This window comes from Macaca nemestrina, chromosome 6 (assembly GCF_043159975.1).
Source record: "Macaca nemestrina isolate mMacNem1 chromosome 6, mMacNem.hap1, whole genome shotgun sequence".
Lineage (NCBI taxonomy): Eukaryota > Metazoa > Chordata > Mammalia > Primates > Cercopithecidae > Macaca > Macaca nemestrina.
In genome coordinates, this window is record NC_092130.1 from 246,144 (window position 1) to 317,871 (window position 71,728).

Below are 71,728 nucleotides of genomic sequence, written 5' to 3' on the forward strand. Positions count from 1 at the left end.
AAGGTCTCACTATGTTGCCCACATTCCTGAGCTCAACAGATTCTCCTGCCTCAGCCTCCCAAACTGCTAGCCACCATGCCTGGCCTGGCTTTTCTAATTAGTCATTGGGTCTTGAAATGCCCAGTTAGGCGAAAGTCTTGCATTGTCCCCTTGGGCTATCTCCTATGCCTTCATCCTTTGAATTTTTCAAAAAGCTAAGGGGTTCCCTAAGTCCAAGGAAGACAATCTTGCTTTACAAGTCAGAAGATTGGGGGAGAAAGGCCATTCTAAACATTCTGTGGTTTCCATTGATTCACTTGCTGTATTGCTGCCATGGTAACTGGTCCTGCAATCTGGTAATGATTGACCTTTGCCACCAGGATGGTTTTACTGATTCAGACCCCTCACTCTTCGTGGTGACTCACACACAGTTCACAGCTATGGTGTTGCCTTTACTGACTCAGATCCCTCAGTCTTTGTGGTGACTCACACACAGTTCACAGCTACAGTGATGCCTTTACTGTTTTTTTTTTTTGAGCAGAGTCTCGCTCTATTGCCCAGGCTGGAGTGCAGTGGCGTGATCTTTGCTCACTGTAACCTCCGCCTCCTGGGTTCACACTATTCTTCTGTCTCAGCCTCCTGAGTAGCTGGGACTACAGGTGCCCACCACAACGCCTGGCTAATTTTTTTGTATTTTTAGTAGAGACGGGGTTTCACCGTGTTCGCCAGGATGGTCTCGATCTACTGAACTTGTAATCCGCCCGCCTCGGCCTCCCAAAGTGCTGGGATTACAGGTGTGAGCCACCGCGCATGGCTTGTGATGCCTTTACTGACTCAGATCCCTCACTCTTCGTGTGACTCACACGCAAAGCTCACAGCCACTGTGTTTTTTAGTTCCTGTACATATGTTCAGCCATTGTTCCCAGCACGCTGCTCCGCCAGCAAGGCCTCCTGGCTTTATCCACACACAGAGTAAGTAAAGCGACCCCTGCTGTAACACTAAAAACCTTATTTCTTGCCCACCTCTTAGCTAGGCTGAGCCTAGACCTTGATGGTAAGTTATCCTTTGAGACCTGTGTTCATCTTTTCTCTAGCAAATTCAGTTGGGCTTGTTCTCAGCAGTCAGGGACGTTCAAATAATGTTGCAGGAAGAGATCAGAGCTCCCTTTCCCTTTTGTTATCACATCTGTACCTTGAGGTTTTTTTCTGTCCGGTGTGGCAGCTTTTGTTAGATAGCAGAAGGCTCCACATTATCCTTCAATAGAGTCGTGGGCACCAACTTGCAGTTGGCCCCTCAGGTAATGTGTTTCCATAATAATGAAAATCTCTCAGGCTACTTGCATCTCTACTTCAAGTTTTTAAAATATTTTAAAATTCTACCTCACAGGAAGTCATTCAATAGAATTCTCTGTATCTAAAGTAGGTAATTTGGATTTAACAGAGCTAAGCTCATCCATGACTCATGAGTGTCCATGTATAAAACAGGGCTTTATACTTGTTTCAGCAGCACATATTCTAAGACTGGATCAATACAGAGCAGATAAGCATGGCTGCTGCCTAAGGATGGCACACAGATTCAGAAAGCATTCCACATTTTGCACAGTCCCAAGGTCATTTGACTATTTGTTAACTAGCTCCAAGGAAATAGTGCAAGTCAGACCAAAACAGGAGACATCTAATATTGAAATTGTTGTTACTGTTATTATAAAAGTATTCACGTAAGGTGATCTGTGAAATGAGAACAGCGCTGAGTATGGGATGTTACATGCAAATATGTTGTTAGTCCAAGACTTGGAAATGAGGAAACGTTAACTTGCATCTCTTTCATGGAACCAAAAAACAAGACAAGCCAGGTTTTGTCTTGTATGTCAGTTGGAGAGGACCAAGAAGATGCAGCCTCTAACACAGACCTGCTGGCTCTGAGTTTGAGGAAGTAGAGAAGGAATGGTAGTTGTCCAAGTCAGGTTTTGACATTTATGAGTTTTCTGCCCTTGGTATGATTGATGAGCTCAGGAATAGTGAACAATTAGGTAATCTATTTTAATGAGATAATAATATATTTATATATAAATTTAGTTACAAGTTATGAATTAGCTAAAATGCCCTGAACTACAAGCCACAGTGAATAGAACTGATAACCAAAATGAGCACTTAGTAACATTTTCTGAAAACTGTGACATTCAAATATTAGAACCTATGAAAAAATGCCCATCAGGTTTTGAGATTCCAAAATTGTTTCAGCAATACAGTTCAAGAATAAATTATTCCATTGCTTTACTATTTCTCTGAATATTTAAACATGTTATCTCATTATATTCTCCTAACAACCTAGTGAAGTAAGGTAGTAAAATCCTTATTTTTTTGAAAAAGCCATGGAGCCTAAGAGAAGCAACTGGTCTAAAAACAAAATACCTATGGGTTACAGAGTGAGGACTTACTCTGAGTGCAGGACACTTTCCAGGATGTTAAGCTAACTAGAATTAATTTACTGAGCTACGCTTCTCTCAGTTTATGAGTACTTCATGTTTTTCTTCTTTAATCAGAAGCTTAGTAAGTTTATAGAGCTTAAAATTTTAAAGTGTATAGGACATTAGAGTTCTGATATTAGCTCTGATATTGTCTGAAATGCTTTAAGAATTTAATATATTTGGTAAATATTTTTCATATCACTATTAAAATAGTAATTTTATTTATTACATTTATTATGCATAGCATCCAACAACAAATTTTGGAACATAAAAATAAGATACTTTAAAATGATCTTCAAAACGACAGTCAAGGTAAGATTTCTTATAGTAAATTTCTCATTTCTCTTGGTGGTCTTATTGATTTTAAAAAGTAAGATTATAGGCCAGGCACAATGGGTCACGCCTGTAATCCTAGCACTTTGGGAGGCCAAGGCAGGTGGATCACCTGAGGTCAGGAGTTTGAGACCAGCCTGGCTAACATGGCAAAACCCATCTCTACTAAAAATACAAAAATTAGCCAGGCGTGGTGGCAGGCACCTGTAATCCCAGCTACTCAGGAGGCTGAGGCAGGAGAATCACTTGAACCTGGGAGGTGGAGGTTGCAGTGAGCTGAGATCGCACCACTGCACTCCAACCTGGATAAAAGAGCCAAGACTCCATCTCCAAAAAAAAAAAAAGTAAGGTTATATAGTTTTAATCATAAAAGAGCAGTTTTAAATATATATGTATATAAATTAATTTTTAAATTTAATTTATTTAGTTTAGAATTCAGAATTAACAAGTTAGTTGTAGCTAATTCATAATCTCGCAGTATTGTCTGAAAACCATGCATTTACCTACTTATGTTCCCTGAAATTCTACATGATATTTTTGTGTAAATATAAATAAGAAATTAGATTTTTAAGTTAGTATGTTTTATTTTCCTCTATAATCACATTATTACAAATTGGACTTGTGATGCAAATGGATCTTCTATTTAATTTTTATAATAAATGGTTTGTATTTAGTAAATAAATATTAATTATAGTTGATTCTTGAATAATAAGGTGGTTAGTGGCTCTGATCCCTGTGCAGTTGAAAATCTGAGTATAACTTTGACTCCTTCCAAACTTAACTAATAGCCTACCATTGACTGGCAGCCTTACTGATAACATAAACAGTCCATGAACGCATATGTGGTATGTGCTGCATTATTAGATACTATGTTTGTACAATAAAGTAAGCTAGAGAAATGAAGCTGTTATAAAGAAAATCATAGAAAAGGAAAAAATGCACTTACTATTCATAAAGCAGAAGTGAATCCTCCCAAAGATCTTCATCTTCATCATCTTCAGGTTGATTAGGCTGAGGAAGAAGAAAAAAGGTTGGTTTTGCTGTCTCTGGGTTGCAGAGGCAGAAGGAAAATCTGCATCTCAGTGGGCCCCTGCAGTTCAAACTCTGTTGTTTGAGGGTCAACTGTATTACACAGGAGTCTGTGTCACTAAGAAAGTAACTGTCTTCAGAACTGGGAGCTCAACAATCCCTTTCTGATACCGTAAACAAATGGCGATAAGAACCATAAAACTGAGCCAGTGTGCACCCATACAAATAGGAGGTTATTTCTGAAGATACCCTACTGAATGCAGAAGATGGGAAAGTAACTCCTTTACAAGAAGCAGAAGTTATGCTACGTATGTTTATACAAACAAGGTTATTTTTTTCCTCATTCTCCGTAAGTTGGAACCTCATGAGGTATATTCACGTCTTAGAACAAGCTATTTTTAAAAATGTGCTGAACAATTAAAATATTAATTTTGTTGGAACAAGATACTCTGTTACCAGGCTGGGCGCAGTGGCTCATGCTTGTAATCCCAGCACTTTGGGAGGCTGAGGCAGGCCGATCACTTGAGATCAGGAGTTTGAGACCAGCCTAACCAACATGGGGAAAACCCATGTCTACTAAAAATACAAAAATTAGCCAGGCACGGGGACAAGCACCTGTAATCCCAACTACTTGGGAGGCTAAGCCGAGAGAATTGCTTGAACCCAGGAGGTGGAGATTGTAGTGAGCCAAGATTGTGCCACTGCACTCCAGCCTGGGTGACAGAGCAAGACTCAAGACTCCATCTCAAAAAAAAAAAAAATAATAATCTGTTACCATTAGGCAAAAGATGATCATAATAAATATTACAGTAGCCAAACTCTAGGCTCAAAAATATATAATAAAATTATAAAAATGGTTCACAATAACAAAAATATAACACCAAATGCATTGTACAATCTGAACTGTATAAAGACACCATTAATTTAGTATATATTTATCAAACCACTTCTATAAGTTAGGTTTGGCAAATCGCAGCAGATAAGATGGAATTGAATAGTTTTTGTCTTTAAGGTACTCATAATAGAATACAGATAACTATTTAATTTTTGTGTTTTTTTACCAGAATTTTTAAGAAAAAATATTTTAATTCATTCATACACTTTTCCACTTAAAAAATAACTATCATGTGTCTTCTGTGGACTAAGCATTTTTCCAATGTTACAAAATCCATTTAAAAAATACAGTTAGGAGATTGTGAATACCATTGTCATTTATTTACTACCTTGTGTAGTGCTTACTGTGTGCCCAATGTCATCTGGGAGTTTATTGTTATAATTTATTACGTATGTATTATGTTCAGTATGTGCCAGGCACTTTTAGATTTGTGGTGATGAATGCAAGCTTCAAAAATCTGGGTCGAATTTAGGGTAAGCATGCAGAGTGAGTGGAACTTTGCCAATAAGGAGGCAGAGGGATGATGCTTGGCAGAAGGAATATCTAACAAGTTGCATGTTTGACAGAAGCAGCAGCCATGAAGAATGAAAGTTTTTAAAAAAGGAGGAGCAATTTTAAAACGTAGGATACCTGAGTGAACTTTGTAGAGTTTATGAGCAGTTCAAATTTACTAGTGCAAAAAAAATTATATGGGAGTGGTTGGTAATGAGGTGAAAATAGCTTATAGTTATTATTTATTATGTATTATGTGCAGCATGTGCCGGTGAAGGCAAGCTTAGCAAAGATTTTGTTGTTGTTGTTGTTTTACCTGTGTCTAGAAACAAGTTCAATAAAAGACTTTTAATAGTATAGAAATGAGTAGATCTTATCCTGTAGGCCAGGGGAAACTTCTTGGGTAGAATGCTTTTGGCTGCAAATACTAGAAGACCTAGCTAACAGTGGCCAAAACCATAAGAACCAGACTTCGTTTGGTTGTCCAGTGATATAATTGGATCCCACTTGTTCCTCTTTCAGCTATGATGTTGGCAGTATCTTGTTCATTTCTCCTTTCATGGTTGGCTACTTAGCAACAGCTCCAAACATGATGTTCTCACAAGATAGTATCTAAAGCTGGAAGGGCTGCTTTTTTTCACATGTGTCTATTAAATTGGGAGAAAACTCAGAAGTATGCAGGGGACTTTTTGTAATTTTTTTTTAAATTTTTTTTATTTTTTTTGAGACAGAGTCTTGCTCTCTCACCAGGCTGGAGTGCAGTGGCGTGATCTTGGCCCACTGCACCCTCCACCTCCCAGGTTCAAGCGATTCTCCTGCCTCAACCTCCCAAGTAGCTGGGACTACAGGCGCCTGCCACCACACCCAGCTAATTTTTGTATTCTTCCTTTTTTTTTTTTTTTTTGAGACAGAGTCTCGCTCTGTCGCCCAGGCTGGAGTGCAGTGGCCGGATCTCAGCTCACTGCAAGCTCCGCCTCCCGGGTTCCCGCCATTCTCCTGCCTCAGCCTCCCGAGTAGCTGGGACTACAGGCGCCCGCCACCTCACCCGGCTAGTTTTTTGTATTTTTTTTTAGTAGAGACGGGGTTTCACCGTGTTAGCCAGGATGGTCTTGATCTCCTGACCTCGTGATCCGCCCGTCTCGGCCTCCCAAAGTGCTGGGATTACAGGCTTGAGCCACCGCGCCCGGCCTAATTTTTGTATTCTTAATAGAGACAGAGTTTCACCATGTTGGCCAGGATGGTCTTGATCTCTTGAAGTCATGATCTGCCCACCTTGGCCTCCCAAAGTGCTGGGATTACAGGCATAAGCCACCATGCTCGGCCCTTTTTGTAATATTTTATTGGCTGGGTCACACCACATGCTCATTCCTAAACCAGGCACTGGGAAAGCAAATGTGATTAGCTTAGAATAATCATTTCTCTTTTGAAGCTGGGGAGGGGTATTGGGATAATAAATATCCGAATAGATTTGTGTTTCTCCAGCAAGCAACAATAAGGAACTGCTCCTGGATAGGGAGCCAGCAGTGTTTGCTCTAGAAATTCACTGGAAAATCATGAGTAGGGGAGGCATTAGATTAGATTTGAGATTTCGGGCACTCTGTTCAGGGTATAAAGCAGGGATTGGCAGGCTATTTCTGTAAAGGGCCAAGTAGGAAATATTTTAGCCCATGTGGTCTGTCTCTCTCTCTCTCTTACTCTCTTTTCAAGAATGATTTAAGCAGCTGAAGGCCATGTGGTCTCTGTTGTAGCTACTCAACCCTGCCATTGTAGTGTGAAAGCAGTCATAGGTAGCATGTCAGTGAGTAGGCCTGACTGTACTCTCCTAAAACTTTATTAAGATAAAACATATGGTAGGCAGGATTTGGCCTGTGGTCTGTAGTGTGCTGACCCCTTATGTAGAGGATCAATGGAGGATAGATGTCACCTGGGAGCATATAGGTATTACTGACTAGGTATTTATTATGTTCATGAGATGACATCCACCTTTAAATGTGTGGTGATGAGCACAAGCTTCTGAAAAATGGATAGGATTTAGGGGAAGCATGCAGAGTGAGTGAAACTTTGTCAGGCAAGGAGGCAGAGGGATGATGTTTTGCAGAAGGAATATCTAACAAGCTTGCATGTTTGACAGAAACAACAGCTATGAAGCCTGCAAATTTGTAAAAAGAAGAAGGTGCAAAAGGTAAGACACTGGCCGGGTGCGGTGGCTCACACCTGTAATCCCAGCACTTTGGGAGGCTGAGATGGGCGGATCATGAGGTCAGGAGATGGAGACCATCCTGGCTAACATGGTGAAACCCCGTCTCTACTAAATATACAAAAAATTAGCCGGGCGCAGTGGCAGGCACCTGTAGTCTCAGCTACTCTACTCTTAACCATGTAAAGAGACTGGGAGACAAGGGAATCTTCAGCCGCAGTTAATGCTATAGTTTCCTTGTCACAAATCCACGAGTATACAAGCCTTATTACAAGGTTTTCACCCATCCATGATAAAATAAAATGATGGAGCTCCACTTTATTCATTTGAAAATATTGGTGTTGCTGGGGATGGTGGCTCCTGCCTGTAATCCCAATAGTGTTGGAGGCTGAGACAGAAAGATCCCTTGAGGCCAGAAGGTCCAGCAGCCTGGGCAACATAGCGAGACCCCATGTCTGTTTTTTTAATGTAGCTGGGTGTGGTGTTCTGCACCTGTAATCCCAGCTACTTGGGAGGCTGAAGCAGGAGAACTGCTTGAGCCTAGAAGTTTGAGGCTGCAGTTAGCTATGATAGCAACATTACACTGTAGCCTGGGTGGCAGAGTGAGACCCCATCTCTGATAAAAATCAAGTCAAATAAGATAAGATAGAATAAAATGTAGGTCTTTTTCTTGGAATTATGTTTTTTAAATTTGTTTTGCTTTTTTAAAAAATTTAAGAAATGACAATAATAGTTGGTTTATATAAGGCTTTCAGAAACCGGCTTCTGCCCAAATCTCCATCTGCAGCCCCTTCTCTCTCTGCCCTTTTTTCTGGCATTACTGAGCTGCTGGTAATGCCCCTGTCACCATCTCTCATGTAGACAAATACGCTCTGGGAGGCTTCTCTCCCTCTCTTGCCACTGCCTGGCATGCGCTACCTTTCCTGCCCTCTGCCTGCTTTAATCTGGTGAACCTCACTGTCTAAGTCTCAGCTCAGGCACGATCTCTAGAAAGGCCATCCCCGATGACTTTTATTCCCATTCTTTAAACCCCAGTGCTTACCACTTAGCAAGAACTCCATAAACATTTAGTAAAATAAAGACTGTTTATAAGAAGAAGATTCCTTCAGTCTAGCAGCAAGGGGTATAGACGTGGAAAGACATGATGCACAGTTCAGATGGCGGAGTGACACTAGAAAACAACAAAGAACTAAGAGGTCCCCAAGGAAGGAGACACCTGTATATGTGCAGAAAGATAGCCGGATTCAAGGAGGACTTCACATAGCATTCTGAGCCTTTTTTTCTTTTTTCTTTTTCCGTTTTTGGAAACAAGTTCTTACTCTGTCACCCAGGGTGGAGTGCAATGGCATGATTGAGACTCACTGCAAACTCAAACTCCCGGTCTTGAGGGATCCTCTCGCCTCAGCCTCTTCAGTAGCTGGGACTACAGGCACACACCACCACGCCCGGCACAGTTTCTGTGGAGTCCGGGTTTCTCTGTGGTCTCCAGGCTGCGGGACTACAGGCACACACTGCCATGCCTGGCAAAGTTGCTGTAGAGTCAGGGTTTCTCTGTGGTCTCCAGACTGCTCTTAAACTCCTGGCTTCGAGCAGGTCTCCTCTCCTAGGCCTTCCATAGTGCTGGGATTACAGGTGTGAGCTACTGTGCCCAGCCTACATTCAGAGTCTTAAAACACGAAATAAATTTGTCAGAATAGTAGAGGAAAACATTTCAAATGTAAAAATCAGGATATACACTAATAAAGGTATAATGGTAACAAAATTTTGCAAATTATTAGTAAATAACTCACTTAGCATGTTGTTGAAAAGATACTATTATGAAGTAGAGAATAAAGTATTACTTTATATGTTTTTACTGTATTTTTAAATTTTGCTTTGTTTCCAGCAGTTTTATTTATGTTGGGTGGAATAATTTGTGGGTGACCCTGAGACTTTTGCATGGCTTGAACCTGCTGATATCTAGTGTCTCCCCAAGTGGTTTGTTGAAGTTTTAGATAATTAGAAGTATTTCTTAAAAATATAAATATTCCAGTAAACATTAAGCTTCATTTAAACTCTCCATTTATGAAATAAAAGTATATGTTGTTTTATATCCATTTTTATAAAGATTATAGTCTTTAACTGTTCTAAGTCATTCATCTTAACCCAACATATGGATTTGTCAGCAGAACACGTCTTAAAAGTGGCTTCAGAGGAAAACCAAGAAATGCTTGAAAGAAGTGAAAGTAAACAGCCACAGGTATGTAGCAATTTAAATTCCTGGTTTGCTATTGGTTGGTTAGTTGGTTTTTCTTTAATAACATAGCATAGTCCAAATGAAGTGACCTTTTAAACTATCCTTTTAGAATCCAACAGATCGTAATTTCATATTTAATTTTAAAACATTTTAGCCAGTTATAAAATTTAAAATATTCTTAAAGTCTGTAGTAACTCATAGCTATCTGTACCCTTGGACTTGAGGCCAGAAATTTCCAGAAGTCTCTTTGCTCTTTTATTTTTATAACCTTCCTCACGATAAAGAAAGTAACATCAAAAATGGAGTTGTATTACTAAGCTAGAGAAATTATGAACAATTGGACAGTGATGGCCACTGAGTTCAACTCCTGTTAAAGGAGGCATCATTCCCAGTGGTTCAAACTTTGCAGTTTTATGTTGCCGGTCACCAGTGCTGAGGTTAAAAACTTCTTCTGTTTTTTTTGGTCTCTGGTTGCCTTCAGTGTCTATGTTCAGGGAGAGGATGGGGTCATACAATCAACCCAACTGCCTGTTAAGAGAATTACGACTTCCAGAATGGGACTTTTGTGTCAGGGTACAAACAATAACTTTCTTATTTTAACATAAATAGTAAATGTTATTAAAATCTTTTATTCCACTGTCACTAGTGGAACTTAGAATATATTAGAACTGAATATAAGAAATAATCTATCCAGATAACACACACATTACAGTATAGCATTTGAAGTAGAATCTAAAAATTTTCTTCTCTTTCTGATTGGTGTTCATTTTGGTTTCTAATAATTTAGCATTTGCCTACTCTCCGGTTAATCTTCAGAAATATGAATTTACTGTAGGGGTTCACTATTTATGGTATGCTGAGGTCAAAATCCTTTTAAGAGAGAAAGCTTTTAGAATACTGCATATCATCTGTGAAACCATTTCTGGAAGATTTCATAATGAATTAAGTTTAGTCCAAACTAACAGTGAGAATTAAGCTTGCTGGTTCATGTTTTTCTCCTGTTAAGCCAAGGCAAATTATGTTTTACTTCTTAGTTATAATCCAGTAACTTAGGGGTAGCAAAACATAGATTAAGTTTTACAGTTAAATTTTAATTATTTTCTATTTTTTGTTCATACTTAATTCAGAATAAAGTTAATTTTAAAACATGCACCCTAACAGAAAAGACATCTGAGAAACAAAACAAGCAAATTAATTTTCCACTTTTGCACCTGCAAAAAAAAAAAAAAAAAAAAATGTCTCAAGAACCAGAACTGAGCAAGAATTGTGATAAAGAGGGTATTATCTGTATATTCAAGACTTCTTTTAAAATTCATTACAAGGAAGTTCAACTGAAGATTGGTGAAAGTTTTGAAAAATCCAAAATTACTGTGTGTCCTGAGGAAGAGCTCTTACATAGCAACTCTGGAGAGGGACAAAGTTAAAGGGAGTGTCCTCTAATCTGATGAATCACATCCCTGACTGCAAGGAAGCAGATGCGTCTTGGAGTGTCTAACTCTGTGGTATTCCAGGCATTGCCTAAACAGAAGGAGCCCATCACAAACATGTCTTTTCATTGCATTTATACTCTGGGTCCCTAAAACACACCTGTCAGTCATCTTCTAAGCTTTACACAAATGAAAATAAATCAGACTGTAAAAATTATAACAAACCAGACATGTAACCTGTTTCTCAGAGATGAAGAGAATTGTTGTAATGATACAGAAATTGAAAAATGAAGGAACCCAGTAGTTATGGTTGAAATGAAAGAAGATCAAGAGTTTGATATGCAAATGACAAAAAATACAAACCAAAATACCACTAATTGGAAATTAGACATTGGCCTCAGTCTAGAGATCCAAAAAGTCTTTTTGATTTGTGGTTTTCTCACTCCAAAGAAATGAGGCATGTGATACAGATAGAAAGCCACAGTATTTCTGCTGTTACAGACACTTACAAAAGCAAAAGTCCAATACAGCGCTTGTTCCACAAGCCATATGGAACTTAGAAGCTCTTCTAAAGCTTAGAAGATGACTGGCAAGTGTGTTTCAGGGAGCCACATATGACAGTCCCACTGCTAATAGCTATAAAAGCATGAAACCCGAATGAGAAAATGTGAGTTATTCTCCACTCCGTAGTGACAGAACATCAAAAGCATAGCTAGAAGACTTACAGCAAGATATGCAAAGGCTTAAGAATGAGGTGGGCATGTTACAGGCAGAGTTCCTGGCTTTGAAGAAAGAAAGTTCAAGTATAAAAAGAAAGAGGTTCACTTGCTACTTCTCTTTTTATAAATTATCTGATTCATTCTGGTTTTCTACTCAAGAAAATCTCATGTGTATAGTTACAGTGGGGTTATCTAAATGCGTAATTATGTGTCAAAGTAGATTAGTGCTGCTATCTAAATGACAGTTCTGGAAAACATTCTCATAATATTTGTTCATTAGTCAACCTAAGTCTCACTATCAGTCTTCCAAGTAGCACATGGCCTGGGAAAATAATTTAGCCATATACCATGTGACTTTCTGAATCAGCTAAACATAAAGAAAATTGCTAAAGAAATAAGGTCTAGATTCCTCTTTTTTTTTTCTTTTTCTTTTTTTTTTTTTTTTGAGATGGAGTCTCGCTCTGTCGCCCAGGCTGGAGTGCAGTGGTGTGATCTCGGCTCACTGCAAGCTCTGCCTCCCAGGCCGACGCCATTCTCCTGCCTCAGCCTCCCCAGTAGCTGGGACCACAGGCGCCCACCTCCGCCCCCGGCTAATTTTTTGTATTTTTAGTAGAGACGGGGTTTCACCGTCTTAGCCAGGATGGTCTCGATCTCCTGACCTTGTGATCTACCCGCCTCAGCCTCCCAAAGTGCTGGGATTACAGGCGTGAGCCTCCGCGCCCGGCCTAGATTCTTCTTACTGTATTCATTTAAAGATGAATTACATTTACTTAAATGATAAAATGGTAACACAATGGGAGGGAAACAATGACTGAGAAGAGACTTGAAAATGTATCCAGGCTTGAGAGTTGCAACAAATATTATCAGCCAAAGATGTCTGTTTAATGTGCTTTCATGCATGTAAGTTTGTTTGACTCAAACTGTTTAAACTTATAATTCCATCATGGTCATTTTAAATATTTTTGGAAACAAATACATATACTTTTGCATATTTTTAAAAAATCACCATTCTCCAATGTTTCTGTTGAATCACACTTTTTTTTTTTTTTTTTTTTTTTTTTTTTTTTTTTTTTGAGGCGGAGTCTTGCTCTGTCGCCCAGGCTGGAGTGCAGTGGCGCGATCTCGGCTCACTGCAAGCTCTGCCTCCCGGCTTCCCGCCATTCTCCCGCCTCAGCCTCCCGAGTAGCTGGGACTACAGGCGCCCGCCACCACACCCAGCTAGTTTATCGTATTTTTAGTGGAGACGGGGTTTCACTGTGTTAGCCAGGATGGTCTCGATCTCCTGACCTCGTGATCCACCCGCCTCAGCCTCCCAATGAATCACACTTTTATATTATGTTGTTTAATAAAATATGGTAAGTTTTGATGTGTGTAATTTTATCATATAAGTAGCATAACTCCTTAGCCAAAAATTTATCATTTGACTCTATAGTAGAAAGCTGAGTTCTGTACATTGTATTCTAAAGATAGACAAAAATCTAGAGATTTTCTTCTTTCAAAGTGAAAGCAGATGAGGCCTCCTGCTATCCTCTGAGGCATTAAATTGCTTTGCCAAAGTCACACTTTTAATTTATCTAATTTGATATATTTATCTGGTAATTTATGTAATTCAGTAATATTTAATTGTATCTTCCCTTTTGGTGCCATAAAATGCTAGGTAATGCCACCGTAGGAGCTTTGGGTGAATTATTTAATATTTCTTGGTTTTACTTCCATTATCAAGTAGATAATGGGGCTAGAGTATACAACTATACTGTAAATCTTCCAGCTATAAACTTTTGTGGTAACTGAATGTAAACTTGGGGAACATCTCATTTTCCAGGATTCTGCAGTAGCAACTCAGTAGTTTCACTCTGCTCCTTGTGTTGTGGTAAACTTTGGTTCCTCTGTTTCAGTGAGCACCATCACTTTTTTTATATCCCAGGATCCAAATGAAAAAATAAGGATAAAAGGCAGTGGGGAAAATAATAGCTTAGTGCAGAAAAGGGAAAGCTTCTTTTCTGTTTCTGAAGCCCCACACGGTCACATCCTCTCGATCTGGCTATTTCATGGAGAATCCAGGTGACAAAGACAGAAGACACATTTTATGCCTGTGTCTTTTTGTTTCTCTGTTTTTGTGTTGATATATTTACACCACAGAAGTAACTGTGATCTGGTGGAGAACTAGAAGTAGAGTCAGAAGCCCTGGGAAAATCCTGCAGCTTGCTTATATTTTTAACCTCTCTTTTTAAGAATTGTGATAACTAAATAAGTTCATCAATGTATGTTTGTAGAAGTGCTTAGTACAATGTCTAGATTTATGATTTAGTAAATGAAGTTCTTATAACTGACTAAAAAAATGTTGAGTCAAATCACAATACAATATTATCAGGGAAAGAGAACTTTTTTTTTTTTTTTTTTTTTTTTTGAGACAGAGTCTCGCTCTGTCACCCGGGCTGGAGTACAGTGGCGCCATCCCAGCTCACTGCAAGCTCCACCTGCTGAGTTTACGCCATTCTCCTGCCTCAGCCTCCCGAGTAGCTGGGACTACAGGCGCCCACCACCTCGCCCGGCTAGTTTTTTGTATTTTTTAGTAGAGACGGGGTTTCACCGTGTTAGCCAGGATGGTCTCGATCTCCTGACCTCGTGATCCGCCCGTCTCGGCCTCCCAAAGTGCTGGGATTACAGGCTTGAGCCACCGCGCCCGGCCAGAAACAGAACTTTTAAAACTTTGAGAAATTTTATCTGTCCAAATACACGTGGAGGTAAAGCTTTTACTATAGGGTGGTGTCTGGGTTAGGTATCAGGGTATAAATGCAATTTCCTTTTTCCAATATTTTAATTTAGTCAAATTAGTTAATATTTTAATTTATGCTTTGACTTTGTTGTAATTCAGAGAAAGGCTTTTCCAATTCTGATATTCTTAAAAATTCTCCAGTGTGTATGTGTGTGTTTTTAGTTTTATGGATTCATTGACTTCAAATAAATTTTTGAACTTTTTGAAATTTATGCTCTGTAAGGTTCAAGGTTTTGCTTCAACTTTTTTTCCAGTTGGATATCCACTTACAGCAACTTTTAATTGCATGAATGTACAGGTTGTTCTTTCACTTCAGAGATAACCATGATGTTATTTTATTGAGTGCTAGCTGAAAATTTCTTTTGTTTTATTTAGGATTTTCAAAGTTATGGAAAAAAGAAGGATGTGATATATACAAATTGCATGTTGAAGGGAGATATTGCCACACTCAGATGGGAATTATATGTAATAAAAAATGACAATCTCAAAAAGGAAAAGGAATATATTCAGGAAATTAAAAGTATTAGAGAAATAAATGCTAACTTTGAAAAGAGTGCAAGACTCAGTGAGAAAATAACAACAACAAAAAAGTCCCAGTGTTGGCAACAGCTTAATGACCTCAAAGCTGCGAATACAAGGCTGAATTCAAAATTGGAGAAGGAAAAACACCGCACAGACAGACTGGAAGCTGAAGTTGAATTCCTCCATTCTAGACTGGCTGCTGCCATGAATGAGCACAATGAAAGTGTAGAAACAAAAAGCCTAGAATTCATTTTACAGAGAGCACATAATTTTTCTGTACATAAAAAAATGAGTTCTACTATTTCTCAACTAAAAGATAAAAATGAGTTGCTAACTGAACAATTTTCTAAAGCTGGGATGAAGTTAAATACCTTAAAAGGTCAGCTCCATGAGATAAGAGATGCTCTCAGGGAAAAGACATTGGCTTTAGAAAGTGTGCAGATGCACCAGAGGCAAGCACAGCATCGAATAAAGGAAATGGAGCAGGTGCATCCAAATGAGGAAGCTAAACGAGTCAATCCACTGGAAAGCACAACTGTGTAGCGGAGAGACTGTGTCAACTAGAATGTGAAAATCTCTTGCTTAAACGACAACTAGAGGGTGCTCATAAGGAAGGCAATGATAAAGAGATAGTAATTAATATCCAAGGAGGCTGTTTTGAGAGTGGAAAGAAAGATCTTCTAGAAGATAAAAATAAGAAATTAATGAATGAATATAATTCTATAAAAGAAAAACTGTTTCAGTATGTAAAAGAAGAAGCAGAGGAGAAGTAAGTATGAAGAAAGAAATATTTTTAACCTTCCAGAAAGAAAATTTAAACATTTCATTGTGGCTATATGTTGAATCTAATTCAATATAAAAATAAATAGATGAAAGTGTATTTATCATACTGTATAATTCCGTTTCATGAAACATCCAGAAAAGACATATATAGGGACAGAAAGAAGATGAATGTTTGTGTAGGGCTGGGGCTGGAAATGGGTCGTGACTGCTGATGGGCATGAGGGATTGTCCTGGAGTGATGAAAATGTTCTAAAGCTGGATTGTAGGGATGGTTGTACGACTAGTAAATTTACTAAAAATCTTTGAACTGTATGTTAAAACATACAGATAAATATGTAGTATGGAAATCATATTTTAACAAAGCTGTTTTAATAAAGAACTAAAAAAAGTGTTTACTGTATCAGCTTGGAAACATACCTTGTTTCCAGGAAATAAAAGGTAGAACTGACAGATGCTTTCTTTGAATAAAGACATTGTCACCTATGAAATTGTAGTAGCTACAGAGTAATGTTCATAAGCTATGTAGTCTTATACTGCTGAAATAACAAATTTAATGTCTTTATGTTGCCACATTTTAAGACCACAATGAAGCAGATAAATGGAAATGCTTGTACCTGAAATAAATATTTTGAAATTAAGATTCAATTAAGTGAGCCACTTTGACACTTAATTCTAGATTTCCCAGATGAACTGAAGTATGTTGCTGTGTCTTGTGGTGCTTTTCCTTCAGTGGCTCTTTTTTTTTTTTTTTTTTTTTTTTTTTTTTTTTTTTTGAGACGGAGTCTCGCTTTGTCACCCAGGCTGGAGTGCAGTGGCGCGATCTCGGCTCACTGCAAGCTCCGCCTCCCGGGTTCACGCCATTCTCCTGCCTCAGCCTCCCGAGTAGCTGGGACTACAGGCGCCCGCCACCACGCCCGGCTAATTTTTTGTATTTTTAGTAGAGACGGGGTTTCACTGGGTTAGCCAGGATGGTCTTGATCTCCTGACCTCGTGATCCGCCCGTCTCAGCCTCCCAAAGTGCTGGGATTACAGGCTTGAGCCACTGCGCCCGGCCTCAGTGGCTCTTTTATGTATTTTAGTTAGTATAACTTTATTTTGACTCATATTAATGTGACTTAAGTCTGAAAATATGTCAGTCTCACATTATGTATTTTTCTGACCACTTAATATTTGAAAGACATCTACTTATAAAATCATAATTTGGAATAAATGTAAATTTTAGCAAAAAATATTTGATTTAATGTTCCCACTGGTAGGTATTTATAATTTACCTTGAATATTTTTTATTAATAATTAGCTCATAATTTACATTTTAAGTCTCAATGACTATCATTTGGATATAACTTTGTCCAGTACAAAGATACTTGTAGCGGTCTGTGATTTGTGAGTTTGACATTGAATCCCCATTTTCAGAGTAATGAGGGGTGGCAGAGTTCACGTAGAGTGGGAATGAAGTGAATCCGGGACAGAGTTGTAGGAGCTGAGGTCAGGGAGGGAAGTAGAGGCCATGTTACCTAGGACCTTGAAGGCCATTGGAATTTTACTTTTATTCTGAGATAGAAATCTGTTGGAAGGATTTGAACAGGCAACTGAATGTGTGAGGAACTCAGGCTGAGTTGGTCTGAGATGAATGAATAGGCTGAATCAATCTGTCTTGTAAGAGAATACCAATTTGGCAGGAAGATAACACGTCTGTGTTCCCATGAATTCAGTAATAAAGGAGAATGTGTACAAATGAGGAAAAGAAAGTGAATCTATGTGTGTGGTAATAATTTCCAAAGTATGCATATTAGAGTTAAATATTAACAATTTAATAATAAGGCAATTTATAAAATTAGTAACAAAAATATTTTATCAGGTGACTCTAAGGCAACTTCAAGAACAACTGGCCAGTCACCTTAAAAATTTCGTATGTCAGAGTCTCCACTGGAAGATACATCACATTGTCATCTTAATTTGGATGAGACACGGGCTTCAAAGAAGAAATTATTTCAAGTAGGAAGTCAAGTATGTATGGAATTTAACATGTCTATAGTTAATCTGTAGCTGGTTGAATAATATAAACTCTTTTAGGATACGAATTTCAGTGGACAGACTGATTTTGTATTTTCATTATAATTAACTATTACCATTTTATTACCTTTATAACGTACTTATTTCTTAAACTCTGGCTTTTATTCTGCCATTCTGAAAAATAATTGCATACCTTTTATAATATTTTCTCTTGGGAAAGTTGAGAATTATACATCATTCCTCACAGAAAATTGACTTTTTTCCTGTTAAACAGTATTTTTAGATAATTTCCTTATTGCCTTGGTGAGGCAAGCCAGATTAAGTCAGAGGAGAATGTTTAATGGAATGTTCCAGAAAGTTTTCTTATTTCTTCACTTTTCTGAATGGACACAGAAGCTGTTCCTATTCATTTCATAGGTTCTAGGTTAACTTGTACAGAAAAGCCATCATACTGTTATTTGAAATGCAGATGCTTTAGGTTAATTTACAAACTACTTGAAAAGTTAGGCATTGCCTTCATCTCCCTTTCATTTAAAATATACTGCAATGGCATAGAAATATTCAGATCTGATAGAGTATGTACATCCAAAATAGAGAGTTGAGAAAATTATCTTGATCCTACCATTGGATTTTAAAAACAGTTTCACTGAGAGAGAATTCATATGTCAGATAGTTCAGCCATCTAAAATGTACAACTCAGTGTCTGTTAGTATATTCACAGCATTGTGTAACCATCACCACATTCAATGCTAGAACATTTTCACCACTCTGAAAAGCAACCCCACATCTCTTAGCCATGATTGCAATCCTTCTCCATGTCTCTCCACCTACCCCAGTTGCAGGCAACCACCATCTGCTTTTGTCTCCAAAGATTTGCATGGTCTGCATATTTTATATAAATAGAGTCATACAATATGAAGTCCTTTCTGACTGGCTCTTTCACTTAGCATAATGTTTTCAGAATTTTATCCATGTTGTAGCCCATATCAGTAGTTTATTTCTTCTTATTGTCAAATAATAGTCTGTTTCATGGCTACACCAGTTTTCCATTCATTCATCAGCCGATGGACCTTTAGGTTGTTTCCACTTTTTGGCTATTATGAAAACAGCCACTGTGAACATTCATTTACAGGTTATTATATGGACATATGTTTTTAACTCCCTGCCATTGTACTTTATCCTCAGAGTTAATCGGGCAGATTGCAGCACCAGCACCAGTTTTACCCGTGTTGCCCTTCCTGCCTTCTCAGTTCCTGCTCATCTAGCCTTATCCATTCAGACCTGGCAGGCAATCTTCTCTTCATGAAGCCTTCCCTGACTGTTCCGACTCTCACTGACCTTATGACTCAGCACTTGTTGCCCAGTCTATGGAACAACTTAGCCCTTAATTTCACATGGCTTTAATTTTAATGGAAGATAATTTCGTCTCATCATAAGTTTGCTTAAAGGGAAAATAATATATGACATACATGTCACCTATCCTTGTATAAATTAAAAATATTTTAGCTTGGCGGCTTTTAGCATGGAACAAAATACTTTATACTATGCAAATTATTTCTTATTCGAGACATTGACACAGTAAATCTTTTCTTCTAAGTGTATTTTTAGCACTTAAATAGGAAATTAAAAATAATTAGTCTAATAGAGGAGAACTGTTCAATCAAGTTTTTTCTCAGTATGAAAAAAGAATCTAAATTTGCCTTCCTTCACTATATAGCCAGAACTGTATTTCTGGATGGCTGCCAGTTTGTCAGCTGAACAGTTCTGGCTGCAGCTTGTCTTATGAATGACAGTACAGCCCTTAATCCGAGCACTCAGCAGAGTGCTCGTGAAAGCAGTGCCACAGCAACAGCTGCTGGGAGGGAATTGATTCAGAAGCCTTGATTTAGCAGTAGAGTCCAGGGTTTTCAGCTCCATGGCTCAGCCTGTCTCTGCTGGTCTTGTCGGTTATGTACCACCTACTCAATCCAGGAGGTGCTGTTTACATTGTAGTACATACCTGACTGTTGCCCACTGAGTCATACAGAGAGAAAAGTAAGCTACAAATTGTACGCTCCCCCTCTCCATTTGCTGCCATTTTCAGTAGTGTGAGCTATAGACCACTTCCATTGGAATGCCACCTGCCTAACACAGTTGTCAAGATATAAAAAACAGTAAAAATTATCATGCTAATAGCAAATATTATCTGTAGCTCACTATGTACCATGTACTCTTCTAAGTGCTTCTAAGCAAATCTTATCTGTAGCTCTCTATGCACCATGTACTTTTCTAAGTGCTTCTTGTGCAGTCCCTGGTTTAATCTTCCCAATATCCCAGTGAAGTAGATGGTATTATTCTACTTCATAAAGAACCAGAGACACAGAAAGTTAATTTGCTCAAGGGCACACAGCTAGTATCTGGTAGAGCTGGGATTCAGACACAGACCTACTGGCTTCTGTGTAGATACTGCCTCTCAAACCATTCCATGAAACACCTGGTTGGGTGAGATGGCTTATGCCAGTAATTCTAGCACTTTGGGAGGCTGAGGCAGGAACAGTGCTTGAGCCCAGGAATTTGAGACCAGCCAGCACAATATAAGTGAGACCCTGCTTCTACCAAAAAAAAAAAAAAAAAATTAACAGTTATCTGAGGGTGCATGCCTATAGTCCTAGCTACATTGGGAAGCTGTGGTAAGAGAGTCGCTTGAGCTCGGGATATCAAGGCTGCAGTGAGCAGTGGTCAAGCCACTGCACTCCAGCCTGGGTAACAGGGCGAGACTCTCTCATAAATAAAACGTTTTGTATAGATTCCCATAGAAGTGAGTCAGACATCAGGCATGGAATTATTAGCCATTTTGATGTCTGCCTTGGGAGTAAAACATTTAATAAGGGACAGCTTTAAACCATCTCAATCAGTAGCCTCTAACTTCTCTAGAAAGTTCTTATTTCATTAATTTCTAAGCAAGAGACAACCTATTAAGACGTTTGGTGGGCATCACTTTGAGATGAAGAATCTCGATTGGGAAGAAGGGAGACCTCTACTTGACTGGAGCTTCCCAATGATATCACTGAGTGTCCCCCGGAAGAAACTTTAGAACAAGATGTTCATCATGCTGTATCTCTATGGAAAGGAAATTCTTCACAAGGAAACAAAGGCAAACAATTGATCATCTGATTCTCATGGGAAAGTTTTCATTATAAAAGAAAAAAAAGGGCCAGGTGCAGTGGCTCACGCCTGTAATCCCAGCACTTTGGGAGGGCAAGGTAGGTGGATTACCTGAGGTCAGGAGTTCAAGAACAGCCTGGCCAATATGGTGAAACCTTGTCTCTACTAAAAATATAAAAATTAACCAGGAATGGTGGTGTGCACCTGTAGTCCCAGCTACTTGGGAGGCTGAGGCAGGAGAATTACTTGAACCCAGGAGGTGGAAGTTGCAATAAGCTAAGATGGTGCCACTGCACTCCAGCCTGGATAACAGCGTGTGACTCCATCTCAAAAAAAAAGAAAAAAAAAAAAAAAAAGGACAAAATATACTTGTCAATATGCTAAGGGCAAGACAAGCCCCCTTCGAGATTAGAAAATAATTCTATATGCAAAGTAACATCAATAACAATCAACATAAAATAGACATGATTCACTACAAAGGTAATCTGCACCAAGTAGCAACGTATGAGTGTGTGGTTGAGAATATTGTCTATAATATGTGTACTAGAAAGAAGAGGCCTCAAGAAGCAGTTCAGAGCTGGAAATGTAGATTAGGGAATCTGGGTCAAAATTTTGAGATTCTAGGAGTCCTAAGAGAATTTAAAAGAGGAATAGCAGCTGGGTGTGGTTGCTCACACCTGTAATTGCAGCACTCTGGGAGGCTGAGGTGGGCAGATCATGAGGTCGGGAGTTCAAGACCAGCCTGGCCAACATAGTGATACGTGTCTCTACTAAAAATACAAAAAATTAGCCAAGTGTCGTGACGGGAACCTGTAATCCCAGCTACTTAGGAGGCTGAGGCAGGAGAATCACTTGAACCCCGGAGGCAGAGGTTGCAGTGAGTGGAGATCACACCACTGCACTCCAGTCTGGATGACAGTGCAAGACTCCGTCTCAAAAAAACAAAACAAAACAAAAAAACAGGAATAGAAAGGGATAGGACTGAACATCAGAGGTTGCTGCGTTTAGAAATAAAGTGGGGTCAGAGGAGCAGAGGGATCATTTGGTCACTACTCGCAGTTGCTACTGAGTAAAGCAGGATAAAGTCCTTTGTGACCCTTGGACTTTTTTATTGGAATTATTTAAAAATCAGATTTTGGTATAAAAAACAGTAAGTGATGAAAAATAGATCTCTGGATGAGACCATGTGTCACAGAGTCCAATGGAAGGAAAGAAACAGGATAATAGAAAATCTACAAAAAGTAGACAAAAGTTATGTTTTTATTATAGAAGAAAAACTTTATTTAAAGAGAAATGATTAAGAGAAAGGGAAAAACTGAAACCTGTGGGTGAATACTAACAGAGAATGAGAATATTTAGATCAGCCTGAAGACAGACGAGGATAAAAAATATAATGGGAACTAGATAAGAGTTTTCTAAAAATCATCTTAGTAAGATGTAATTTAACAAAACTTGGAATATCTTAAACTATAAATGACAATGTTTCTAAAGCATCTTTAAAAACTCAAATGTAAATATAACTACCCTTAAGTTTTTTACTAATCCTTAGTATCTTATGTGTAAACACCCTCATTTTAACAAACATTTTTAGCAGTTTAAATTTCAGGAAAGATGATGAAAGTATGAATCATTTTTAGCTGTTTTACAAAAAGTGGCTATTTTTGAAATCTGTTCTTATTGGCATCAGGTTTACAAAATGTACTTTATACACCTGCCTAAATACATATTACTCATCAACTTATGAGAAATAACATTTTTAAGACAGAAGAGGGTCTCTAGATTTTACAAAAATAATTTTAAACACTTTCTTTTTCAAGCCTGAAGAAGAAAATGAAGAATTAAGAAAATTTTTTGAGTTAATATCATCACTGGAGTATAATGTGGATCAAATAAGGAAGAAAAATCATGAATTAGGAGAAGAGGCAACTGGGTATGGTTTTCATATTATAGAACATTTTAATCATTTATTAATTGATTTAACTCTAATTTTACTTGACTAAAACCTAGATACAAATTCATTTTATGTCTGCCTTTTTTTTTTTTTTTTTTTTTTTTTTTTTTTTTTTGAGACGGAGTCTCGCTCTGTCACCCAGGCTGGGGTGCAGTGGCCGGATCTCAGCTCACTGCAAGCTCCGCCTCCCGGGTTCCCGCCATTCTCCTGCCTCAGCCTCCCCAGTAGCTGGGACTACAGGCGCCGCCACCGCGCCCGGCTAATTTTTTGTATTTTTTAGTAGAGACGGGGTTTCACCGTGTTAGCCAGGATGGTCTTGATCTCCTGACCTTGTGATCCGCCCGTCTCGGCCTCCCAAAGTGCTGGGATTACAGGCTTGAGCCACCGCGCCCGGCCTATGTCTGCATTTTCATAATTAAACGAAATCTATTTTAAAATGTATTTCAGAAACTCACAACACAACATTATAGGCATGTGAGTCATAGGGGCAGGAGTCAGCTGAGCTGCTGGGGCAAGGTTGGGATGAAAAAATTTGTATTAAAAATATATGAAAAAAAAAACACAATCTGAAATTTTTTTGAATGCGAAAATACTACACTTACTTTTTTTTTTTTTTTTTTTTGAGACGGAGTCTCGCTCTGTCGCCCAGGCTGGGGTGCAGTGGCCGGATCCCGGCTCACTGCAAGCTCCGCCTCCCGGGTTCACGCCATTCTCCTGCCTCAGCCTCCCGAGTAGCTGGGACTACAGGCGCCCGCCACCGCGCCCGGCTAGTTTTTTGTATTTTTTAGTAGAGACGGGGTTTCACCAGGTTAGCCAGGATGGTCTCGATCTCCTGACCCTGTGATCCGCCCGTCTCGGCCTCCCAAAGTGCTGGGATTACAGGCTTGAGCCACCGCACCCGGCCTTTTTTTTTTTTTTGAGACAGAGTCTGACTCTGTCATCCAGGCTGGAGTGCAAATAGTGCATTCTCTGCTCACTGCAACCTCCATCTCCTGGGTTCAAGCGATTCTCTGACCTCAGCCTCCTGCGTAGCTGGGATTACAGGTATGCACCACCACACCTGGCTAATTTTTGTATTTTTTAATAGAGATGGAGTTTCACCATGTTGTTCAGGCTGGTCTCGAACTCCTGACCTTGTGAGCCACCCATCTTGGCCTCGCAAAGTTGGCATGAGCCACCGCACCCGGCCACTTATTCTTTAATGATTTTGAAAACAATAATGACAAAGCCTTGGACATATAATGTCAAAAATGCACTCTGCATTATCTAGTTTGAATTTTCATTTCTGAAGATATTTTTGCTGTCTTTGGTCATCTTCCTTTTGCAGTATCCTTCTCTGCTGCATTCAGATTCTTTAAAGAAGACCTATTCGTGTCATTCTTTAACATCAAAATTTATCTTCATATGTAGCTTGTATTTTGTTTCTGCTTCTTTCTCTTTCAGATATAAAACATATCATGGAAATTTACTCATTTTACATGGGTCTCTCTGTTGTATACATGAAGTATACATGTTATTAAACTTGTTTTACACAAATATATATATATATAAATATATGTATAACTTACAAGTAAGAGTAAAATGAGCATTCATGTTTTGATCACAGATTTTTTTTAAAAAATGGAATGTGTCTTTGAAGCCCTGAACACAGATACTTTTCTATTTATTTACTGAGCACTTAAGTTGGTTTTCTGATTCTAATCAACATTTTTCTGTCGTTGTCTTTCTCTACATGGTTCTGCATATCTTTCATTTTGTTGACATTTTGTCAGGAAAGATCTCTAGATCTCTTCGTCAAAGTCTTTAACCTTGCCCGGTTCCTTTTTTCTAAAACTACCTGTTTCCTTTTTCTCCTCAAATCAGATATTAAAGATGTTTTTCTTCTCTTTTTCTGCATTGAATGATCTCCTTGATGCTTTTTGGGTGTACTTTTTTTCTTCTTCTTTTTTTTTTTTTTTTTTTTTTGAGACGGAGTCTTGCTCTGTCACCCAGGCTGGAGTGCAGTGGCCGGATCTCAGCTCACTGCAATCTCCACCTCCCGGGTTTACGCCATTCTCCTGCCTCAGCCTCCCGAGTAGCTGGGACTACAGGCGCCACCACCTCGCCCGGCTATTTTTTTTGTATTTTTTAGTAGAGACGAGGTTTCACCGTGTTAGCCGGGATCGTCTCTCGATCTCCTGACCTCGTGATCCGCCCATCTCGGCCTCCCAAAGTGCTGGGATTACAGGCTTGAACCACCGCGCCCGGCCTTTTTTTTTCTTCTTATAGACCGTGGTCAATGGGTATCAAAATGTATTTTTGTGTCTTTTTCAAACATATGTGTTTTACTTTTCTATCTTGGTTACTCATCTCTGAATTATGGCTTATATTTAGTAATAGATTATTTTATCTTAGCATATCAAAATGGATATGAATAGTTTATTTATAAAAAACTGTATGGTTAGGCCAGGCGTTGTGGCTCATGCCTGTAATCCCTGCACTTTGGGAGGCCAAGGTCGGTAGATCATTTGAGATCAGGAGTTTGAGACCAGCCTGAATAACATGGTGAAAATCCATCTCTACTAAAACTACAAAATTAGCCAGGTGTGCTGGTGCATGCCTGTAATCCCAGCTACTTGGGAGGCTGAGGCAGGATAATCATTTGAACCCAGGAGACAGAGGCTGCAGTGAGCTGAGATCACACCATTGCATTTCAGCCTGGGCAATAAGAGTGAAATTCAATCTCAAAAACAAAAAAAAACAAACAAAACTGTATGGTTATAATATCACTTTACCTGCCATATATGCCATAAAATTGTTCTTCATATTATTTATCTAAGATTATAATTTCATATAGAATGCTTTCAAACTGTGTTCAGCTGAAACTGAGAGGCTCATAGTTTATAGATTTGTTTCATTGATATGCCGTAACATAATATCTGTTTAAACATTCAATATTTACTCTTAAAAATACTTGACTTACTAATTCCGTACATTTCTGCAGATATAAGAAATGCCTAGAAATGACAATAAATATGTTTAATGTGTTTGTAAATGAAGACTTCAGTTTCCATGAAGACTTAAAAACAGCTCAACTGAAAATGGATATTCTGGTTAAGAAGCTAAAACATCAGGTAATTTTCTTAAAAAAATTTTTTTTATCTTAAGGTAAAGGTACCTAGATATTAAGCCCTGCATGCTTTTGCTATTAATCTTGATGCTCTCCCTTCCAACCCCAACAAGCCCCAGTGTTTGTTGTTCCCCTCCCCAAGTCCATGTGTTCTCATCATTCAGCTTCCACTTATAAGTGAGAAGATGCAGTGTTTGGTTTTTTGCTCTTGCGTTAGCTTGCTGAGGATAACAACTTCAAGTTCATCCATGTCCCTGCAAAGAGCAAGATCTCATTCGTTTTTATGGCTCCATGGTATTCCAAGATGTATATATACCACATTTTCTTTATCCTGTCTGTCATTGATCGACATCTGGGTTGATTCCATGTCTTTGCTGTTGTGAATAGTGCTGCAAAGAACATACAAATGCATGTATCTTTATAATAGAATAACTTATATTCCAACATAAGGTAATTTTAAATCAGTTTTGGCATTAAAAATTATGTAATTTTGGGAAATATTCATGATGGAAAAACCCAAATTCTGCCAAAATATGTTTAAGGTTTATTCTGAGCCAATATGGTGACTGTGGCCCTGGGTTACACAGTCTCAAGAGATCCTGAGAGTGTTTCATGAGACAGTCACATTACAGTTTGGTTTTGTACATTTCCAGCGGACAGAAGTTGTAGGGAAAATCGTAAATCAATATGAGGAAGGCAGACATTGGTTCAGCCTGAAAGTGGGACATCAAAAAGGAGGGGCTAACAAGTCATAGGCGGGTTTTGGGGATTCTTTAGGTGACAAGTGGTAAAGAAAATCTGTTGTCTAAAACTGGAAATAGGTAGAAAGGGAGGCCTTAATTAAGATAAGGTGGTTATGGAGACCAAGGTTCTTATTATATAGATGAAGCCTCATAGCTGGCAGCCCTCAGAGAAAACAGAGGGCAAATATATCTTTTCAGATTTTGAATGCATCAGGCTCGTAATCTTCCCTAAATCTGGGAAGACCTAGAAGGGGAGAGATTGGGCTACATTAATGAAGACTTCTCACAGATGCAGTTTCCCCCACAGAAGACAGCTTTGTACGGCCATTTCAAATCTCGGCCCAGCAGCAGCCATTTCAAAACATGTCAAAAAATATATTTGGGGGTAAATATTTTGATTTCCTTCAGCTTCTGCTATCTGTGATGTTGTACCAGAATCAGGTTAGAAAGTAAGCCACATTATAAGAGTTAATAAAACCCATCTGATGAGATTTTATAGTTTGAAGGGTGTGATTCTCAGACCCTTAGATATAAATTGGAGCAAAAGAAAACAAGGTCTTATTCCTCAACATAAATCTCTCAGTGCTTTAAGCAGTGAAAGAAAGATTTTTCATTTAATTTTACAGATTTGATACTAATGAAAAGGATAGTTTTAAAATATATTTTTCTATAAATATAAAATATAAATATATAAGTATTTATATATTTACATTTAATATAAATATATTTTTATTTTTATTTATATAAATATAAAATATAAAAATATAAATATAAAAAGGACAGGTTTTTGATTCTCTTATGTCTTGAACCCTGGCCAGTGATCTGAAACCAAGCAGTACACGTCTCCAGATCACTAGTACCAAATAAATCTGGGGGCATAACAGGTTTATTGAGAAATAATTAACACGCCATGCAATTCATTCATTTAAAATATACAATTCATTGACTTCTACTATTTTCAGAGTTACACAATCATCATTACAATCAAGTTTAGAACATTTTCATCACCCTATAAAGAAACCTCACATCATTTAGCCATCTTTGCTGGTTTCCCCTTCCTCCCTCAGCCCTAGGGAACCACCCACCTTCTTTGTATAGATTTTCCTATGAGCCCCTGAAATAAAAAGCAAGTGGTCTACTGTGACTGGCTTATTTCACTCAGCATAATTTTTCATGCTGCATCTGTGTTGTAGCAGGTATTAAAGCAGGGTTTTTGCTCCTTAGTTCAGCTAAGTCCGGGTTCTTGTCTCCCGATCAGAAAAAAATTAGGCACGTGAACACATTGAAGGATGAGGAGGACAAAATTTATTAAGTGAAAGGAAAGCTCTCAGCAAAAAGAGAGGTCCTGCAAACAGGTTTCCACCTCACAACTGAATACCAGGACCACCCACCACACATGAGCTAAAGAGGCCAGGTTCCTCTTCTGCATAAGGTGTGAATTCCTGGTGGCTCCACCCCATTCCCCCAGTGCATGTGGGCCTCCATTCCACTGCTGGCATGTCCAGGCAAGACCCTGTGCAGGTTCCCTTAACTGCACAAAACATCTGGTGTCGACACTTGTGGGGCTGGTTGGAGATTCTCCAGGGACCCTTCCGAATCCGCCTAGGTATTTTGCTGTCTCCTGATTCTATCAGTATCAGTACTTAATTTCTTCTTATTGCTGAGTAATACTCCATTGTATGGATACATCAAACATTTTATTTATCCATTCATCAGATGAATGGACTTTTGGGTTCTTTCCCACCCAGAGGTTATGGAACTTCGGGTTCTTTCCACTCTTTGACTCTTATTAATAATGCCACTGTAAATGTTTATGTATGAATTTCTGTGTTTGCATTTGTTTTTATTTTCTGGAGTATATACTTATGACTGGAATTTCTGGGTCATATGGTAACTTCATGCTTAACCTTTTGAGGAGTTGCCAGTTTGTTTTCCAAAGTGACTGCACCACTTTACATCCCCAGCAGCATTGGGTAAGAGTTTTAATGTCTTTACATTTTTCCTAACACTTGCTTTCTCTTTTTTATTGAACAAATATTTCATCCTGTGCCGTGAAGTGATACCACAAGGTGGTTTTGATTTACATTTTCCTAATGACTAATTGTATTAAGCATCTATTAATGTGCTTATTATTCATCTTTATGTCTTCTTTGTAGAAATAGGTATTCAAAATCTTTGCCCATTTTAAAAATTTTATCTTGTTATTTATGAATTGCAAGGGTTCTTCATATATCCTATATATGTAAGTCCCTTATCAGATATATGCTTTTCAAATATTTTTTCTGTTCAGTGGCTTGCCTTTTCACTTCTTGATACTGTCTTCTCAGGCACAGGAGTTTTCAATTTTGAAGTCCATTGAATCCATTTTTTTTTTGGAGTCATATGCAGTCACAAAGATTTATGCTAATGTTTTCTTCTCAGAGTTTTATAGTTTTAGCTGTTACAGTTAATTGTTTTATTTCGAGTTTATTTTTAAATATGATATTTGGTGAGAGTCCAACTTTATTTTTTGCATATGGATACCCAGTTGTCCCAGCACCATTTGTTGAAAGGACTATTCTTTTCCCATTTTGTTCTTTTGTTAGCCTCGTATAAAATCAATTGATTGTAAATGTGCAGGTTTATTTTTAGATTATCAATTCTTAGTTTGTTTATGTCTATTCTTATACCAGGCCAAATCAAATTTAATGAGAGGTTTTTTCCAATCATGTTGCATATTACCAGTTGTTTAATGTCATAATAAAAATTAAATGTAGTGGAATATCTTTAATGTCACCCTTTGTGTCTCAAAGGGGTCTGTGGCCAGCTTATACCTTACTTATTCTAAGACATGATGGGAAGTCTGGCTTATAAGACAGTTTATTTCTTTTTTTTCTCCATTCAAACCTTTAATCTCTTATCCAGTGCCTCCCTCTATAGTTTTATTTTCAGTAAATTTTGGTCCCAGAATGTGATGACATAGTTTACTATATAGTGCATTATGTTTTACTAACTCATTATAATTCATAGAATCTTTCATAGATGTTTACCATCCAGGAAGTATGAGCTCCCAGCTTTCCTCAGTGGAAACCAAGTGAAGTCATCATCTTTCAGCTCGCAGATCCTCTTTCCATCTGGTAGCTGGTTTTCTTGTGTAGCACTGTGGCTAATTATATTATTGGTGTAGATCTTGCATTCTCAGAAACCACAGTTCCCTGTGTTGACCTTTTTTCACTGAAACAGAGATGCACAGCTCTGCCTTCCAGCTCAGTAGAAGATTCTTGGAATAAACAGTTTAGTGCGTTCCAAGAAAATCATCACCCACGTGTTTGATGTTGATGCTTGCCACTGGCTGGAAACTTGGTTGGGGCAGGCAGCATGAACACTGACACTGACACTCCTAAAGTTTTAGGAGTGCAGCACTTAAAAATCAGGTAATGTTCAGGCAATTTATCAGAGACAAATAGTGGATTAGTATTTTGAATTTCAAAATTTCAGAGCCAAGTTATGTGTTATAGAGAAGCATTGTGGTATAACATAGAGATGGGATGGTCTTCTCCATACAAACAAGCTTGAAGTAAGGTAAAGAAGAAATTGCATATGATTTCTTAACCCTCAAAGCACACTATGTTTATTTTACTTCTGTGAAGATTAAAAATAATTCCATAATGTTCTCCTTATTTCCTCACCGAGAAAAGGAAAATGAAAGTTGAATACTAGATTGCTTAATAAATACTCAAAGCTTCTTCTTTTAGAATTTTCATTAATTGAAATCACGTAAATGATTTTGGTTATGTAACCAAGAATTTCTAGTTGTTTTTCAAATCATATATCTTCTTGCTTTCCAGTCTTATTTCCTAACTTGAGGGGAAATTGTAAGGAGACACCTTGTTATCAGAGTTCATAACTGAAGGGATTTTTAGGAAAAGTTCCTCCAAAATTTACTGAAAATAAAACTATAGAGGGAGGCACTAGATAAGAGACTAAAGGTTTGAATGGAGAAAAAAAGAAATAAACTGTGTCTTATAAGCCTGAGTTCCCATCATATCTTAGAATAAGTAAGGTATAAGCTGGCCACAGACCCCTTTGAGACACAAAGGGTGAAGTTAAAGATATTCCACTACATTTAATTTTTATTATGACATTTAAAAACTAGTAATTGTTTTTTTAAACAAGTTTTTTTTAAACTTATTTTTCTTTTTTTTTTTTTTTTTTTTTTGAGACGGAGTCTTGCTCTGTGCCCCAGGCTGGAGTGCAGTGGCGCGATCTCGGCTCACTGCAAGCTCCGCCCCCCCGGGTTCACGCCCTTCTCCTGCCTCAGCCTCCCGAGTAGCTGGGACTACAGGCGCCTGCCACCTCGCCCGGCTAATTTTCTTGTATTTTTAGTAGAGACGGGGTTTCACCGTGTTAGCCAGGATGGTCTCGATCTCCTGACCTCGTGATCCGCCCGTCTCGGCCTCCCAAAGTGCTAGGATTACAGGCTTGAGCCACCGCGCCCGGCCTTAAACTTATTTTTCTAACCATTACCCAGAGTTTGTGGCTTAAAAGAAAAATATTTATGTTGTTCATAAACCTGTGGTTTGGAAAAAGTTCTGCCAGGACAGCTTGTCTGCTCCTCTCAGCTTCCCTAGGAACAGCTGATCAGTTGGGGAAATGGATCGTCTGAAGCTTTGCTCACCCACGTGTTTGCTGTTGATGCTGGCCATTGCCTGGAACCTTGGTTGGGGCAGGCAGCATGAACACTGACACTGGCACTCTTGGACTCTCTTTGAGGCCTGAGCTCTCTCACAATCTGGGGGCTGGGTTCAAAGGGAAAGCAACCGAGATAGAAGCAGCTACATGGTATCCCTTTTACTGAATTCTATTCATTAGAAGGAAGCCAGTAAGGTTGACCCATATTCTATTTTTTTAATGGGATGAATATAGCTTCTCTTTTGTTTTAATTAACATGTATATACATAATTATGGGCTATAGAGTGATATTTTGATTCATGTATATAGCGTGTAATGATCAAGCTAACTAGCATATTTACTACTTTAACCATTTTTCATTTCTTTGCATTGTGAACATTCAAAATCTTCTAGCTTGTTAAAAATATACAATAAATCATAGTTAACCATATTCACCCTACAATGCCACAGCACACCAGAACCTATTCCTCTCATCTAACTGTAATTCTGTAACCATTAACCAGCCTCCCCTTTCCTACTTCTATGAGCTTTTTTCTTCTTGTTAAGAGACAAGGTCTTGCTAGTGTAGTCTGGGCTCCAGGAACTGTAGTCACCCAGACTAGAGACAGTGGCTTGGTCATAGCTCACTGCAGCCTCAAACTCTTGAGCTTATGTGATCCTCCCACCTCAGCCTCCCACCTCCACCTCAGCAGCTAGGATTATGGGCATGCACCATTGCAACTGTCTGATTTTTTACTTTGTAGAGATGTCTCCCTATGTTGCTCAGGCTGCTCTAGAACTTTTGGCCTCAAGTGATTCTCCTGCCTTGGTCTTTCAAAGTGCTAGAAAATTACAGGCATCAGCCATGTTGCCCAGACCTCAATTTTTCTTTAGCTTCCACACATGAGTGAGAATATGCAGTATTTATTTTTCTGTGTCTGCACTTAACATAACATCCTCCAGACTGATCCACATGGCCACGGATAACAAGATTTCATTCCTTTATATGGTGAATAGTATTCCATTGTGTATGTGTACCACAATTTTTTGTTCATTAATTTGTTGATGGATATGTAGGTTGATTCCATACATTAGGTGTTGTGAATAGTGCTACAATAAACATACGAGTAGATATTGTTTTGATTTATTGTTTTCTTTTCTGTTGCCTGAATGCCCAGTAGTGGGGTTGCTGGATCCATCGGCAGTTCCATTAGTTTTTTGAGAAAACCTCATGTTGTTTTCTATACTGGCTGCACTAATTTACCTTCTCACCAACAGCATATAAGAGTTTAGTGTTCTCTGAAACTTCCCAGCATTTGTTATTTTTTGTCTTTCCAATGATAGCCATTTATTCAAACTGGAGCAAGATTATATCACGTCGTAGGTTATTATAATTATAATTGCTTACAACAGGCATGCTCTCACACATCTTCGGTGTTAACACACTGTTTAGTGGGTAATTTGGTTTACTCTCAGGGCAACTTTTTTAAAAATGCAAGTCATTAAGAGTTATTTAAGGAAAAGTGAAATACTAAGCATTTGTCTTTGCTATCTTTACAGATCAAATATGAAAATAGCAGTGATCAGCACCAAGCTCCTTATGGAGAAAGAGCAGGTGAAATCTTTTCTCAGCACTCTCCCTATGAGGCCAGACCCAGAGTCATCTTGTGTTGAAAATCTTAATAGTATAGGACTCAACAGAAAATGCATTCCTCAAACACCCATAAGAATTCCTACCTCAAACCCACAGACTTCAAATACCTGCAAGAACTATTTAACTGAGGTTAGTCATATTATAGTTTCTCTTTTGCGTTTCATTTCTCTAATATAATTCTTGTTTTTAATTTGGTGAAATACTGAGTTCTTCTGTTGACTTATGCATGTTAAGAAGATCATAATTAGCTGTGTTAACACAGAAAGGAAATGGGAACTTTACATTTTTTAATTCCCTGGAGCTCTCATTTTCAACAGATACCCATTTGCTAACTTTATTCAGTAAATGTGACTAAACTAACACATTAAAATTTCTTTAAAAGCTGCATTTAAGTTTTAGAAATTGCATGTTATCACCTAATAACTGAAGGTATACTTTGAGATGCTTTTGTCTACTCTCTAATTCATTGTAATTTGGCTTTGGTTCATACCACTTCTTTTTTTTTTTTTTTTTTGGAGATGGAGTCTTGCTCTGTTGCCCAGGCTGGAGTGCAGTGGCCGGATCTCAGCTCACTGTAAGCTCCGCCTCCCGGCTTCACGCCATTCTCCTGCCTCAGCCTCCCCAGTAGCTGGGACTACAGGCACCCGCCACCTCGCCCAGCTAGTTTTTTGTATTTTTTAGTAGAGACGGGGTTTCACCGTGTTAGCCAGGATGGTCTTGATCTCCTGACCTTGTGATCCGCCCGTCTCGGCCTCCCAAAGTGCTGGGATTACAGGCTTGAGCCACCGCGCCCGGCCCATACCACTTCTTTTGTTCTGTTTTGTTTTTGTTTTTGAGACAGAGTCTTACTCTGTCGCCCAGCCTGGAGTGCAGTGGTGTGATCTTGGCTCACTGCAACCTCCGCCTCCCAGGTTCAAGCGATTCTTCTGACTCAGCCTCCCAAGTAGCTGAGGCTAGAGGCGCCCATCACCATGCCCAGCTAATTTTTGTATTTTTAGTAGAGACGGGGTTTCACCATACTGGCCAGGCTGGTCTCAAACTCCTGACCTTGTGATCCTCCCACCTCAGCCTCCCAAAGTGCTGACATTACAGGCATGAGCCACTGCTCCCAGTCCATACCACTTTTAAAGTTTCTTTGCACCAGCTGGACGCAGTGGCTCACACCTGTAATCCCAGCACTTTGGGAGGCCAAGGCAGATGGATCACGAGGTCAGTTGTTAAAGACCAGCCTAGCCAAGATGGTGAAACCCTGCCTCTACTAAAAATATAAATAATAATAATAATAATAATAATAATAATAATAATAAAATTGGCCTGGTATGGTGGCAGGAGCCTGTAATCCCAGTTACTAGGGAGGCTGAGACAGAGAACTGCTTGAACCCAGGAGGCGGAGGCTGCAGTGAGCCGAGATTGTGCCACTGCACTCCAGCCTGGGTGACAGGGTGAGACTCCATCTCAAAAATAAAAAATAAAAAAGTTTCTTTGCACCATCTCAACTCTTCCCATAATCACAAGTGAATGACTGGCATCCAAACACTTAACCATATATGAATGTTTATTATTTAATAGAATCCAAAATAAGTGCATTTTATGAATTAAAACACTAAAATATTCATTTCCATTTATATGTTAAAAGCTTTGTACTTGGCCAGACGCAGTGGCTCACGCCTGTAATCCCAGCATTTTTGGAGGCCGGGGTGGGCGGATCACTTGAGGTCAGGAGTTTGAGACCAGCCTGGCCAACATGATGAAAACCTGTCTCTATTAAAAATACAAAAATTAGCAAGGCTTGGTGGCAGGCATGTGTAATTCCAGCTACTGGGGAGGCTGAGGCAGGAGAATCACTACAACCTGGGAGGCAGAGGTTGCAGTGAGCCAAGATCATACCACTGCACTATAGCCTTGGGGACAGAGGGAGACTCCATCTCAGAAAAAGAAAAAAGAGTTTTGCTTTTCTTACATAAGAGTACATCCTCTGACTATAAAAATCCTAGAATAAAACCTGTGAAATACTCTTCTGGACATCACATTTGTCAATCAATTTATAGCTAAGTCCTCAAAAGCAATTGCAAGAATAACAAAAATTGACAAGTGTGATCTAAATAAGCTAAAGAGCTTCTGCACAGCATGAGAAACTATCAAGGGATTAAACAGACAGCCTAAAGAATGGAAGAAAATATTCACAAATTATGCATACAGCAAAGTCCTATTATCCAAAATCTATAAGGGACCTAAATAAATCAACAAGCAAAAAATAAATAACACCATTAAAAATGGGCAAAGGACATGAACAAACACTTCTCAAAAGAACACACATAAGTGGCCAACAAACATTAACAAATGCTTACTATTGCTAATCATCAGAGAAATACCAAACAAAACATCAATGAGATACCATCTCAAACCAGTCAGAACGACTTTTGTTAAAAAGTCAAAAAAAAAAAATGTTGGGGAGGCTGTGGAGAAATGGAAACACCATTGGTGAAAATGTAAATTAGTTCAGCTACTATGGAGAGCAGTTTGGAAATTAAGTACTAAGAATTGGATGCAGCAACCCCATTACTATACTAGGGGTATACCTAAAGGAAAATAAATCATTGTAACAAAAAGACGCATGCACATGTATGTTCATTGCAGCACTATTCAAAATAGTAAAGACATGGAGTCAATCTAAGTGCATCCAAGGTAGATTGAAAACCCAAGGTAGACTGGAAAATTTTACATATACCATGGAATACTATGCAGCAATAAAAAGAACAAAATCATGTCCTTTACAGGAACATGGATACAGCTGGAATCCACTATCATAAGCAAACTAATGTGGAAACAGAAACCAAATATCTCATGTTTTCACTCATATGTGGGAGCTACACATTGGGTGCACACTGTCATGAAGATGGGAACAATAAACACTGGGAAATAAGAACAGGGAGGGACAGAGTGGGCCAGGGTTGAAAAACTACTTATTGGCCGGGCGCGGTGGCTCAAGCCTGTAATCCCAGCACTTTGGGAGGCCGAGACGGGCGGATCACGAGGTCAGGAGATTGAGACCATCCTGGCTAACACGGTGAAACCCCGTCTCTACCAAAAAAATACAAAAAATTAGCTAGGCGAGGTGGTGGGCACCTGTAGTCCCAGCTACTCAGGAGGCTGAGGCAGGAGAATGGCCTAAACCCGGGAGGCGGAGCTTGTGATGAGCTGAGATCTGGCCACTGCACTCCAGCCTGGGCGACAGAGCAAGACTCCGTCTCAAAAAAAAAAAAAAAAAAAATACTTATTGGGTCCTATGCTCACTACCTGTGTGATGGGTTCAATCATACTCCAAACCTCAGCATCCCTCAATATACCTTTGGAAGAAACGTGTGCAGCTACTACCTTAATTTAGAATACAAATTAGAAAAAAAAATTTACTATAAAAAAAAGTTTACTGTAAGTAAAGAATAGAAATTTCTTTTCAAGAAAAAATTTATTGAAGTAAAAAATGGATTGAACTTTTTTATTATACTTTAAGTTCTAGGGTACATGTGCACAACGTGCAGGTTTGTTACATATGTATACATGTGCCATGTTGGTGTGCTTAACTCGTCACTTACATTAGGTATACCTCCTAATGCTATCTCTCCTCCCTGTCCCCTCCCCACAATAGGCCCTGGTGTGTGATGTTCCCCTTCCTGTGTCCAAGTGATCTCATTGTTCAATTCCCACCTATGAGTGAGAACATGCGGTGTTTGGTTTTCTGTTCTTGCGATAGTTTGCTAAGAATGATGGTTTCCAGCTGCATCCATGTCCTTACAAAGGACACGAACTCATCCTTTTTTATGGCTGCATAATATTCCATGGTGTATATGTGCCACATTTTCTTAATCCAGTCTGTCACTGATGGGCATTTGGGTTGATTCACTTTGCTATTGTGAATAGTGCTGCAATAAACATACATGTGCATGTGTCTTTATAGCAGCATGATTTATACTCCTTTAGGTATATACCCAGTAATGGGATGGCTGGGTCAAATGGTATTTACAGTTCTGGATCCTTGAGGAATCGCCACACGGTTTTCCACAATGGTTGAACTAGTTTACAGTCCCACCAACAATGTAAAAGTGTTCCTATTTCTCCACATCCTCTCCAGCACCTGTTGTTTCCTCATTTTTTAATGATTGCCATTCTAACGGGTGTGAGATGGTATCTCATTGTGGTTTTGATTTTCATTTCTCTGATGGCGAGTGATGATGAGCATTTTTTCATGTGTCTGTTTTTGGCTGTATGAATGTCTTCTTTTGAGAAGTGTCTGTTCATATCCTTTGCCCACTTTTTGATGGGTTTTTTTTTTCTTGTAAATTTGTTTGAGTTCTTTGTAGGTTCTGGATATTAGCCCTTTGTCAGATGAGTAGAATGCAAAATTTTTCTCCCATTCTGTAGGTTGCCTGTTCACTCTGACGGTAGTTTCTTTTGCTGTGCAGAAGCTCTTTAATTAGATCCCACTTATCAATTTTAGCTTTTGTTGCCATTGCTTTTGGTGTTTTAGACATGAAGTCCTTGCCCATGCCTATGTCCTGAATGGTATTACCTAGGTTTTCTTCTAGGGTTTTCATGGTTTTAGGTCTAACATTTCAGTCTCCAATCCATCTTGAATTAATTTTCGTATAAAGAGTAAGGAAAGGATCCAGTTTCAGCTTTCTACTTATGGCTAGCCAATTTTCCCAGCACCATTTATTAAATAGGGAATCCTTTCCCCATTTCTTGTTTTTCTCAGGTTTGTCAAAGATCAGATGGCTGTAGATGTGTGGTATTATTTCTGAGGGCTCTGTTCTGTTCCATTGGTCTATATCTCTGTTTTGGTACCAGTACCATGCTGTTTTGGTTACTGTAGCCTGGTAGTATAGTTTGAAGTCCGATAGCGTGATGCCTCCAGCTTTGTTCTTTTGGCTTAGGATTGTCTTGGCAATGCGGGGTCTTTTTGGTTCCATATGAACTTTAAAGTAGTTTTTTTCCAGTTCTGTGAAGAAAGTCATTGGTAGCTTAATGGGGATGGCATTGAATCTATAAATTACTTTGTGCAGTATGGCCATTTTCACAATATTGATTCTTGCTATCCATAAGCATGGTATGTTCTTCCATTTGTTTGTATCCTCTTTTATTTCACCGAGCAGTGGTTTGTAGTTCTCCTTGAAGAGGTCCTTCACATCCCTTGTAAGTTGGATTCCTAGGTATTTTATTCTCTTTGAAGCTATCGTGAATGGGAGTTCTTTCATGATTTGGCTCTCTGTTACTGGTATATAAGAATGCTTGTGATTTTTGCACATTGATTTTGTATCCTGAGACTTTGCTGAAGTTGCTTATCAGCTTAAGGAGATTTTGGGCTGAGACAATGGGGTTTTCTAAATATGCAATCATGCCATCTGCAAACAGGGACAATTTGACTTCTTTTCCTAACTGAATACCCTTTCTTTCTTTCTCTTGCCTGATTGCCCTAGCCAGAACTTCCAACACTATGTTGAATAGGAGTAGTGAGAGGGGGCATCCCTTGTCTTGTGCCAGTTTTCAAAGGGAATGCTTCCAGTTTTTGCCCATTCAGTGTGATATTGGCTGTGGGTTTGTCATAAATAGCTCTTATTATTTTGAGATACGTTCCATCAATACCGAATTCATTGAGAGTTTTTAGCATGAAGGGCTGTTGAATTTTGTCAAAGGCCTTTTCTGCATCTATTGAGATAATCATGTGGTTTTTGTCTTTGGTTCTGTTTATATGCTGGATTACGTTTATTGATTTGCATATGTTGAACCAGCCTTGCATCCCAGGGATGAAGCCCACTTGATCATGGTGGGTAAGCTTTTTGATGTGCTGCTGGATTCAGTTTGCCAGTATTTAATTGAGGATTTTTGCATCGATGTTCTTCAGGGATATTGGTATAAAATTCTTTTTTGTTGTGTCTCTGCCAGGCTTTGGTATCAGGATGATGTTGGCCTCGTAAAATGAGTTAGGGAGGATTCCCTCTTTTTCTATTGATTGGAATAGTTTCAGAAGGAATGGTACCAGCTCCTCCTCATACCTCCGGTAGAATTCAGCTGTGAATCCTTCTGGTCCTGGACTTTTTTTGGTTGGTAGGCTATTAATTAATGCCTCAATTTCAGAGCCTACTATTGGTCTATTTAGGGATTCAACTTATTCCTGGTTTAGTCTTAGGAGAGTGTAAGTGTCCAGGAAATTATCCATTTCTTCTAGGTTTTCTAGTTTATTTGCGTAGAGGTGTTTATAGTATTCTCTGATGGTAGTTTGTATTTCTGTGGGGTCGGTGGTGTATCCCCTTTATCATTTTTTATTGCATCTATTTGATTCTTCTCTCTTTATTAGTCTTGCTAGTGGTCTATCAATTTTGTTGATCTTTTCAAAAAAACCAGCTCCTGGATTCATTGATTTTTTGAAGGGTTTTTTGTGTCTCTATCTCCTTCAGTTCTGCTCTGATCTTAGTTATTTCTTGCCTTCTGCTAGCTTTTGAGTGTGTTTGCTCTTGCTTCTCTAGTTCTTTTAATTGTGATGTTAGGGTGTCAATTTTAGATCTAGCTTTCTCTTGTAGGCATTTAGTGCTATAAATTTCCCTCTACACACTGCTTTAAATGTGTCCCAGAGATTCTGGTATGTTGTATCTTTGTTCTCGTTGGTTTCAAAGAACATCTTTATTTCTGCTTTCATTTTGTTATGTACCCAGTAGTCATTCAGAAGCAGGTTGTTCAGTTTCCATGTAGTTGAGTGGTTTTGATTGATTTTCTTAGTCCTGAATTCTAGTTTGATTGCACTGTGATCTGAGAGACAGTTTGTTATATTTTCTGTTCTTTTACATTTGCCGAGGAGCGCTTTACTTCCAACTATGTGGTCAATTTTCGAATAAGTGCAGTGTGGTGCTGAGAAGAATGTATATTCTGTTGATTTGGGGTGGAGAGTTCTGTAGATGTCTATTAGGTCTGCTTGGTGCAGAGCTGAGTTCAATTCCTGGATATCCTTGTTAACTTTCTGTCTCGTTGATCTGTCTAATGTTGACAGTGGGGTGTTGAAGTCTCCCATTATTATTGTATGGGAGTCTAAGTCTCTTTGTAAGTCTCTAAGGACTTGCTTTATGAATCTGGGTGCTCCTGTTTTGGGTGCACATATATTTAGGATAGTTAGCTCTTCCTGTTGAATTGATCCCTTTACCATTATGTAATGGCCTTCTTTGTCTCTTTTTATCTTTGATGGTTTAAAGTCTGTTTTATTAGAGACTAGGATTGCAACCCCTGCTTTTTTTTGTTTTCCATTTGCTTGGTAGATCTTCCTCCATCCCTTTATTTTGAGCCTACGTGTCTCTCTGCATGTGAGATGGGTCTCCTGAATACAGTAAACTGATGGGTCTTGACTCTTTATCCAATTTGCCAGTCTGTGTCTTTTAATTGGACCATTTAGTCCATTTACATTTAAGGTTAATATTGTTATGCGTGAACTTGATCCTGTCATTGTGATATTAGCTGGTTATTTTGCTCGTTAGTTGATGCAGTTTCTTCCTAGCATCGATGGTCTTTACGTATTGGCATGTTTTTTCAATGGCTGGTACCTGTTGTTCCTTTCCATGTTTAGTGCTTCCTTCAAGATCTGTTGTAGGGCAGGCCTGGTGGTGACAAAATCTCTAAGCATTTGCTTGTCTGTAAAGGATTTTATTTCTCCTTCACTGATGAAACTTAGTTTGGCTGGCTATGAAATTCTGGGTTGAAAATTCTTTTAAGAATGTTGAATATTGGCCCCCACTCTCTTCTGGCTTGTAGAGTTTCTGCTGAGCGATCTGCTGTTAGTCTGATGGGCTTCCCTTTGTGGGTAACCCAACCTTTCTCTCTGGCTGCCCTTAATATTTTTTCCTTCATTTAAACTTTGGTGAATCTGACAATTATGTGTCTTGGAGTTGCTCTTCTTGAGGAGTATCTTTGTGGCGTTCTTTGTATTTCCTGAATTTGAATGTTGGCCTGCCTTACTAGGTTGGGGAAGTTCTCCTGGATGATATCCTGAAGAGTGTTTTCCAACTTGGTTCCATTTTCCCCCTCACTTTAAGGTACACCAATCAGACGTAGATTTGGTCTTTTCACATAATACCATATTTCTTGGAGGCTTTGTTCATTTCTTTTTACTCTTTTTTCTCTACACTTCTCTTCTTGCTTCATTTCATTCATTTGATCTTAAATCACTGAAACTCTTTCTTCCAGTTGATCGAGTCAGTTACTGAAGCTTGTGCATTTGTCACGTAGTTCTCGTGTTATGGTTTTCCTCTCTATCAGTGCTTTTAAGGTCTTCTCTGTGTTGATTATTCTAGTTATCCATTCATCCATTCTTTTTTCAAGGTTTTTAGTTTCTTTGCACTGGTTATGTAGTTCCTCCTTTAGCTCTGAGAAGTTTGATCGACTGAAGCCTTCTTTCAACTCGCCAAAGTCATTCTCCATCCAGCTTTGATCCGTTGCTGGCGATGAGCTGCGTTCCTTTGAAGGGGGAGATGCGCTCTGATTTTTTGAATTTCCAGCTTTTCTGCACTGCTTTTTCCCCATCTTTGTGGTTTTATCTGCCTTTGGTCTTTGATGATGGTGACGTACTAATGGGGTTTTGGTGTGGGTGTCCTTTCTGTTAGTTAGTTTTCCTTCTAACAGTCAGGACCCTCAGCTGCAGGTCTGTTGGAGTTTGCTTGAGGTCCACTCCAGACCCTGTTTGCCTGGGTATCAGTAGCAGAGGCTGCAGAAGATAGAATATTGCTGAACAGCAAGTGTTGCTGTCTGATTCTTGCTCTGGAAGCTTCATCTCAGGGGTGTACCCAGCCGTGTGAGGTGTGAGGTGTCCGTCTGCACCTAGTGGGGGATGTCTCCCAGTTAGGCTACTCAGGGGTCAGGGACCCACTTGAGCAGGCAGTCTGTCCATTCTCAGATCTCAACCGCCATGCTGGGACAACCACTACTCTCTTCAAAGCTGTCAGACAGGGACTTTTACATCTGCAGAGGTTTCTGCTGCTTTTTGTTTAGCTATGCCCTGTCCCCAGAGGTGGAGTCTACAGAGGCAGGCAGGCCTCCTTGAGCTGCGGTGGGCTCCACCCAATTCGAGCTTCCTGGAGGCTTTGTTTACCTACTTAAGCCTCAGCAATGGCAGGCGCCCCTCCCCAGCCTCACTGCCACCTGGCAGTTGGATCTAAGACTGCTGTGCTAGCAATGAGGGAGGCTTCATGGGCGTGGAACCCTCTGGGCCAGGTGTGGGATATAATCTCCTGGTGTGCCGTTTGCTAACACCCTTGGTAAAGTGCAGTATTAGGGTGGGATTTTCCAGGTGTTGCGTGTCTCAATTTCCCTTGGCTGGGAAAAGGAATTCCCTTTCCCCTTGCACATCCCAGGTGAGGCGATGCCTCGCCCTGCTTCAGCTCTCGCTGGTCAGGCTGCACCTGTGGACCAGCATCGACTGTCCGATACGCCCCAGTGAGTTGAACCCGGTACCTCAGTTGAAAATGCAGAAATCACCCGTCTTCTGTGTCGCTCACGCTGGGAGTTTGAGGCTGGAGCTGTTCCTATTTCGCCATCTTGGGTGCCCCCTCAGGACTTTTATAAAGGGTAGAGTTTTGCTAAGAATTTCAAAGCAATGCATTCATTGCAAAATTGCAAAATATGACTTTAATTGTTTAACCTTTTTTTTTTTTTGAGACAGAGTTTTACTCTCATCAGGCTGGAGTGCAGTGGTGCGATCTTGGTTCACTGCAACCTCTGCCTCCCAGGTTCAAGTGATTCTCCTGCCTCAGCCTCCTGAGTAGCTGGGACTACAGGCGTGCACCACCACAGCAGCTAATTTTTGTATTTTTAGTAGAATCGGAGTTTCACCATGTTGGCCAGGATGGTCTCAATCTCTTGACCTTGTGATCTGCCCACCTTGGCCTCCCAAAGTGCTGGGATTACAGGCATGAGTCACCACACCCAGCCATTGTTTAACGTTTGTACTAATAAAACACCACCTTTCTAAAATTATGTATATGCAATAGATCAATATTAACTATATTTTTATCAGATTAACCAGCATTACACAGGTATATCCTCTATTATCTAAACTTAAAATAAGTAGAAATTTAACTTTATTTATGTAATTATTTTTCTGTTTAAGCAAACTTCAAGTTATGTCTAATCACTAAAAAGACTAACGGCCATATTTTGTAAGTGATATATTATTCTCATGATAATGTCTCTCATTTAACTTAAACATTATTATTATTTTTATTTATTTTAGATGGAGCCAGACTGCGCAGAACAAATAATTAGAAAAACAAAGAAAAGTACGTTGCCAAAATTTATTAAATTTAGGTTTATTTTAGAAATAAAGTGTATAGCAAATGCCATTCCTCTTCATTGCTGGGTTAGTAGATGCTATGTTAAGTATGTTTTTCTTACAAACATCTAATGAAAGATGTGAAAAAAACTTTCACAGTGAAGAGTAAGCTTATGCACCATTAATTCATCATGTTCTATAGCTTAAAAAACTTCCAAGAAGTCTATGCATCTCTTTTTTACTGGTTCTACACTTTCTTCACTTTTACCATCCTCATGGAACTGTCAGCCAGCACAGTGAAGGAATTCTCAGAAAACAAAGGCATCATCAAGTTCTCAGGGTTTTGGTAGAGATTGAAAGCCAACAGATCTCAGGCTCATTTAGAAATCCTTAGCCAAGTAATAACCATTTATAAGCAGTCACTTGACAGGTGACATTTTAAATCTCCTGTCATTTACTGTCTCATTGGCTTACATTTGTTCTCAGGAAAAGTTCCAAATTTTTCACCATGGAATAAAAACACCCATGTCGGCCGGGCGCGGTGGCTCAAGCCTGTAATCCCAGCACTTTGGGAGGCCAAGACGGGCGGATCATGAGGTCAGGAGATTGAGACCATCCTGGCTAACACGGTGAAACCCCATCTCTATTAAAAAAATACAAAAAATTAGCCGGGCGAGGTGGCGGGCGCCTGTAGTCCTAGCTACTCGGGAGGCTGAGGCAGGAGAATGGTGTGAACCCGGGAGGCGGAGCTTGCAGTGAGCTGAGATCCGGCCACTGCACTCCAGCCTGGGCAAGAGAGCCAGACTCTGTCTCAAAAAAAAAAAAAACAAAAAAAAAACACCCATGTCAATGTGATTCTTGTCAAGTTACTCAGCCTTGTCTCTCACCACTTACCAACACTCTGCCCTTTGCTCTAGCCCAAACTGGAAGGAGTGGAACACTGCAGGCTCTTCCTCACCTCAGGCTCTTTGCCTTCTGTTGCAGGAAATCAGGGACCCCAAAAGGAGGGACCGGCTGAAGCTGCAGCAGAAGAACATAAATTGTGAAGATTTCATGGACATTTATTAGTTCCCCAAATTAATACTTTTATAATTTCTTACACCTGTCTACTGCAATCTCTGAACATAAATTGTGAAAATTTCATGGACATTTATCACTGTCCCAGTCAATACTCTTGTGATTTCCTATGCCTGTCTTTAATCTCCTAATCCTGTCATCTTCATAAGCTGAGGATGTATGTCACCTCAGGACCCTGTGATGATTGTGTTAACTGCACAAATTGTAAAGCATGTTTAAACAATATGAAATCTGGGCATCTTGAAAAAAGAACAGGATAACAGCGATGTTCAGGGAACAAGGGAGATAACCATTAGGTCTGACTGCCTGAGAGCCGGGCAGAACAGAGCCATATTTGTCTTCTTACAAAAGTGAATAGGAGAAATATCACTGAATTCTTTTTCTCAGTGAGGCACAGCCCTGAGAAAGAGAATGCATTCCTAGGAGGAGGTCTCTACAATGGCCACTCTAGGAGTGTCTGTCTTTTACGGTTGTAGATAAGGGATGAAATAAGCCCCAGTCTCCTGTAGCGCCCCCGGGCCTGTTAGGATGAGGAAATTCCTGCCTAGTAAATTTTAGTCAGGCCAGTTGTCTGCTCTCAAACCCTGTCTCCTGGTAAGATGTTATCAATGACAATCATGCCCAGTAGGACATGAAACCATTGGCAATTTTAATTTCACCATGGTCCTGTGATCTCGCTCTGCCCCCATTTGCCTTGTGATATTTTATTGCCTTGTGAAGCATGTGATCTCTGTGACCCACACCCTATTTGTACACTCCCTTCCCTTTGAAATCCGTAATAAAAACTTGCTGGTTTTGTGGCTTGGGGGGCATCACAGAACCTGCCAACATGTGATGTCTCCCCTGGACACCCAGCTTTAAAATTTCTCTTTTGTACTCTTTCCCTTTATTTCTCAGACCAGCCAACACTTAGGGAAAATAGAAAAGAACCTACGTTGAAGTATCGGGGGCCGGTTCCCCTGATGAAGAGAAGCCAGAAAGTATTTCCTTACATCAGCCGGTAGACCAGAGGAGGAAGCCCAAGACCTCCTTGAGGAGGTTTTTCGCTCTACCCAGCCTGATTGGAATCCAAACTCCTTGGGTGGGAAGAGAGCTTTAGATGATTTTCACCGGTATCTCCTTGTGGGTATCAAGGGAGCTGCTCGAAAACCCATAAATTTGTCTGAGACAACTGAAGTTGTCCAGGGGCCTGATGAGTCACCTGGAGCATTTTTAGAATGCCTCCAAGAGGCCTATTGAACTTACACCCCTTTCGACCTGGCGGCTCCCGAGATTAGCTGTGCTGTTGATTTGGCATTTGTGGCTCAGGCAGCCCCTGATATTAAAAGAAAATTACAAAGTCTGGAAGGATTTGCTGGAATGAACATCAGCCAAATTTTAGAGATAGCCCAGAAAGTTTTTGACAATCGAGAGTTTGAAAAGCAAAAACAGGCAGCTCAGGCAGCTGAAAGGGCTGCTGAGAAAGCATCAAAAAGACAGGCAAAGATCTTAGTGGCTGTCATCCAAGGAGCCAAGAAGGAAGGGCCCCCATCACAGAGCACCAACCAGGGGACCCCAGGTCTCCGCCAGAAAGGCCAAAAAGGTGAGCGGGCTCCCCTACAAAGAAAACAATGTGCTTTTTGCAAGCAAATGGGACATTGGGAAAATGAATGCCCATTAAAGCCAGAGGAGAAACCAGGAAAGAAAAAGGTCCTCACCCTCCCTGCAGTGGAGGAACCTGATGACTGATGGGGCCGGGGCTCCCTCTCCTTTGGCCCCCGGGAGCCCATGGTGACCGCCACAGTGCGGGGCCAGCCTGTACGCTTCCTAATTGACACTGGGGCAGAACACTCACTACTGCAAACACCCTTGGGCAGTGCCTCTAATAAAAAGGTGGCTGTGCAAGGGGCTACTGGAGCTATTGAGGAATATCCTGTCACCCACTCACAAGAGGTGAGTTTGGGACAGAAAAGAGTAACCCACTCATTCCTTGTGGTCCCAGAATGCCCCTTCCCTCTCCCTCCTCGGATGAGACATGCTCCATAAGTTACATCTCCTTCTTGGCCCAACAAGCTCACCTCACGTTAGGTGACACAACGCCCCCTACTGCTCAACTCCTGCTAACCACCCCTCTGTCAGAGGAATATCTTAGTTTCACCCTCACAGCCACCGGAGAATAAAACTAATCCTCTCCTACTGGATTTACAGACTCTCTTTCCTCGAGTCTAGGCCAAATCAACACCCCCGGGACTGGCTAAGCACCGTCCACCAGTGGTAGAACTCCTGGCCACCGCCTTGCCGGTCCAGGTAAAAAAAAATCCTATGATTCAATGGGCTAGAGAGGGAACCAATCCCCACATTCAGCGACTATTACAAGATGGTATACTCACACCATGTCAGTCCGCCTGGAATACTCCACTTTTGCTGGTCCCGAAACCCAGAACAAATGATTACTGGCCTGTACAGGACTTGCGGGAAGTTAACAAGCAGACAGTTACCATCCATCCAACTGTCCCTAACTCTTACAATTTACTCAGCCTCCTCCCACCAGAACATACAGTGTACACTGTCCTTGACTTAAAGGATGCTTTCTTTGGTATTCCTCTGGCCCCCAAAAGCCAAACTATCTTTGCTTTTGAATAGACAGATCCTGGCTCAGGAGACACCACCCAATTAACCTGGACTCAGTTACCCCAGGGTTTAAAAAATTCCCCCACGCTTTTTGGGGAAGCCCTCCAACAGGATCCTACACCGTCCGAGCCAGTCACCCTAACTGCACGCTTCTCCAGTAGGTAGATGACCTGTTACTGGCTACTGAAACTACTGACAGCCGCCTGCAACATACTAGGGACCTACTTTACCTCCTTCAGGAATTCAGGTGTCGGGTCTCAGCCAAGCTTTGTCTTCCCAGTGTTTCCTACCTGAGGTATGAGATAAACGAGGGGAAAAGAGCACTCACTAGTGCTCAAAACAAAGCCAACTTGCAAATCCCCACTCCACCACCGAGACGAGTACGTGAATTCCTGGGGGAAGTGGGGTACTGCTGCCTATAGGTATCGGGGTCCTCAGAAATTGCCAGCCCATGTACACTGCTACTGGAAGGAACGGCCTGCTAGTCTGGACTGACAAGAACAGGCTTTTCAAAATCTAAAGAAGGCATTAACTGAGGCACCGGCTCTTGCCCTCCCAAATATCTCAAAGCCACTTCACCTTTTTGTTCCTGAAAGCCAGGGAGTCGCTAAAGGGGTACTCGCTCAGACTTTAGGGCCATGGCAATGCCAGCCTATTTGTCTAAGAGACTGGACCCTGTGGCCTCCGGGTGGCCAAGATGTCTGCGAGCTCTAGCGGCAACAGCAAGCCTGGTCCGGGAGGCTGATAAACTCAGTCTGGGCTAGAACGTAACCCTTGTGGCTCCTCACGCAGCAGAGACTTTGCTACGAAGTGCTTCTGGCAAACGGATGTCGAATGCGCGCATCCTACAGCATCAGAGTGTACTGTTAGATCCGCCTCCTTTAACTTCCTCTCCCACAAGGCGTTTAAATCCATCTACCTTGCTCCCCGATCCAGACCTTACCACACCTGTCCATGACTGCCAGGAACTGTTAGAAACTGTGGAAACTGCCGGGCGCGGTGGCTCAAGCCTGTAACCCCAGCACTTTGGGAGGCTGAGACGGGCGGATCACAAGGTCAGGAGATCGAGACCATCCTGGCTAACACGGTGAAACCCCGTCTCTACTAAAAATACAAAAAACTAGCTGGGCGAGGTGGCGGCACCTGTAGTCCCAGCTACCCAGGAGGCTGAGGCAGGAGAATGGCGTTAAACCCAGGAGGCGGAGCTTGCAGTGAGCCGAGATCGCACCACTGCACTCCAGCCTGGGTGACAGAGCAAGACTCCGTCTCAAAAAAAATAAAAAATAAAAAAAAAAAAGAAAGAAACTGTGGAAACTGGCTGACCTGACCTCCGAGATGTTCCTCTAACAGGCAGATGCCACCATGTTTACAGACGGTAGCAGCTTCCTTGAACAAGGAGTACAAAAGGCTGGTGCAGCCGTTACTGTGGAGACAGACATACTGTGGGCCCAGGCACTGCCGGCAGGGACCTCGGCACAAAGAGTTGAATTGGTTGCCCTCACTCAGGCCCTCTGATGGGGTGAGGACACACGTATTAACATCTACACTGACACCAGGTATGCTTTCGTTGCTGTACATGTACTTGGAGCCAACTATCAAGAGTGAGGGCTACCCACCTCAGCAGGAAAGACTGTCAAAAACAAAGAAGCAATTCTGGCCCTGCTTGAAGCTGTTTGGCTCCCTCAACAGGTGGCTGTGATTCACTGCAAAGGACATCAAAGAGGCCGTGGTACCAAAGAGCAGACATTGCAGCTCGGCTCCCGGTTGTGCCTTTAACCCTGCTGCCCACTGTGTCCTTTCCGCAACCTGACTCGCCAGACCACCCAGAATACCCCCAGAGGAAGAAAAAGAAGCTTCAGATCTTCAGGCCAGTAAAAATCAGGAAGGAGGAGTAAAATTGGCCCAGCTTCTAAGGAGCCATTTCAAGATCCCCCACCTTCACGACTTAACTAACCAAGCAGCTCTCCGGTGTATGGCTTGTGCTCAGGTAAACGCCAAGCAAGGTAAGCCCAGCCCAGGTCACCGCCTCCGGGGAGGCTCGCCAGGAGAAAGGGAGGAAATTTACTTTACGTAGATAAAACTGCACCGGGCAGGATATAAATACCTCCGGGTGCTAGTAGACACCTTTTCTGGATAGACTGAGGCATTTGCCACCAAAAACGAAACTGCCACCAAGGTAGTTAAGCTGTTGCTCAATGAAATCATCCCTCGACATGGACTGCCTGTTGCCATAAGGTCTGATAATGGACCTGCCTTCACCTCGTCCATAGCTCAGTTGGTTAACAAGGCATTAAACATTCGATGGAAATTCTATTGTGCCTATCGACCCCAGAGCTCTGGAGAGGTAGAACGCATGAACCGCACCCTAACAAGTACCCTTACTAAATTAATCCTAGCGACCGGTGAGAATTAGGTAAAGCTCCTTCCTTTAGCCCTCCTTAGAGTAAGATACACCCCTTACTGGGCTGGGTTTTCACCTTTTGAAATCATGTATGGAAGGGCTCCGCCTATCTTGCCTAAGCTAAGGGATACCCATTTAGCAGAAACCTCACAAGCTAATTTGTTACAGTACCTGCAGTCTCTCCAACAAGTACAAGACATCATCCAGCCGCTTGTCTGGGGAGCTCATCCCAATCCAGTTCCTGACCAGACGGGGCCCTGCCACTCTTTCCAGCTGGGTGACCTGGTATGTGTTAAAAAATTCCAGAAGGAAGGACTCACTCCTGCCTGGAAAGGACCTCATACTATCATCCTCACCACGCTAATGGCTCTGAAGGTGGATGGCATTCCTGCTTGGATTCATCACTCTCGCATCAAAAAAGCCAACAAAGCCCAGCAAGAAACAAGGGTCCCCAAGCCTAGGCCCCTTAAAACTGCACCTAAGTCGAAAGAAGCCATCAGATTAATTCTTTCCATTTACCTCTTCTGTCTGTTTCCACCTGTTACGTCCTCTGCCCCTTCCTACTCTTTTCTCCTCACTTCTTTCACAACAGTACGTGTCTTTGCAAACACCACCTGGAAAGTGGGAACCTCCAAGGAAGGCTCTTTTGTAGTCGATTTATGTGCTTTGTTCCCAGAACCTGCCGTACCCACGAAGAACAGCGCGATCTGCCGATCATGGGAGCAGGGAACGTCAACATTGCTGCAGGGTTCGGACACACCAGAAGCTGGACTGGATGTGGAAGCTCTAAGGGTGCAGAAAAGGGCTCCAGAGCATTGGCTTTCGTCCTGGAAATCACCCTGACTCTAGCTGCTGAGATTCTTACCAGTTTTTCTGCCCTCACTGGACGTGTGTCACCTTGCCCACTTACTCCGGAGGATCAACCCTACCCTCAACCCTTTCCATAGCTCGCACTTCCCGTCCTAGACCGTGTACTATAGGAAGTTGCAATCCTCTTACTGTAACTGTCCGTAACCCTAGTTTAGCTCAATGGTATTACAGCATGTCACAAGGATTAAGGCTTTATATTCTAAGATTTGATGTTGGAACTAAGTTCACCATCCAGAAAAAGGTCCTGGTCCCAGGGAGCCCTCCTAAGTCAATCGGACCTTTAACTGATTTGGTGACCCTGTGTTCCAGAAACACCCAGACAGGTCGATTTAACTGTCCCACCATCGTTCCTGCTGCCTAGACCTCAGCTGCAACGACAACACCTCCAACCCAGCCTTAAGTCCACTCTGCACAGTGCTCCTCACTCACCTCCTGAACCTCACCCAGCCTGAAGTCCACTCTGGACAGTGCTCCTCACTCACCTCCTGAATCTCACCCAGCCTGAAGTCCATTCTGGACAGTGCTCCTCACCTCCTGAATCTCACTCAGCCTGAAGTCCATTCTGCACAGTGCTCCTCACTCACCTCCTGAATCTCACCCAGCCTGAAGTCCATTCTGCACAGTGCTCCTCACTCACCTCCTGAACCTCACCCAGCCTGAAGTCCATTCTGCACAGTGCTCCTCACTCACCTCCTGAATCTCACCCAGCCTGAAGTCCATTCTGCACAGTGCTCCTCACTCACCTCCTGAACCTCACCCAGCCTGAAGTCCATTCTGGACAGTGCTCCTCACTCACCTCCTGAATCTCACCCAGCCTGAAGTCCATTCTGAACAGTGCTCCTCACTCACCTCCTGAATCTCACCCAGCCTGAAGTCCATTCTGGACAGTGCTCCTCACTCACCTCCTGAATCTCACCCAGCCTGAAGTCCATTCTGCACAGTGCTCCTCACTCACCTCCTGAATCTCACTCAGCCTGAAGTCCACTCTGGACAGTGCTCCTCACTCACCTCCTGAATCTCACCCAGCCTGAAGTCCACTCTGGACAGTGCTCCTCACCTCCTGAATCTCACCCAGCCTGAAGTCCATTCTGGACAGTGCTCCTCACCTCCTGAATCTCACCCAGCCTGAAGTCCATTCTGGACAGTGCTCCTCACCTCCTGAATCTCACTCAGCCTGAAGTCCATTCTGCACAGTGCTCCTCACTCACCTCCTGAATCTCACCCAGCCTGAAGTCCATTCTGGACAGTGCTCCTCACCTCCTGAATCTCACTCAGCCTGAAGTCCATTCTGCACAGTGCTCCTCACTCACCTCCTGAATCTCACCCAGCCTGAAGTCCATTCTGGTCAGTGCTCCTCACCTCCTGAATCTCACCCAGCCTGAAGTCCATTCTGCAGAGTGCTCCTCACTCACCTCCTGAATCTCACCCAGCCTGAAGTCCACTCTGGACAGTGCTCCTCACCTCCTGAATCTCACTCAGCCTGAAGTCCATCCTGGACAGTGCTCCTCACTCACCTCCTGAATCTCACCCAGCCTAAAGTCCATTCTGGTCAGTGCTCCTCACTCACCTCCTGAATCTCACTCAGCCTGATGTCCACTCTGGACAGTGCTCCTCACTCACCTCCTGAATCTCACCCAGCCTAAAGTCCATTCTGGTCAGTGCTCCTCACCTCCTGAATCTCACCCAGCCTAAACTAGCCCGAGATTGCTGGTTGTGCCTAAAGGCCAAACCCCCATATTATGTTGGATTAGGAGTAGAAGCCATGCTACAAATTCTTTCTTGTCATACATGCCCCCATGCCCTTACACTAGGAGACGTGTCCGGAATGCCTCCTGTCTAACTAGCAGGGTATAATTTATCTGCTTCTCCCTCTCAGGCTACCTGGAATCAGTCCCTGCTTACTTCCTTAAACGCCTCAGTCTCCTATCAGGCACCCAACAATACCTGGTTAGCCGGCACTTCAGGTCTCACTCACTGCATCAGTGGGACTGAACCCTGACCTCTCCTGTGTGTTGGTTCATGTACTCCCCCAGGTCTACGCGTACAGTGGGTCAGAAGGACAACTCCTCATCGCTTCTCCTGAATTGCATCCCAGGTTTTGCCGAGTCGCCCCACTCCTTGTACCCCTTGTGGCCAGCCTTAGCATAGCTGGGTCAGCAGCCATCGGCACAACTGCCCTGATTCAAGAAGAAACTGGGCTGATGTCCCTATCTCAACAAGTAGATGATGATTTCAGCAATCTCCAATCAGCCATAAATATACTGCATGCCCAGGTAGAGCCTCTAGCAGAAGTAGTTCTTCAAAACCGCCGAGGCTGAGCTCTGCTTTCTCTCCCAAGGAGGGTTACGTGCAACTTTGGGAGAAAGTTGTTGTTTCTATGCCAATCAATCTGAAGTCATAAAAAATACTCTTCAAAAAGTTCGAGAAAATCTAGGTAAATGCCAGCAGGAACAGGAGAGTAACACCCCCTGGTACCAAAGCATGTTTAACTGGAATCCCTGGCTAACTAATTACCGGGTTGGCGAGAGCCCTTCTCCTCCTCTTAAGGTTCGTCTTCAGGCCTTGTCTATTAAATTGGTTGCTTAACTTCATAAAGCAGCACATAGCTTCTGTCAAACTTGTGTATCTTAGAACCCAATATAACCCCCTTGTTATAACCGAGGAATCAATGATTTGATTCCCCAAAAACACGAGTGGGAATGTGATGCCCTCCCTTGTTTTAACCTGATTGACTCTCTCAGCTGAGAGAGCCGGACAGACTCCATTTTGGTTTCTTTGCTTGCAGCCCCTTGCCCCCCTCCCTTAAAGACATAACTGGTGCAAGCTGACTCCAGGCACACCCAGGAGTGCGCTTACTGATAAGATACTGAGGCAAGCTGTGCCAGCGGCCCGTGGACACGCGCTCGCTTGGTGGTACCCAAAGCCCCTGCATTTGTCTCTTTGTGACAGTTTAAGCCCCTGAACCTGGAACTATTTTCCTGTAACTGTTTCTGTAACCATCTATCTTTTAACTTTTTGCCTGTTCTGCTTCTGTAAAAATTGCTTTAGACTCCCCCTCTCCTATTTAGACCAAGATATAAAAAGAAATCTAGCCCCTTCTTCAGGGCTGAATTTTGAGCTCTAGCAGTCTCTCAGTCACCAGCAATAAAGGACCCCTGAATTAGTCTCAGAGTGTGGCGTTTCTCTATAACTCACTCGGTTACAACAACAGGAGCTTGTTTGCCCCCCAAAGTTCCACGCACCCCTTGCCACCAGCCTCTTCCTTCTTATCAGGTCCCTTCCCTAGGCATAGGCCTGAGTGTGCAGCCTGGGCAGCTGCTAGTCCCAGAGATGGGACCTGTCTGCACCCTGTCTGCACCCTGGGGAGCTCCCCGTGGCCAACTCCAGCTTTGTCAACCCCGGCAAGGGTGGGTGGCAGGCATCACCTGGTCCTGTGGTTCAGGGTAGCTCTCTTGGGCTGAGTGCCCCCGCTCCCCTACTCCCCCCAACCACCTCCCCCTCAGCTGGCCGACTCTGGACATAGTGGTTGACTGAGTCTGAGCTAGCCTCGTCTTGGCAGCTCCCTCTCCTGCCTGCGAGGGCGACTTCACTTTGACTTCAAATCTGCAGAGTGATGTGCAGATCACAGATTCAGCCCCGAGCCCCACCAAGACACAGCAGGGACAGGGGCAGCTGGCCCAGGGGCGCCCCAGGCTCCAGTTCCTGCCCCCTCCCACCCCAAGGCCCCATGAGCTTCCCTTCCTCCATCCCTCTGTGAATAGATGTAGGCCAGACCTCAAGAGGCAGCTAAGGGATGGGGAGAGAACAGAGGACTTTCCCCACAGACGCCCAGAACCCACATCCAACCTCAGCCCAAACTCCCCGGCGTAGGCCCCCTGGCTTCTCCTGCTGAGGTGAATATGTTCGTGGCCATCATTTCTTTGGGGGAAATTAGATTCTTTGGGGCTCCTGTTGCTCTCTGCTGCTCGCTCTCCTCTGCTGCCAGTCCCACAACCTGAGTGCCCCTGTGTAGAGGGGCGGAAGGACGCCCACCCTTACAGCTCCCCGCATGAGGCTGGAAAGTGTCCAGTTCTCCCACAGACCCGATGTATACAGCTTCCTTGAATAAACAGAGAAATTGATCCCGCTAGTCTTAAAGGAAGTTACATTTGTTTCATCTGAGTTCCCTGAAACTTACCAGCCCAGGGTCTGACAATGAGAAGCCAGCCCCTCAGCCCCTATGATTGCCTAAGGCACCACCTGCTGCCTGGTAACCAACTTCTCTTCCTCACCCCTCCCCAATTCTTGTTTTTCCACACATGGTTCCATGGCTTCGTGGCTAGCCCCGGAGGACCCCCAGTCTATCAAGTAACCCGGATGTTGAGAGAGGCTCTCTCGGCCCCCTCCCTGCACAGCTCTTTCCCTCCTCCTGTCTCTGCCCTGCCCCCACCCCTTCCGCAGAGGCCCAGTTGGGGCTCTGAAAAACCGCGGGGGTGGTGGGTGGTGGGCTCTGCCTGGGGAACCTGGGGAGGAAGGGCGGTTCTCCAAGTCCCCTCGGGTCGCACCCCAGTCATTCCGACCCTGCATTCGTGCGCGGCTTCCTTGCCCTCTCTGTGCAGCCAAAAGGGGCAAATTCAGGAACTGCAAGATGGCGGCACCAGGTGAAACAAGCGGCTGCGCCTGCAGAGGTGCTGGGACCCAGACTACTGGTGGCCTTTCCAGCATCAGTTTCCGAACCCACCCGCCTCCTGCACCCTGTTCCTACCGAGAGGTGACAACGTGCTAGCAGCCCTCGCTCACTCTCGGCACCTCCTCCGCCTCGGCGTCTGCTCTAGCCGCGCTCCAGGAGCCCTTCAACCCGCAGCTGCGCTGCGAGGGCCCCTCTCTGGGGCTGGCCAGGGCCAGAGCCGGCTCCCTCTGCTCGCGGGGCGTATGGAGGGAGAGGCGCGGGCGGGAAGCCAGGCTGCGCGTGGGGCTCACGGGCCGGCGCGGGTTCCGGTGGGCGCGGGCTCTGTGTGCCGGGCCCTCGCTGCGGCCTGCTGGGCTTGATGGAGGGAAGAGCTACCTCTGGGTCGCCGGAGTCCCCGGGCTGGGTGGTGCAAAGTCCCGGGCGACTGCTATTAAGAGGTGGAGCCGGCTGGGCTTCCGGGTCAGGTGGGGACCCGGAGAACTTTTCCGTCCAGCTAAAGGTTTGTGAACGCACCAATCAGCTCTCTGTCAAGACGGACCAATCAGATCTCTGTAGAACGGACCAATCAGCACTCTGTCAAGACGGACCAATCAGATCTCTGTAGAACGGACCAATCAGCTCTCTGTCAAGACGGACCAATCAGATCTCTGTAGAACGGACCAATCAGCACTCTGTCAAGACGGACCAATCAGAGCTCTGTAGAACGGACCAATCAGCTCTCTGTCAAGACGGACCAATCAGAGCTCTGTAGAACGGACCAATCAGCTCTCTGTCAAGACGGACCAATCAGATCTCTGTAAAACAGACCAATCAGCAGTATGTGGGTGGGGTCAGATAAGAATAAAAGCAGGCTGCCCGCCCCAACAGCCACAACTCCTTGGGGCCCCTTTTCCCCCCCGTGGTTGCTTTGTTCTTTTGCTGTTTGCAATAAATCTTGTTGCTGCTTACTCTCTGGGCCTGCGCCACCTTTATGAGCTGTAACACCTCGAAGGTCTGCAGCTTCACTCCTGAGGCCAGCAAGACCCCTAACCCACTGGAAGGAAGGAACAAGTCCAGATGTGCAGCCTTTAAGAGCTGTAACACCCACCTCCAGGGTCCACAGCAGGAACCCACCAGAAGGAAGAAACTCCAGATACATCTGAACATCTGAAGGACAAACTCCCGACACACCATCTTTAAGAACTGTAACACTCACCGCGAGGGTCTGCAGCTTCATTCTGGAAGTCAGCGAGACCAAGAACCCACCCATTCTGGACATACTACTGGCACCCCGCTCCTACCAACGCCCTGCCCTGCCGTCACTCTCCACCCACCCGCGTCCCGGTCCTAAGCACGCCCCGCCCCGCCAACACCCAACTGCTACCCGTCCTGCAGCACCCCATCCTACCCACGCGCGCCTCGCCAGAAGCCCAATCTTACACGCCCTCTGCTCCTACCCACACCCTGCCGTGCCAGCACCTCAGTATTATCCACACCCTGCTCCTACCCACACCCTGCTCCTACTGTGCCCCACCCCACCAGCACCCCACTCCCAGGAGCACCGTGCTCTGACGCCCCCCACACCTACACCCACCCCTGCCCCACCAGCACCCCGCTCCTACTGGAGCCCATCCACACTGCACCCTGGTCCTGCCTGCACCGTGATCCTCCCCCTGCCCAGCTCCTGCCCACTTGAGGTCTTCAGACTCAACATTTAGACAACCACACAATCCATTAGATCCATTCAAAATGTTTAATTATAAACTAAGTTATGATGTGAAAGCCAAATACAAAAACAAAATATGCTGGAATTTAATATGAAATTAAAGAGGTCTAGGAAATAAGAAGTCACCAAATTCTCAAAAATACCTTTATTAAAGTAACATGTAATTTTTAAAAGTAGTTTTAGACAAATGAAGACAACTTCATTTATGGCACATAAAATTCCATAATCTTGTGCATAACAGTTTACAATGAGAACTTTTGTTAACCAGGACACATTATTTTCTATGTTCATTCTTTTGACACATAGATTTATGTTTCCTTCCTAGACTTGTAAAAATGCCTGTTTCGGATTCCTTCAGAGTACAGATGAAAAGGAAATCTACCATCACCATGCAGTAGATGTGACAATTCAAAGAGGTGCCGTGGCTCTAAGTAGACATTTCGGTAAATGTGAAGAAGCGAGGTTCGGTGAAGATCAGAAAGGAAAGGAGTCACCACTGCTATGCTTGTCACACAAAATGGGCTTTAAGTCTACAAAGCACAAAAATAGAAAATAAAGGTCATTATAAAATGATAAAGGGATCAATTCAGCAAGAGGGTGGAACAGCTGTCAATGTAAACACAGCTGACGCAGGAGCCCCAGTTATTAAAGTAAGAGTCATCGAAAAACAGAGACAGGCAACAATAGCTGGGGACTCCAACACCCACTCTTAGCAACAGACACACCCTCTAGGCAGAAAAGCAACGAAGACCAGACTTACACACCAAAATAGAAGTCAGAGGGACCTGACAGGTAATTACAGAACATTTCACCCACCAACTTCAGAACCTGCGTTCTTCTCATCAGCTTCCAAAACATTCTCCAGGATATACCACATTTCAGGCCACAAAACAAATCTCAAAAAAGCATTTAAAAAATGAAAATCATGGAGAAACTCCGTCTCTACTAAAAATACAGAAAATTAGCCGGGCGTGGTGGTGCATGCCTGTAATCCCAGCTACTCGAGAGCTTCCCAAAAGAAGTCAACCCAGGGCAGCTGTGGGCAAGCATTCCAAGAACAAGCATTCACACTGATGCAGGCCAGACACTTGCGTAAAGGTCCTAGGAGCAGACTGAGCACACAGTCTGTAGCCAAGCAGGGACAAGCGGACAAGCCATGTGCAACTCGGAGGATTTTTTTTTTTTTTTTTTTTTTGAGAAGGAGTTTTGCTCTTGTTGCTCAGGCTGGAGTGCAATGGCGTGATCTCCACTCACCGCAACCTCCACCTCTTGGGTTCAAGTGATTCTCCTACCTCAGCCTCCCGAGTAGCTGGGTTACAGGCATGCGCAACCACGCCCGGCTAATTTTGTATTTTTTCAGTAGAGACAGGGTTTCTCCATGTTGGCCAGGGATGGTCTCAATCTCCTGACTTCGTGATCTGCCCACTTCGGCCTCCCAAAATACTGAGATTACAGGCGTGAGCCACCATGCCCAGCCAAGACTGAAATCTTAATCAAAGAAAAGCAGTTGGGAAACTTAGTTACCTGTGTTTTATTCAAAGCCCATCCTCTCCTTCCTGTTCATGAACAGCAGGCATCCTGTGGTGACTAAAGAAGGGCCTACCAGCTAAGGGACTCCATAGTCCCGAGGAGCAGCTTCTGCAGGAGCTCGGGCAGGTTCCCTGGAAAACGTGACAGTGCCAGGCCACGGTGCCCTGTTCAGAAATACAAGACTCAGATTTAGTAAAGCCAGTAGTGTAATGTGAAATTTGTTCAAAAACTCCTTAACCAAATCTTTTCATTTCATAAGACGATGTATTCTATCAACAGATTTTTTTTTTAAACTATATGTTCATACTTACGGCATTAAGAATCTGTGACTGGCCAGTGACATGCGTCTGGTTCATCAATCTTAGTGGCAGAGCTTTCCGGCGTCCACAACTCTAGTCACCAAAATCAAGAATGTATTTTTCTCTTTTTACCTAATTACATAAAAGGGGCTGATTTATGAAAAGCAATAAATTAATAAATAGCACAACTTATGTTCATATCATTGCCACTTCTAGCCACAAATTAAGAGTCAGGATTAAGGACAACTTACCTAAGTTTTCCCAGACTACTTTAAAATTGCTTTTTTCCTACAAAAATCAATGTTAAATTCTTCTTTTGAGGTAGTCTGAATTAAGTTGCTGTTAATTGCAAAAGACTATTAGATCTTAAGATGAACTGACAATTTTATAAAATAAATAGACTTCCCCATCCTGGCAAACACGGTGAAACCCCGTCTCTACTAAAAAATACAAAAAGCTAGCCGGGCGCGGTGGCGGGCGCCTGTAGTCCCAACTACTCGGGAGGCTGAGGCAGGAGAATGGCGTGAACCCGGGAGGCGGAGCTTGCAGTGAGCTGAGATCTGGCCACTGCACTCCAGCCTGGGCGGCAGAGCGAGACTCCGTCTCAAAAAATAAATAAATAAATAAATAAATAAATAAATAAATAGACTTCCTTTCTACTATTAGAAAGTTCTAATACTGAATTCTATTATTATGATAATGACTTCTCAATTCCATTTTAAAATAATAATATATTGGCATTTTCAGACTTAATCTGAAAATGTTTTAATATCAAAATAGACATATCCAAAGTTTACGACAAGGGTCTACAATCATGATGGGCACACTTCCTTGAACATGGGGGCCCAACCCAACCCAGACCCATCACACCCTCAGCGTGTGGAAATGTTAAACTGTACAGGATCCATGGCTGGACACAAAAATCTGTAGGTGTCCCTGACGTAAAATGCCATAGTACTTGCCTTCAGCCTGGACGCACCCTCCAATATCCTTCAAATGACCTCTAGATTACTCACAATACCTAATACAATGGAAATGCTACATAAATGGTTGTTATACTTTATTGCATAAAGAATAATGGCAAGAAAAAAAGCTTGTACATGTTCAGTACAGATGCAACCATCCTTTTTTTCTGGAGTATTTTTGATCTGAGGTTGCCAGAAAGTGAGAATGCAGGACCCACAGATAAAGGGGGCTGACTGTATTTAACACACACACATTTTCTTTTGCCTGAGTAAAAAAAAAAAAAAAGTACTCATAACACATAACACAGCTAAAGGACGTCAACAAAACTATTCTTCCCATTCAATCTCAAATTGATAGAGACGACCTTCAGAGTCCACGCAGAACCTTTTCTTTCCTTAATGCTCACTAGCTTTTAATTATCAGAACTAATAGTCAAATATGTTGCCCTTACTAATAAATCCAAATTAAAACAACACAGAAATGACATTTTATTTTTTCATTATTACTGAACACCTACTCTGTGTTACATACTGTTTAACCACCAGTGACATATTAATAAGCAAAAGAGAAAAACTCCTGCCTCCTGAAACTTACAGCGTAACAGCACTTTACTTTACAGAATAGACACATCCTTGAAAATCCGTGTGACGCTCAGGGACGCTCCCACCAACGTGCATGAAAGTTTCAGGAAGGTTCGTGTTCAAGCAGCTTTGCTGAAGCAGAGGAGACTCCACTTGTCTTTCTTACAAACTGTCACAAGACACACCTACAATTTCAACTCAGGAAATACACTCAGCTTTTTATTAAGTCTTCCCTAGATCCAGTAATGTGAATGCAAATAAAACTTTGTAACTTATACCAAAATAAAACTTCTGAATAACAGATCATTTTTCCATGATTCAGTCTTGTTCCTCTGTTTAATAAATAAGTCAGTTACTCTTCAACTTCAGTCATACTCTCAAAAGTCCTGAACAATCCAGAAAGGAAGATCCACCTCTCCTAAGTATTTTTATTTTTAAAAAAATTCACTACACTGAACAAGATAACATTTCACTTCCAAAGTTAAGTCCAAAAAAAAAAAAAATTAACTGTGACTTCTTACATCTGTATGTCAAAATCAGACTCTTAGTGAAACAGTTCTAATAAACATTCCCTCCAGTAACCCTCATTTCCTCCACAGAATTTATCAACAATTCCTTTGGCTCCAGAGAATCAATCCTGAATTCTTGCCAAGATTGCACCACTGCATTCCAGCTTTGGTGAGAGAGCAAGACTCCATCTCAAAACAAGGAAAACCTGGAGTAAAAGGAGAATCTGACTTCCTGAGTTATCACATTAAGTTTGAAACATCCAGTTTATAACAAAAACAAATCACAAGGCACACAAAGAAACTGGAAAGTATGGCCCATTCAGAGGAACTAAGTAAGTGAATATAAAATATACCTGAGGATACTCAGATACATACTTATTAGACAAAAACTTAACCACAACTCTTAAAGATGCCCAAAGAGCTTAAGAAAGACATGGATACTAAAGGAAAATTACCTGTGAGCAAAATAAGAACCTCAATAAAGAGATAATTATAAAAAGAAATCAAAAAGTATTTTGCAATTAAAAATTAAAATACCTGAAATTAAAAAAAAAATTACTAGAAGGGGCCAGGCACGGTGGCTCACGCCTGTAATCCCAACACTTTGGGAAGCCGAGGTGGGCAGATCATGAGGTCAGGAGATCAAGACCAGCCTGGGCAACACGGTGAAACCTCGTGTCTTACTAAAAATATGAAAATTAGCCAGGTGTGGTGGCGGCACCTGTAGTCCCAGTGACTTGGGAGGCTGAGGCAGGAGATTCGCTTGAACCTGGGAGGCGGAGGTTGCAGAGAGATTGCGCCACTGCACTCCAGCCTGGGCTACAGAGTGAGACTCCATATCAAAAAAAAAAAAAAAAAAAAAAAATTACTAGAAGGGATTGATTTGACCAAGCAGAGAAAGAATTAGCAAATCTGAAGACAAAACAATTGAAATAATCCTGTATCAGAAACAGAAGGAAAATGGTTGCAGGAACATCAGCTGAGCTTAAGGGACCTGTGGGACAGCATCAAGTGGACCAAATCAGTTTATAAGAATCACAGAACAGAGGGAAGAAAAGAACATCTGAAGAAATAATGAAAATCTAAGAAACTTCCCAAGTTTGATTTAAAATATTAAGACATTATAAATATCCAAGGCTTGGCATGGGGGCTCCCACCTGTACACTCAGTGCTCTGGGAGGCCAAGGTGGAAGGGTTGTTACAGGCCAGGAATTCAAGATCAGCCTGGGAAACACAGTGAGACCCTGTCTCTATGAAAAAATCATAGTTAAGATGAAAAGCTGGTAGGGTGGTGTGCACATACAATCTCAGCTACTCAGGAGGCTCACGTGAAAGGACTGCTTGAGCCCTTTCAGCCTGGGTGACTGAGACCGTCTTTTTTTTTTTTTTGAGATGGAGTTTCACTCTTGTTGCGAGGGCACAATCTCAGCTCACTGCAGCCTCCGTCTCCCGGTTCAAGCAATTCTCTTGCCTCAGCCTCCCGAGTAGCTGGGATTACAGTTACCCGCCACCACGCCTGGCTAATTTTGTATTTTTAGTAGAGATGGGGTTTCTCCATGTTGGTCAGGCTGGTCTCAACCGCCCGACCTCAGATGATCCACCCACCTCAGCCTCCCAAAGTGCTGGGATTACAGGCGTGAGCCACCATGCCCGGCTATCAGTAGGTTCCTTACCAGAAACCCTGGAGGCCAGAAGGCAGCAGGGTTGATTAATTCGAAGAACTAAGTGGGGAAATCCTTTCAACTGGGAATCTTAGATCTGACTGCTAGGGTTGAAATGTGTCCACCAAAGCTCATGTCAAAACAAAATATGAGATGTATGCATACAGCTTTTTTCTTTTTGAAGCTCATTAGCTATCATTAGTGTTAGTGTATTTTATGTGTGGTCCAGGACAATTCTTTCAATGTGGTCCAAAGAAGCCAAAACACAGAACCACCCTGAAAAATGTACTTACCATCACTCAACTGTACGTTTAAAATGATTAGCTGGTAAAGTTTATGTTACATATACTTTACAATTTAAAATTTAAAATCTAATGTGTGCAAAACAGAGATGTACAGAATAAAGCAAAAAAGTAAGAATTCTTTTAGTAAATACTGGAAAAGTGGGTCTGAGTGAGAAAAAAGTAACCCACATGCAAAACTCACAGCAGAATTAGTAAAACTATAACAGTATTAGAAGAAAATGCTGGATGGTGGGGAACCCATGGATGGTCCTGACCACTGAAGAAATGCAGCAGAGTACAATGACAGATTCTAATAGGTGAATAATGTTTATGAAATAATAGGTAGTAAGATATACGTAAAAGAAAAAAAAACACACAATGGGAGAAGTCTGAAGCAGGCAAAACTCTTAAAATCCAACTCTATAATAACTTATACAAATATAAAGCTGATACCTACAATTCCCTTGATAATTTCATTTTTGAGATTTTTCCTTTTTAGGTAGGGAGCACTTTCAACACCTGATAGCACCAAGCACCAGAAACTCCCCCCAGCTGACGTCAGTTGGGGGAAAACCCTCTATTTCCTTTTTTTTTTTTTTTTTTTTCCTGAGACAGAGTCTTGCTCTGTCACCCAGGCTGGAGTCCAGTGGTGGCATCTGGCTGATTGCAACTTCTGCCTCCCAGGTTCAAGCAGTTCTCCTGTCTCAGCCTCCCAAGTAGCTGCGATTCCAGGTGCATGCCACCAGGTCCTGCTAATTTTTGTATTTTTTTAGTAGAGACGGAGTTTCACCATGTTGGTCAGGCTGGTCTCGAACTCCTGACCTTGTGATCTGCCCGCCTCAGCCTTCCAAAGTGCTGAGATTACAGACATGAGCCACAGCACCTGGTCATCTTTTTTTTTTTTTTTTTTTGAGACAGAGTCTTGCTCTGTCGCCCAGGCTGGAGTGCAGCGGCCAGATCTCCGCTCACTGCAAGCTCCGCCTCCCGGGTTCACGCCATTCTCCTGCCTCAGCCTCCCGAGTAGCTTGAACTACAGGTGCCTGTAGTTCTTGTATTTTTTTATACAATTTTTTGTATTTTTTTAGTAGAGACAGGGTTTCACCATGTTATCCAGGATGGTTTCGATCTCCTGACCTCGTGATCCACCCGCCTCAGCCTCCCAAAGTGCTGGGATTACAGGTGTAAGCAACCGTGCCCGGCCCACCATCTCTATTTCTTATACACAGTAATATTATAACAAGTAAGATACAAATTCACTTAATATGTAGCTTCTGTTTCTGAGTTCTGTGGGTTCCTGAGTTCTGTGGATGTCATTCAGTAAGATAAGCAAGCTACTGATCTCATCAAATCAAGGACACAATACTGTTCCCTCAGGTAGCACCAATAGCATGGCCTCAAAATATGGGAAAGATAATATTTTATGGAAGGATGTATTTTAAGGCTGATCTACAGATAGGAATTTTTTTTCCGATCCAAGCAATAAAGTTTGATGCAGAGGTTCACTCGACATCCTGTCCTGATCCTCAGCGGCCGGAGGCCAGCCTGCACTTGCCTTCACATGCTGTCTTCCTTCATGGCTCCAGGCTAAGACTGCCAGGAGGCGCCTATAAATGTGGTCATCTTATGGGTTAAACACTTTGTTAGTTTTGTCTGTCATCAAGCCTGGAGTGCAGTGGCATGATCACAGCTTTCTGTAACCTCCAACTCCTAAGCTCAAGTGATCCTCCCAGCTCAGCCTCCTGCACAGCTAATTTTTAAGTTTTCTGTGGAGATGGGGTCCTGCTTTTGTTGCCTAGGCTAGTGTCCAACTCCTGGTTTCAAGTAACCCTCATGCCTTGGTCTCCAAAAGTGCTGAGATTACAGGAGTGAGCCATCATGCCCAGCTCAGATTAAATACTTTGTTTGTTTGTCTTTGTTTTGAGTTGGAGTCTCGCTCTGTCACCAGACTGGAGTGCCGTGGTGCAATCTTGGATCACTGCAACCTCCACCTCCCGGGTTCAAGTGATTCTCCTGCCTCAGCCTCCCAAGCGGCTGGGACTACAGACATGTGCCACCATGCCCAGCTAATTTTTGTGTTTTTAGTAGAGATGGGGTTTCACCATGTTGGCCAGGATGGTTTTGATCTATTGACCTCATGATCCACCTGCCTCAGCCTCCCAAAGTGTTGGGATTACAGGTGTGAGCCACCGCACCCGGCCTAGATTAAATACTTCTTTAGAAGATGGACTAGAAATGGGTCATCAGAAATTGTTTTTACTTACATATGAAGAATTCCAATCTTCAAAAAACTTTTAGAACTCAATCAGAACTTGAGAACTTCCTTCAGTAGGTGCTGTGATTCAATAACCAGAATTTTGCTTTACTTTATATACAAGTATTTCTGTTATTTTCCTACTAAATTACATGAAGGGAGTCATCTGTACGTGAGCTGCACCACCGAGCAGCACGCTTATCAGTGAGAAGGTGCCTGACAATTCTCAGTTGAAATGTCCTGACCAAGTTTCCCCAGAAATATGTGAGTACTCAACTGTATTAAAACTAAATGTATTGTTTTCAATGACAAATAGTCACTAATTAGTAAAATGATTACTGTGCTGTAATAGAACAAGCCCTTAGTTCAAAATTAAACGGCCACAGACTGACATATGCATAAAGCTTATCAACCATCACATATCACATTTTACAAAAATCAAGACGACTAACAGATGGTCTCTTCTTCTTCTTTTGTGAAACAGGGTCTTGCTCTGTCACCCAGGCTGGAGTGCAGTGGCACAATCACAGTTCACTGCAGCCTCCACCTCCTGGGCCCAAATGATCCTCCAACATCAGCCTCCCAGGTAGCTGGGACCATAGTTGCATGCCACCACTCCCGGGGCATGTGTGTGGGGGTGTCGTCTCCCTGTGATGCCTCGGCTGGTCTCAAACTCCTGGGCTCAAGCAATTCTCCTTCTTTGGCCTCCCAAAATGCTAGGATTACAGGCATGAGCTTAATCATACCAAAGAAATTATATTTTAAAAGTAAAGTCAAAAGTAGACTTTAAGAACAAAGGAATCCTATTTTTATACTTATTAGTCCCAGGTAGACAAACAACATGGCCTTCCTCAGGCTCTTCCTGAGTCGTTTCAGAAGAGTGTGAGCCATGAGCAACCAGTGCTGTTATTTTCCGGGTGAAACTGACACTTTACTGTTTTCGTTTGCCTGTTGAAATAACTTAGCTGTATTAATCATTTAAATTAAAATTAAACATTTTGAAGGGGAAAACATGGGGAGCAGACAACATCTACCTCATTGAAGGAGGCAGGTAATCAATGTAAAAGGAATGAGAAAAATCACCATTGGAACCACAGGTGTAATCGATGTTTCCAAGAGGCTTCAGCAATGACGCTGAAACCAGCTCATGAAGGTTGCCGGGGAATAAAACGTTCACAGTGCTTTGATGTCTCGTCCCACAGATGACTAAGAACAAAGGGGAAAGCTCCCTTCACAAGGAGATGTCCAGTGGACACCACCTCAACCAAAATTACGAAACATAGCTTCATCAATCGTGGGACAAACAGACTCAAACATCCCCCGGTGTGAGGCAATAAGTACCCAACACTGCCTCATCTGGATTAGGCATTATTCTCTGTTTAATCTGAATCCACTCATGAGAACACTGTTCAATCGGTATTCTTGCCAAAATGCTCAATCTATTCTAGTCAGGAGAAGAAGAAAACCATCAGATATATCAGATTATGGGTCACTCTACAAAACAAAGAGCCTAGATTTTCCAAAATGTTTCATGTATTGAAAGAACTACTCCAAAGTAAAAGAAGAGAGGGACATGACAACCAAAGGCAAGGTTAATCTTTCATTAAACTGTGGGTGTAAACCAAAAATAAAGAACATTTTGGAGACAATTAGGTAAATCTGAATATGGGTTGTACATTAAATTACTGTATTATAGTTAGATGGTAGAATTGTAATTATGTAGAAATACGTCATTATTCGCAAGAGATAAATGCTGAAGTGTTGGGGTAAAACATCATGCTCTCTGCAACTTACTTTCAAATGATTCAGAGAAGAAAGTACTTACAGAAAGAGAAAGAAAATGCAAAGGTGGCAAATGCTAGCAACTTGTTAATCTGAATGAAGAATATGTAGATGTCCACTGTTTTACTTTTCAATTTTCTGTAGGCAAGGGAAAGATAGGAAGGAGGAAAGGTGCAGGTATTTCTTGTCAATTTATACCTGTAAAAAACAGAGTTAAAAGAAAACCAAAGGCTTAAAATTGATGTAAACATCCAATGAGATCAATAGTAATTTTCTGTCAAATTTCTGAAAAGCCATTAAGACTGTAACATACCTGACTAGGATCACTTGCAGGTAACAAAGTATTTTTTATGGAGGTTCCAGTCCTTCTACTTCATATGTTTTATTCCATCATTTCTGGAATTGCCAGTTGTTCAAAATAAATCTCTAAATGTTCATCATAAGACATATCATCATCAATATCATCCTTTAATAAAATTCAGAAAAAATAAAACAGGCTGTAGTGAGTAAACAAAAAATAATTTGTAATAAAAAGGGCTAAGACCTAAATGAGTCAATAAAATTCAGAAAAAATAAAACAGGCTCTAAGGTAGTGATTAAACAATAAATAATTTGTAATAAAAAAGACTAAGACATAAATGAGTCAATAAAATTCAGAAAAAAATAAAGCAAGCTTTAAAGTAGTGGCTAAACAATTTGTAATCAAAAATACCGATCAGACATAAATGAGTCAATAAAGTGTACATATTTTTTTTTTTTGAGACAGAGTCTCATTCTGTTGCCTAGACTGAAGTGCAATGGTGTGATCTCAGCTCACTGCAATCTTCACCTCCCAGGCTCAAGCCATCCTCCCACCTCAGCCTCCTGAGTAACTGGGGCTACATGCCTGCAACACCACACCCGGATAATTTTTGTTTTGTTTTTGTTTTGTAGAGATGGGGTTTCCCCATGTTGTCCAGGCTGGTCTCAAAACTCCTGGACTCAAGCGTTCTACCCGCCTTGGCCTCCCAAAGGGCTGGGATTACAGGCGTGAGCCACTGCACCCAGCCTATTTTTATATTTGACATTAGAAAACTATTATAACTTCAGTTAGTTATAAGTCATTATAAAAAATACTTAACCTCTTTGAGAGGACAGGACAGAAAGATCCTGACACATTATCAAAGCTTACGGTAGGATAAATGTGCTGTCACCAATGAATGGGAAGACAGCAGGCCCTACGGAAAATGGTGTGACAAATAGTTACCTCTATCAGAAAAGTACAGATGAGCCTATCCTAAGAGAAGTAAAAGAAAGGAAGGGATGAAGGGAGGAGACAGAGAAAGAAAGAACACACTGCAGAAGGTTTCAATGTTGTAACACCCAGCTCAGCAGGACAAGATAAAACAAGAGCTCTCAGTCATGGTCTAAGCTGGCACTGCCTTTTTAGAGGTTCATTTTGCAATTAACATTAAGAGTCTCAAAAACACTCATCGCCTTTGACTTAGCCATTTCACCTCCAATAATCTAGCATATTAAAACACTCAAAGATCGGATACATTTAGGTCAATAATTCTTTACCCACCAACTACACAATCCAAAAAAGTTCAAAAACTCCTTTGGCAGCAAAAGCTGTCTTCAATAAATGTGATACTGTTTATAGTTTCTATTTATATCACTCAGCTGGCCTTCAAAGCCATACATACTTTTAATTTTAATTTAAGTGACCCCAGTCTACTTCGTGGGGCTTATTTACCAACGCAGCCTCCCACAGGTGCGGCAAACCTGACACACAAAGCCGCTGCTGTTCCCCAAACACGGCCCACATGCCCCACAGCAGCACTTTGGTGATGCTCTTTCTGCTTCCTGACACATCCTCCTTCTCCCACATCTAAGGCCTGGCACAGACCCCATCTTTTTTCATAAAGCCTCAGCCATACCTGCCTCAAAATTTCTGACCGCCATGATTCCCAGGCACATTTTGGTGCTGCTGGGTGTACATAGCACAACCTGAAATGCGGTTCTGCATCTCTTCTTTGCACCTGGCTGAGGTCTCAGAGAGCAGAGGGTCAGTATTTCACGGCTCCCTCAATTTCTAAACACAGTGCTGTATACTGAGTGGCACCTCCCGGTGACTACTTTGTACCCTAAACGTTAAACAGAGGGATGAGTGAAACCGTATCAGGATTAATACACAGAAATACATTCCTGAATTCCATCACTTAATAGAAGTGGCCATTTGAATGGTAGCAGGTAGGAAGAAAAGAAGAGGACAAAGAAACCCCAAAAGTTGGCATCATAACTACTGCCACACAAAAAGAGAATAAAGCAGAGTGGCAAGGTAAAGACCAGGGAAACACAGGCCACTGCAGGACAGAAAAATCTTCCAAGCTTGTCAGTAATGTAAGTTTCTCATTTTCCAATAAACTAGTGTGGCATAGGCCACTGTTCAGAGTCTAGAGTCTTGTCTTCAAAATGTTTTCCAGTATCAAGGACAACAATCTACAAGAAACAAAATGGTGAGAAAAAGTCGCACACTCACAGCTCTAAAGAGCACAGGGTAAGGCTACAAAAAGGACCAAGCACCTTCTCAACCTGCAGTGTGCTCAGTGTCTGTAAATCACAAGTTAGGCGATGAAGGGCTGGTAGTTTCACGTGAATTAATAACTTTCCTTCTTGCCCTGTTATCTCCCTCACCTGACCCACCCGATAAAACATCCTCTCAAATTGCTTGCACGTGCTTGGAGAAGCTCATGGTACAGTCAGTGCACTCACACACAACTGAACGTGAGCAACACGAGGCTTACGAGACAGCAAAGACAACAGCAAAGCTGGGCCCAGCGGCCATCACCTAAAGAACTCTTCGCTCGTTTACATTGGAGCGAGTGATTTCTCTGGGACCAGGAACCACAGAACCCTGAAGGACACACAGCTGCTGGCTAAGGATTCAAGGCCTGGAGTGAAAACGTAACATTTCCCTCCCAGTGCTCATGTCTGCTATAAACTGGTTTAGTTCTGCAATGAACAACTAGATTTCTAACTGATATTAATAAACTTTTTTTTTTTTTTTTTTTTTTTTTTTTTTTTTTTTTTTTTTTTTTAAAGACAGGGTCTCACTCTGTCACCAGGTTGGAGTGCAGTCATGGCTTACTGCAGCCTCAACCTCCTGGGCTCAAGCAATCCTCTTGCCTCAGCCTCCCAAGTAGCTGGGACTACAGACAGATGCCACCATGCCCAGCTAATTAAAAAAGTTTTATTTGTAGGGATGAGGTCTCACTATGTTGCCCAGGCTGGTCTTAAACTCCTGGGATCAAGCAATCCTCCTACCTTGGTCTTCCAAACTGCTGAGATCACAGGCGGTAGCCACTGCACCAGGCCATTAACACTTATATATGTAAAATACATCCAGAATATCAACCACTACAAAACAAAAATACTCCATCTTGATGTAACTTACCATACTATGGATTTGTTTTAAAAATGAGGTAAAAGTAATTAAGAAAATGAAAGCACAAAAGTCGTCTATCAAAGTTACAAAAACTCAAAACTGAGTGAACAAAACTTCAGAAAGAATGAAAACAATTGGAATATAACTTCAGGAAAAAAATGTAAAATAGAAACAACAAAAGAACAATTTTTGCCCTCTAAAAAACAGAGGTTAAAGTCAGAATTTTTTTTTTTTTTTTTTTTTTTTTGTCTCCAGCCTGGAGTGCAGTGGCATGATCTCGGTCGGCTCACTGCAACCTCCGCCTCCCAGGTTCAAGCGATTCTCCTGCCTCAGCCTCTCGAGTAGCTGGGATTACATGCGCCCGCCAGCATGCCCAGCTAATTTTTGTGTTTTTAGTAGAGACGGGGTTTCACCTTGGCCAGGCTGGCCTCGAACTCCTGACCCCAGGTGATCCACCCGCCTCGGCCTCCCAAAGTGCTGGGATTACAGGCACGAGCCACCGTGCCCAGCCAGGAAAATATTTAAAAACAAATTAAGCAAAGATTATAAAAGTTTTCGGAGTAACACAGTTCCTGAAACAATCACGATCCACATCAAGTCTGAGCCAAGTTGACATCCCCACATCAGGCCCCTTCCTGGTGTTCGTGGAATCTGCAACACAGACAGAGGTGCAAGGGTCACTGGGGAGGCACAGAGGCGGAGGGAGGAGGGGCTCCCTGGGGTCGTGCAGGTCTCAGAGAGCTCCTCGGGCCCTGGAAGGTGACCTTGGGCCCCTGAGCTCCCCACAGTCAGGTCTACTCAGATGCCAAGGCACTGAGGCCTGTGTGCTGCTGTCTGCTGAGGGGTTATCTGTCCACAGACAGTGTCTGTAAGTGTCATGGAGGAAGAACTGAACCTGGGCGCTCACACAGGCACCTTCAGGGGGCTGGTTCCCTGGAGAGTAAAACAGACACAGAGAAATGGGGGAATTTTGAGGATTCCAGGATCAACAGGCAGAGCCCTGGGCCCTAAGGGGAGCAGGAGGTCTCATGACACAGGGTGGGGGTGGTGACCCTGCCTTGCCACCCAGATCCTCTGTGCCATCCAGACAGAAGCGCTGCACATTGAATATGCACAGCTGCCTGGAGCACGTCATTGTTATTGCCTAGTAAGACCTGGTCTTTCTAACATCCCCACCAGACCTGTCTTTGTATTGTAATTTTTAAAATTACGCTTTGGTAAGACAAATTTCTCACTTTAGTATATTCTATAATAATAGGGTTACAGAAGACATACATATGAAAGAGTGAAAAACAGTGTATAGATACACACAAACACACGTTTATATGTGTGCCTGATTTCAAGATTGGAAAATAGATTTAAAAAACAGAGGCTCCCTGAATCATGCCCTCAACCCCTCCCAAGTGAGCATGGCCCTGAAATGTCTTCAGGGGTTTGTTTTGTTGGCATTTGGCACAGACACAGAATCACTGACACCCAAGCCAGTGCTCTCTACATACAGAAGCCTCCAACCTCATCTTGAAAAATGGGGCCATGAGGTCACCCCAGGTCCCCAGGCCCCCACAGAGGCTGAAGGACCCCTAGGACTGGGCACATTTCAGTGCTTCTTGGATCCTGCCGTGTCCCCTGCTCGATGCCAGGACCTACTGAGTGCCCGCTGGCCTCAATACTGGGCAATACTGG

At 41.9% G+C, this 71,728-nt stretch overlaps 2 protein-coding genes, 2 long non-coding RNA genes and 1 other non-coding gene across 24 annotated transcripts in view; 3 read left to right on the plus strand and 2 right to left on the minus strand.

Moving 5' to 3' along the window:
• Positions 1-1,474: 1,474 nt before the first annotated feature.
• LOC112427119 (U6 spliceosomal RNA) lies at positions 1,475-1,577 on the plus strand. Its single transcript, XR_003018595.1, has one exon. It is a non-coding gene; the product is annotated as a U6 spliceosomal RNA (small nuclear RNA).
• Positions 1,578-7,359: 5,782 nt separating this feature from the next.
• On the plus strand, positions 7,360-17,867 carry LOC105484075 (ankyrin repeat domain-containing protein 18B-like; the record flags this gene model as incomplete). Its single annotated transcript, XM_071097920.1, is given in 5 exon segments — positions 7,360-7,378; positions 9,562-9,632; positions 14,927-15,581; positions 15,584-15,842; positions 17,715-17,867. Coding segments are annotated over 5 exon segments (1,008 nt in total), but the record flags the coding sequence as incomplete, so codon positions are not given.
• A 6,336-nt stretch (positions 17,868-24,203) lies between these two features.
• LOC139363673 (uncharacterized) lies at positions 24,204-55,419 on the minus strand. 3 transcript variants are annotated; one of them, XR_011624382.1, is made up of 5 exons: positions 55,126-55,419; positions 47,341-47,400; positions 46,870-46,947; positions 44,318-44,443; positions 24,204-26,462 (listed from the first exon to the last, which is right to left on the minus strand). It is a non-coding gene; the product is annotated as an uncharacterized lncRNA (long non-coding RNA). The 3 variants fall into 3 exon arrangements; XR_011624381.1 differs by having other exon boundaries at positions 46,870-47,400; XR_011624380.1 differs by lacking the exon at positions 55,126-55,419 and having other exon boundaries at positions 46,870-47,983.
• On the plus strand, positions 33,142-45,367 carry LOC139355344 (uncharacterized). The gene is made up of 3 exons (XR_011624379.1): positions 33,142-33,249; positions 43,385-43,430; positions 44,408-45,367. It is a non-coding gene; the product is annotated as an uncharacterized lncRNA (long non-coding RNA).
• Positions 55,420-56,885: 1,466 nt separating the features above from the next.
• LOC105483957 (family with sequence similarity 153 member A) overlaps positions 56,886-71,728 on the minus strand; it is a 73,470-nt gene continuing 58,627 nt past the window's right edge. For 14 of the 18 annotated variants that reach the window (XM_071097933.1, XM_071097923.1, XM_071097929.1 and 11 more), the window contains 7 exons: positions 70,055-70,696; positions 66,932-67,084; positions 66,662-66,816; positions 64,847-64,917; positions 58,597-58,716; positions 58,280-58,449; positions 56,886-57,285 (listed from right to left, as the gene is read on the minus strand). The gene's annotated coding sequence lies outside the window, so the exon portion shown is untranslated. Of the gene's footprint in view, positions 57,286-58,279; positions 58,450-58,596; positions 58,735-60,144; positions 60,301-64,846; positions 64,918-66,661; positions 66,817-66,931; positions 67,085-70,054; positions 70,697-71,728 lie in introns of all 18 variants that reach the window. The other 4 variants (XM_071097925.1, XM_071097922.1, XM_071097927.1 and 1 more) reach the window with 4 other exon arrangements.